Raw genomic sequence first — 71,505 nt, 5'->3', positions numbered from 1 at the left:
AATATCATACTTTCTTCTTTTCTTTCCTAACGGCAGAATCCAACAAACATCGTGAATGATGGCTCTCTGATGTCCTAACAATGTTTTCATTTCTTCCAAACTGATCATTTCAAACACTGGCAGCCAGTGAGAGCACAGAGGAATGATTCTGGCCCTGTGAACTTGGCTTGATATTATCTCTCTCTCTCTTTCACTCCTCCTCCTCCTTTTTCACTTTTATGGGGTGACTAAGTGACCAGGGCACCCTAGGGTTCAACTGTCAGTCCAGCTACTGTTCCTAAAACACCAAATAAACTCATTAAATACTCCTGTCTCCTCTGCTTGGACATATTCAACCAATAAAAACACTTGACTGCTCTTGTATGAACACATATACAAATAGCAAACAAACTCTAACACACATATCGGCACATAGACATGAAGAAGTATGTATACATGCACACACACACAGAGACACACACACACATACACACACACACACACTGCCTCAGCATGAGCTGACAAAATTCTCAGGCTCTCCATCCCCCTGTGTTTTTTTCTCATGCAGAACTTTAAGTCAAACAAACAGCAATATTTGTGTTGATTTAGTGCTAATATGCCTTTCCATGTTAATCGTACCAGCACCACCATCTCAGTCCACTTCTTAAGCCTTCTAAAAGTGGCAGATCTAAAGAGTGGGATCAAGGCTTTTCCGCTTCTCTCCTGGTTATTAACAACGGTTTGTCCCCTCCAGAGGCTGTCCTCCCCATTAACCCAACTGATGCTCTTTTCTCATGGTAATCAGGCTGCTACCCACAGAGGTGCAAGGGATTGTGGGATGTTTCCAGAGGAGAAACCCCCCTCGATGCACATGCTCTCTCTCTCTCTCTCTCTCTCTCTCTCTCTCTCTCTCTCTCACACACACACACACACACACACACACACACACAGCAACACTAGTGCACGCATGTAATGTACTGCTTTTTCAGCAAGCACATGGGCAGATGTAGTGTGAACCAGAATGGCAAACACGATCATGCATCAAACATTTCCCTTTTTACTGCCTTCCATACTTCTTTGAAAACTCTTACTCAACACAGAGAACTCACAGAATATACCCCTCAAAAAATAAGGATCTAATGAGATGACAGATGTTACTATATTTGCATGTAAAGCACTCATCATAATTTTAAGTGGGTGCAATATTTTTTTTTCACAAAAGATACAATGGTAAAAAAAAAAAAACAGTTTTGATACTAAGATTGCTCAGAAATGTGCTTGCTTTGGAACAACAACAAGAACAAAACACAAATTTTGAAATATTAATTTGACTGGATGGCATGATGATGTCAGTCAAGTTAATCATAGTAACAAAAGTTATAAACAGCATTTTCACAACCCGGGTTTGAAGGATTTGGTGAACACGTTCACTCTAGATATCTGCACAACACGTTACTGAATTCTTAGTGCACTTGTACCAAAATATGCGTTTCAACTTGCAAGACACAGCAACGTCAATAACAAAAGCACTGTCTCGTGACGATCTCACTTCCATTTCCTTATTGTGTAGCTCGAGGCGGTGGAAGTGGGGCCTTGATGGAGCACATTTGTGACAGATTTGCCTAAAGTTACGAGGCTGTTCGAGCTTGTTCAAACTTAGTCATACTAATCAATCGACTTTGTTAACTTCTGTACGCTCACTTCCAAATCAACCATCTGATTAGTCAAAATTAAGTGACTGTAAGACTTTCAGCAACTTTATCGACTAAAACAATATAATATTAGAAACTGAAAGCAAGCATCAAAAGCACCTTAAGAAAACACACATAATAACAACGCTAGAACTTATATATCGACCATTTAAATGTGCATAAAGGAAGTAGACAACTTAACCATGTGTGCCTAAGCACATGGAAACATTTCCCGCGACTCATAGTTCAGTTACAGGTGCTTTGGATGGCAATGCAATAGCAAGAACAAGATGCTTAACCCATAGATTAATGGACATATGATTCAAATATTAGCCTTAACATAGCAACCCATATTTCTGCACACACTCACAAATATTTTCACAAATATTTTAAAACCAAAAACAACCATTTTTAACACTGCACGAGCCATGTGGATTGATCAGGCAACAACACTGAGCAAGTTGTTGTACAGGTGTTTTTTGTCATTACAGTATGTGCACTGGACACCTAAGAGAATTAAACCACATACTGTTGATCTCAATTACTAGATACCCGCAGAGAAAACATTATGCAGGCCTTTACATAGCAGCCTCTTTACCTATGCAGTCTATTAATGATCTGCGTGTTTATATTGCGAAGAAGCGAATTTCAAGTAAAGGATGTATTGGTCAGTGTGTTTTTGACTTCCAGAATGACACAAAGCCACAACCGAACTAAAACCGCAAAGTATCAAAAACGTGTAAAAGCGGTGAACAATAACAACTGCATACTAAATAAGTCAATCTCCCACCATCAAGTTAAATACCTATTCTCCTTGACATACTTTGAACGTTACATAGCCGACTCATTCAGAGCCATACACACAGACATACTCAAAGCAAAAGATACAAAAGTCACAAAACTTCACAATCCGCCCAGGAAGATCCGATCACCGACAAACAAATGACGAGCACAAGATAAGCCATTACAGCATGGAAGACGTCTGGCGGCTCAAATACTGCATATATAGTAGCCAAATAATTTTATGTTTAGATCGGCTGATTTTGTCTCTGATCAAGCAATGAGTTAGGCTATAAATAGGCTGCCCCATGATGGACATACGTATCGGACTAAAACAATCGCATTTGTTTTTGGTGAAGTAATGGTTTAAACACAACAGGGACGTTCCCTCAACTTCTATCGCTCTCTCTCTCTCTTCTAGCCACTGCACAGGCATGCTCTCCACTTCGATAAATATTCAGAAATTACCTAAAATTCGACTATTCACACAAAAGTCAAATAGAACATCAATCGACGTACCTAAAGCGACGACTGACCAGATGCATTTTGTTTACAATTTGAATTATTTACGCGAACAACAAATTTATCGACAGAGCTCTGGAAGAGCAGGCGATCACGTAATTAAAAATTAAATACCCGAAGCTTTTGCATAGTTTCATGAAATAAGCAAAGATAAATGACGTCCAATCGAGAGACAATAACAACATAATCTTAACAATTACAGACTAGTTTAATCATCTATATCGATCCTTACTGTGTAAAGTTCCATTAATTATTCGGTTCTTATTAAAAAAACACGCACACATTAGAACGTGCAGCCACATTATGAGGACTTGCAAAAAACGAGCAGTTACCCACCAAAAACTTTCCAGCACCGCATTAGTCAATTTCAGAAGGAACCCCGGTAACATTCCATCACCGACTAGGCGCAAACCTACCGTGGGAGCCCCCACGCAACCTTCCTTGGTCTTTCTCCTCTTGATCTGTTGTTTTATTATTTTTTCCAATTTTTTCTATAATTTTTCTTTTTTCGGGGCCTGAGAGTGTCTCGCTCTCCTCAGGCTGCAGCAGCAGAGTTATGGGGCGCGAGCATTGTGGGAGTGTGACGTCAGGCCACTTTCACAAACTTTTTTACTGGGGCTGGTAAACTGCTTTTTTTCGTTGCGTTGGGCGTACGCTATGAATAATGACGAATGAAGTCGATTGCTACCCGTAATTACATCGAAAGCGGATCATTTTAAATAAAAGATAGCCTTTTTAAATAATTCCGGGGAACCATGTCAAATGCAAGATTCAAACGCTAACTAAAGAAGCAAACGTATTTCATACAAACCATCCGATGAAGTCGATTCACCTTTCTCTCATTTCTATTCTTTCCCACTATTTTTAATAAGAAGCAGCCTATTTATTCTGACTTAATGTACACTTTTTTTGCGAGTTGTTTTGCCAATTATAAAGTATATCGATGATCACTTACAAGGATGTGAAAAAAATCCTGAAAGTTCGGTAAAACACGATAAGTTCCTTTAGAGTACTGAACTGAAATCTATCTAGACAAATTGTTTCTTTTCTTTAGTTTTTCTCTTTTGTTAGATGATCAAGTATTGTTCACCAAAGGAAAAGACAGGCTGTATCGCAGCTGCATTACATTTATGTCAGTTAATCAAACAAGCCCATGCAAGTCTTAGCAAGTTTGATTAATTGACATAAAGTCTGTACACATGTTAGCAAGAGCAGTCTTTTAATATTGTTTAGGAGTTGATTTCATTCTCATACATCTAATAGAAAAAATATGTGAACTGGCTGCTCAGTGAGTACACTGAGTGACAGGCTCATTTGTTTTGTCATGAACAAATTTGTTTCCATGCTTTAAAAAACACAAAGTAAATGAATTGCTCTTTGACACATTTTAAATATATTTAATTTAGCAGCCATCGGACCAGAACACTACCTTAAGCAACTCTTTCACATTTTATAAGAGAACATCCATGATATCTTTTATTTATTTATTTATTCTAAACAAAATGACATCATTCAAAATTTTCAACATTGTGCAGGCTCGCCTTCCATCTCCCGTGCTATCAGACTGAATGAGCGCGGGTCCCACGTGCGATGCTCCGGTGGTCCCGTTTCACCTTGTGTTTTGGGGCGAAAGAATTACTTCCAGGGCATACCAACCCGTTTCCTCACCACACCAACCCCCTCCTCGTTCTCTTCCATACGCTCCTGACCCGCGGATGGATGTGTTTGTGAGTGAGAGAGAGAGTAGGGGGTTGGGGAGGACGGATCTTCAATAAGCCTTTTGGTGTGCACAATGCTGAGGGCTGAAACACGTTTGAAAGTTTTCATGTTAAGAGAAGTATAGCCTCGGAGTCCTTCAGTTTTGCTTTTTTACATTCTTTACAAAAGTTATTTAAGTTGGTGCTCTATGTAGAATGTATCTCTTTTGATCTGAGAATGTAAAAAAGCAGATGAAAAATACCAAGACATCTCTTCATCTTTTGGACTGATAACATCAGGTAGTTTTCAAACGGAATTGTTGCGGTATTGTTTTGCTATGAGGGGGTGTAGGATACTAGAGCCCCAGTGCTGTGCTCTCATTGAGATAATTGTATGATCATGTTTTGTAGTTACAGCATTATTCGGATGAATTACACGGGCTACCCGTTTTTTGTTAAATTTTAATTGTCATTTCTTTTTATTATTTGTTTTTTTTTCACTCACGCATTTTAGTGGCAGAAAACCAACTGGTTTTTTTTTCACAGCAAATGAGTACAATATTTGAATGAATAAACGATTCACCTAAGGCATTTTTGGCGTTGAATCAACATAATCAACATATTTCAACATCTTTACCTACCGCCTGTCCTAAAATTGGCCCCGTGGTCAATAACAAACTAACCCATACATATGAACATTTAAGTGAAGAGGACAGATACGAGTTAAACTGCGTGTTCATTTGGAAGGAGTTATACGGTTGAGCTTTTTAACTTTACATGTGGTAGGCTAAACATGATTTAATTTCGTCCTGTCTCTCAAAACGCCACTTTTACCCACACAGTTATCCAAACCGTTGAGACAATTTGGAGTATTGTTGATAGATACTCCATTTCACGACAAGAGGAGAGAGACAGAAAAAAATCCTGTTTACATCTACTGTAACTCATGTACAACCCTGTAGATTACAGCATAAGTTTTTTTTTTCATTGACTCTTTGCAATGCACTATGAAGTAAATTTTCTTGATTAAATTATTTGAAAACATCAGTAATGATGTATTTCCTTTTGTTCTTCACAGAAAAAGTTATAGGAATTTCTTATGGTTTGATTTAAATGTTTAAATTTTAGTTAAACCACTACTGTATATGTCTTGTGCAAGCTTCTACTTCTGTCATTTATGAAAGACATCATGATTTTGTGACAATGTTTAGCTGAATAGTTGGTCATAAAAATCTTTAAAATCATTATTTCCAAATTCAGAACAAATTATGACAGTCTACTAAACTATTAACATGTAAATTTTATGTCAAATGACTTCCAGTTTCCATATTTTACAGCCTTCAGATTATTTAAACAATTTAAAAGATCTGTGCATGATTTGAGAAACAAATCCTCAACTGATCAAAACAGTAGTTTGATTTATTACCTCCTCTGCATTAATTAACCTCATATCTTGTGCCATTTTTGTTTTTATGCAGCTGATTCTTACAGATACATAAACAAATTAACAGTGCCCTGAAATAGAATCAGTCAGCTGTCATTACTCTAAAGATCATACTAGGGAGGATAAAACACAAACATGCAGTAGTCTGTCACCTGGAAACTTTTTGTGACATGATCTGTCAAGAGATTTTCAAAATGATTGTGGTCCTTAATTATAGATGAATTGGGCTTAAAATGATAATTGTCTTCCCCAGATTGTCTCATACTTTCATTTAGAACTTAGATATATTGCTTACTATTGATTACTTTCATTTAAATCATTTGTTTTCATGAAACTCAAGTATTTACTATTTTTGTCTTTTCTCATTTATACTAGTTTTAATGATGCTATTCATTTTGAATTATTGTTAATACTGACTTGATCATTATGTCACAGAAGTCTGTAATTAACCCATGAACCATGTTAACTGGTTAAACGTTTGCCTCATGGCTCTGAAATGGTTCTTTAATAGTAATTAGTGATTAATGAGAGACAGACAACCAGAGGATGATATGATGACGGAGTGGGTCTATCACCTTGGTAGTAACATTTAAAAAAAAAAGTGATGTGTCTGTTTTATTCATCCAGTATCAGTAAAATCATAGTGATTTTCAATGCTTTTTCTTTTTTATGTCTTTAATCAAACTTCAGTTCATTTTCAGAACTGAGCTAAATTCCAGTTTGACTCACACCTCACTGTGATTCTAATGCTGCTCCCACCTTTTTCAGAGGGGACTCCATAAAAAGTCCTTTACCAGAGCAGACATGAGCCAGGTTTATTTACTGTACTTTATTCAAGCAAAATGGACACCAAAAAAGCTTTATGGGCATCTAACATACTTACTTTCAGGCATGATTCAAGTGTAAGTAGAACAAAGGAAAAGCATACCTTTACCAGTACACCATGCTATCCCACTTTACTACCTATGTGCTTAGCCAGTCATAAAATGAGAGTGGGTTGGATTGGATTATGATAATGTTGGCAGAATGAATGGGTGTACTGTGTTAGATGTAAGGTTATAGTTATTCCATCTAAAGGACCTTCATGAAATTGAGCTACTTTTCCTTTCAATTCTGAACCAAAGATGAGAAGAAAGAGGTTCAGTAAGACAAGGGAAAAAAAGGAATACAGTTTCCTAAGTCTTCTGTCATTATCTTATTGTTTATTTATTTTTTTAGCTTTTTTTTTTTGTTTTGTTTTGTTTTGTTTGATTTTTTTTTTTTTTTTTTTTTGTGGTGAGGCTTCAGTCAGGTTGATTACAGAGGAATAGCGGTCTGTCATTTAGGAGTTTCAGATCGAATTTAAAGTACTCACAGAAATGCCACATAGTGTTGTGGCAGTCTTGTATCCCCCTCTCTATCCCAAAAAGTGCTTGTAAAAAATACCATTATGAAGAACAAGGGCAGACCGAGTTTCAAAGCCCAGCCACCCTATCCATCCCTCATAGCCAGCTCCTAATTAGGGCTGATGAACTCTGGAAGTGGGTGAAGCATTTTTGTTTCTTTCTTCATAAATGCAATGATGATGATAAGAGAGAGAGAAGACAGAGAAAGATGGACTGGGTAAAAATCATCTAGACATGTTGGTGAGTAAGTAACATCTGCAGCTTGTTTATGAGTAAGTAGCCGGTAGTCTAATCCCAAACAGCTCGTGGTGTTAGTCCAATTTATCTCCTCCTTGGCTCCCTCCTCCGTCTCCTCCCAAGATCTTTACGGGAGCTGTTGCGTCCTCCCGTCTCAGCCCCTACCATGCCATCTTGAAGCAAAATTCACAGGAGTCAAGCTGTTGCAGCATCACTGATAGCAATAGCAATTAAGTAGCGACGATTTGTACACATCTGGACTGGATTTCCTTAGCAACCAGCACTGGCTCCTTCCATCGTCTAAGTGCCAGATTGGTGGGATATGGGGTTGAGGGTTGTTTTTTTTTTACATGTTTGGTTAAAAACAGATGGGAGGTTTATGTTACCAAAGGCTGGCGATAAACAGCTAAGATGCACAGAGAAACCACTGAAAGAGTCATCAGTGAACTCAAAGTGAGTGTGTGTGAGAGCAGCAGCAATTCGGGTTACTTATTTGCACTGCTTGGTGCCCTGTCATTTCCCTTGGGTGTTTTTATTTGGTTTTATTTTGTAAACAGTCAAACGATTAATCAGTTCTGTCTCCTATCAAGGGAGCATATTTCTTGAGAGTCAATGTTTGTTTGATTGGCTCATTGTGGTCAAATCCACCCCATTGGGAATTACAAGATGAGCAATTACAAATACGTTTCTCTGATCATTTTGCTTTCATGATATATATATATATATATATATATATATATATATATATATATATATATATATTTTTTTTTTTTTTAACTCAGACCAGACTAGCTGCCTCTTGACCTGTTCTTTTTGTTCTCCAAAACAAACACAGAAATTGAAGTTGACCGCAGCCTTCAGAAAGAGGCAAATCAATCTCTCAAAAGGCAGCATTTTCCAAGACTTTCCACACCTGATGTCTAAAGATGATGAGGGTTACTCTGTGTTGTGGAAGTTTCCTTTACACATTGAAGTCTCACTGACATTAAACATTGTGTATATATATGCATGCATTGCAATTCCTTCCAAACAAACAAAGCTAAACAGAGGCATTTGTGAACCTCCAGTCGAATGGATTTGCAGATCAGGAATAGAAGCAGAACAACAACAAAAAAGTTTTATGAGGATAGTTTATAGTAGGGGTGTAACAGGTAACATTTTAAGAATGCTCTTCTTAACTATAAAATATAAAATTCCTTAAACTGGGAACTGATCTTGTTAGAAGTTTCACAAATTAATGTACTAATTTAAGATGGGAGGAAACCGAAAGCATGAAAGGGTAGAGTGTGAGGAACAGATGAGTTCAGAGAGTTCCAGAATGAAGGTACAGAAGTCAGAGTGGTAAGTTAGTTCTGGTGTTAGGCAGTATCACTTGGTAGACAGCCAGAGGAGAGGACCTGCACTGGGCTGATAAGAACCATGGGTGGAGCCGGCATTGCCCTTCAAACTCAGAAACATCGTAACTACTCTGAGACATCATATAGCGATAAATATGAAAATCATTTGGAAAGAAATATTCCAGTACAGTGTCATAGACCAGTACATATATAGACCAGTACAGTGTCATGAGCTTCCTTTCCTAAAGATATTTGATACTTCTCTAATGTATCTCTTTCTTTGATGATGAAAAAAAAAACTAATTGGTGAATTTTAGAGAACTTTAATGTTTTTTGTTAGGTTTTACAGTGTACAGTAAGTTCTTTTTTAAAGCACATTCAGGAGAAAGGAGAAAAACATATGCCTTTGTGACATTTTAGTGATGTATAAATGCATTTCAGAGTTTGTGGAATTCACTTTAATCACTGATGCATTTCTAAAGCACTTGCTGCACTGAAAAAAAAGCTCTCACAGCTATACCTTCTTCCTTCCTTTCGTTCTCATACACATCAGTCAGTAAGCAGACAACGAGAAGCAATTGTTTCAACCTTTGAAGGTTTCTCTCGCTTCCACACCTGAAGGAAGTTTCAAAACTCAGCCGTGGGAGAGGTGACTACTGCTTTGCATTGTTATCATCAATGTCATCTTTAACAATGAGACGCACTATGCCTGTGCCTCCATCTGTGCTCAGGAGTAGGGGGATGGGAAAGAGCAAAACAGAGAAGAAATAGAAAGAAAGCTACAAACAGAAGAAAGAGTGGCATGTGATGAAAGAAAGAAAAAGTTGTGAGATGTGTTGATTGAACAGAGTCATGTGTGGGTGATCGTGGGGACTGCTTCCTCGAGAGCTAGCCAATAAAAAGCGACTACGTAGCAATTCAGCACCGCAATCTGGTAGCAATTGACCAGACCTCATTCCAGGAGAAAATGAACACACTTCATAAAGTATTCTGGCTGGTCACATATGTCACTTTGTTTCATTCCTAGAAGAAGTTACTAGTCAGAATGGTGTAGGTATATGTGTGTTCTGTCTCTTCTGGAAGCAACATTAAGCCTTTCACACACTCTCAGGGCAATCTTTATTTGGTTCACAGAACTGTTATACTTCATTAATTATAAATGTTCTGACAGGCTAGTTAACTAAAGGGCTTTTTTTTTAACTTTTTGTTTAGTTTTATTTTGTTGCAGAAGCTTTACTTTTGTAGCAAATGTTTATTCAGCTTGTTTAATCCTAAATTTATTCCAGTATCTGCGTAAACACAGAACAAGCCTTTCATATATACACACAAATACACACACACACACACACACAGACACACACAGAGTCCTAAATAAAAAGCAGGCACTAGGACCACGCCTCATTCAGTTCTGAATGAGTACTTTTGATGTATGTGTGTGACTAGGTAGGTTTAAAGCATGTTGCACACATATGCTGCGTTTTACATTGGGTTTAATAATAGAGTGACAAAGTCAAAGTAAACCTTCTCTCAGCTGTACATCTTTATCATCACAAAGCAACTCTGATGACCTCCATCTGAACGAAACCAGCTAAATGCACAGGAAATATTTTGGTTAAAGTTTTTGTTCTTTTGTTGGAGGTTTGTTTGTTTTTGCTTAATTTGTTTTACGAATAAGGCAATTTGTTAGTGATAATGAAATCCAGTCTTAATCTTATATTTGTTCTAGGGTAACATTTGATTAAAATAGACACTGAAATTAATTAAAAACACAGCCTTAGGAAGGCTGTCTGATTGTTTAATATTAAAGTATCATTGCTTGGATTGCACAAACTGGTTCACTAGCACTTTTTTTCTTTCATATTTTCTCATTTCTGTTCTCTGTTTCTGTGAAATATTGAGCAACCACAATTTTACTAATTTTACTTGTACTTGATTACAAAGATCTTTCAAGTAAAACCACTTAAACATAGTGTAAACATATGTTTAAACACAGTGCATAGTATAAGGCTTTCCATTCTGTAATTACATTTCATAATTGGTATTTAACGCATTTTTCAGTTTCTGTTTTCCATACGTAACAGCAATTCAAAGCAATTAATGGCTCGTAAGAGAGACACTTCTGAACGAAGGGCAAGCAGGAGACAAAAATGGATCCAGTCCATTTATCCATTTTCTTTTTCTGCATACTGGAGTTAAAAGTTAAAAAGAAAAGATAATGAAATCGCTAATGACTTGGATGGCATGGATAAGACGTCGATATCGAATGGATGAATGAATGAATGATAACCCTTACCCAAGTTTTCATTAAACACATAGGTTTGTCACATCTGTTTTCCCCCTGAGCTGTGGTCAATATGCCAGTAGAAAACTCCCCCTTTTATCGGCAGTTGTAAGTGGTAAGAAACAATTGAATACATATTAAAACACCGGAGTTCGGCTTGATCTCATGTTTGTTTGGTATGATCGTATGTGAACACTGACAAAACATTAGACAATCCTTTATATCGCATGTTTCCAGAATTTCACATATGACATAAGACAAGTCGAACTCATCCGCTTTGGTTCGTGTTTCCTCATTTCGTAGAGCAATTAGAAATACAACAGCTTTAAAGCAAGCGTATCGGTCAAATAGTTATGAAATCTTAAATTTCACAGAATCGCCTCTGACCGAAGATCAGCATGTTGCAAATCGCATTTAAAACCATTGTGACAGAAGAGTTTCTATTCTCAGTCTCGTCCCGTTATCTGAATCTGCAGCACTGTAAGTAGCTACCAGCGCGTAAAGAGTTAAAGAGTGCTACATTGTATCGCAGTGTATTGTGGGACAGTGGATGAGTTGCAATGGCGGCGAAACCAAAGCACTTGAAACTTTTCATTTTATTTTTGCTACATGTCACAATATCACCAAAAAGCAGATTCACAGATGCCACAAAGTTAACATGGGATGAAAATGGATACATCATCTATTGTCCTTGCATGGGTAATCAAGCTTAATGGCATGTTCGGGGCTTCATAAGTACAGTTTTAGGAACCAAGAATTCTCCACATTGTTGCACACTGAATGTAGCTAGGTAATGAACCTAATAGCTTTACAGACATCGGATGCTACGAGCTAAAGATAACACACGTGTTGCATCTCGTTACGAGCCACTGTTAAAGTGCTCTTAATTTGAATTTAAGTAATTAAATTTAGGTAATGGCTTGTATGCTAATTCAATGGATTTAGGAATGATCGGACAAAATTGAAACGTCTTCTTATTTGGTCGCAGGTCGGTTTGGGAACCAGGCTGACCACTTTCTGGGGTCGTTGGCTTTTGCCAAAATGCTGAATCGAACGCTTGCTGTTCCTCCCTGGATTGTTTACAGACATCACGCGCCCCCATACACAAACGTAAGCACAACACACATCTCTGCGTCAGACAGTCACATGATTCAGTGATCCAACTTGACGAGATAGTCATGATATGTCTGTAGCATGTACTGCTGAACGTAACATGCAATAGTTGTGTAGGTTCTGTGGTCTTTGAGTTGAAAATATGTTTGTTTTCTTTTTTTACAGTCAGTCGTTGTTGTGTTTTAGCAGACAGCACTAAGCATAAAGTAGTCATCTTGGTGCTTCTAGCATATCAGATTAATTATGACTAGGGGTCTAAAAATAAGATCCACAAGCGAGGTGTCTGCCACGATAGGCATATGTTAAATATTCTCAGCCTTCTCTGAGGGAGTATTGGTTCTCTGTTGCCCAGTAGTATCAGAATATTTTGATACCCATTTAACGTCATAGTTTTCTGGAGGATCGTAATATTCAGACAAACTGACGTTCAGCCTGTTTAGAACATTGGTTTAGATGATCTTTTACTGTGCTGCTTTCGGCACAACTATGTACTGGTAAGCAACTTGCCTGTGACTCTTGTATTATATTACAGTTAAATATGTCATCTCAAGTGGTGAAAACATCTTTTGCAATATTGTAAGTGATAGCAGACCCTACATTATCGTAGTCACTTTGTAAAGTATTGAATGTGGCTACTCGCAATTCACTTAGTGTAACCTGAATCTTACGATATTTTGCTCCTTTTAACAGGTTCATGTCCCTTACAGTGAGTTTTTCCAGCTGGAGCCTCTGCAGCAGTACCATCGAGTGGTTAGCCTTGAAGACTTCATGGAGCAGTTGGCCCCCACACACTGGACAAAGGGACAGAGGGCAGCCTACTGCTTTGAATCTGCTGCCCAGAGGAGTCCTGACAAAAAATCCTGTCCCATGAAGGTAGGAGGGACAGTAGGGTGTGTAGGGTTATTTGACGTCGTTTACATCAAGGTTAAGCAGGACAGGGGAAAAAGCATTTGCCATTTAAACATTGCTTAGTGGTCAAACCAAAACATGGCCTGTTTTTACAAGATTTTGCCACAGACAATACACACGTTGTCCGAGCAGCCAAGGCTGGGTATAGGCAGCGCCCGCTCTGTCATATCTCGCTCCTCCTAGATGCTGAAAGATACACAGTCACTCAGATGTACAGGAGGGCTCTAAGTCCTCATCTTTGAATGGAATAGCTTGCTGATTCAATACTGTCTTGAAAGTAACATTTACAAAAGGCCGACTCCTTAGGTAGGGATGCTTGTGCCTCTTAATATGTTAAACAGTTTTTATTCGTGAAGATACAAAGAACTTACTTATCCATCCATGTGTTGAAAAGTGTCTGCTGCTCCATTGTTTGGTATCTGTGACTATTGCGGTTGCTTGTGAGGTGTATGGGAAAGATAAAGGTCAGTACTGTTTTCTAGATGGATATTGTGACTTTTGAAAGCATGTAAACTCCCATGTACCCTGGAATTGGTAATAAAGCACAAATGTTTTGATATCACTGTTGTTTTCAACAATGTAGAGAACCAGGAAAAATCATCCTTGTAAACTCCTTTTGAGATGATGTACTTTGTTCTTGTTTTGAGGCTCTCATGGGAAAGGCTAACAGTGTCTGCTGAAAAGATCTCAGCTTTAGCCAAAGGCGTTTTTGACTTTAGAGGAACACTGCCCCCTGTAGGACTCTTGTTAAATCTCTTTTTAAGTGAACTGTGAAAGTCCCATAATAATGGAGAAACTAATTCTCATATGATTTCTTAATTCCTCTGTAGGATGGGAATCCTTTTGGACCATTTTGGGATCACATCGGAGTGGATTTTGACCGTTCTTACCTGTTTGGTGGACTGTCATTTAGCTCATATTACCAGTCTCACTGGATGAAAAAGTAAGAATGACTCATTGTAAAACGGCTAATTAAATGTTTCAGTGATGATACTGTGAATCATTGGTCACTGATGTAAGAAACCAAAGTCTCCCTGATGTGTAAATGTCACACCTTCCAAAATACATGTGGATCCAACTTGTACTGACTGTAATATTCTTCTCTCTCCCTCTCAGGTTCCCCCCAGCAGAGCACCCTGTTCTAGCTCTGCCAGGAGCTCCTGCTCAGTTCCCTGTCATGGAGGAGCATGTTGGCCTGCAACAGTATGTAGTGTGGTCTGAGAGCATGGTGCAGAAGGGACAGGACCACATCAATACCTTACTCACCAGGCCCTATGTGGGCATCCACCTCAGGATCGGCTCAGACTGGGTGCGCTTGTGTGTGTGTGTGTGTGTGTGTGTGTGTGTGTGTGTGTGTGTGTGTAAAAGTTCATGTGTGAGCTGTCAGATTCTTAGGCCTAGTGTCGATTTGGGCTAACTTGCTGTGTTAACCCAATGAGATACGGAAAATCTTTCATGGTGGGACACTCATTTGAACTTAAACATATACACTGTAAATATATGTATAGATTGTTTCTAGTTCTTCCGAATATTTCCCATTTATAATATAGCTTAATGCAAATACCAGTTAAACATGTTAGCTTCATCAAACAGTTTTTTTCCGTAACACGCTGACTTATAATTGCCCTCTTTCTCTTGCGCTTTTTATGTCCCTCCCAGCAAAATGCCTGTAAGATGGTGGAGAGTGGCGAAGCAGGAACTCATTTCATGGCGTCTCCCCAGTGTGTGGGATATGACCGTCAGAATGCGCTTCCCTTAACCATGACCATGTGCCTGCCTGAGCTGGCAGAGATACGGCGTGCACTGAAATTGTGGGTGAAGAAGACTGACGCTAAATCCATCTACATCGCAACAGATTCTGAATCCCACATCAGCGAGATCCAGAAACTTTTCAAGGGCAAAGTAAGATGAATCTGTACCTGCTTATTACATATGTTCTTTGTTAATTTGGTTCATTTGTTGATTGTCTGTCTTGCGTGATCTTTGGGAATATATCAGTCACTTATAGAAACACAAACAATTCTGCCTATTTTAATCTATGTGATTTCGTATGGGTATTTTGCCAAGTGCCATAGTTTCCAGCATGTTTAATTCCGCAACCTGATGCATCTTTGCCATTTAAGGATCTGTGTCTCTCTTTTTGAATATTTTCTCATCTCTTCCATGTTCTTGCTATACAGGTCAAAGTGGTTAGTCTTCAACCAGACATCGCACAAATTGACCTGTACATCCTAGGCCAAGCAGACCACTTCATAGGGAACTGCGTGTCGTCCTTCTCCGCCTTTGTCAAGCGGGAACGCGATGTTCATGGTCGTCTGTCTTCCTTCTTCGGCATGGATTATCCAGGGAAAAAGAGAAGGAAGGAGGAACTATAAACTTGAAATTGATCAAAAGGGAGCTCCATTACTGACTTTGGAGATGAATTTGCCGTGGTCCAGACTATGGCCAAGTTTGGATCACAGCAGCTGTAGGATTAGGTTTTGACTGATAGTAAAAAAGGAATTTCTTTTCAGTACTTTTGTATTTGAGGTTTGAATGAAGATTGTGAGTTCACTGCACTTGAATGCTATCACTTTAAAGAGTTACCCATTCATTACAATGATTCCTTTGATATGATTCTGCAGGAGTCCTTCCAGACCTGTTGCTAGTTTCTTTCATACATGTCCCTCTTGACTGACCATGTAAGTAAACCATTAGGTTCCTCACAGATTGAGGGTGTTCAGTTTCCACAATACAGTGCATGGCTTGAGCTATATTTTGCTGTCAGCATGCCAGCCAAGTTAGCAGCAGCTCAGGTGACCTCCTTGAAACTTGGGTTTGGTACCAAATGCAGAGTGCTGTCTCAAAGCGTGTGCTGAGGCTACTGCCTAACCAAATTCTTTCCCTCATGTGATAAAATTCACAGGGGGCATTTTGACTGTTGAGCGATAGACTGGAAAGATTTTTGGGGGGGGGCTTTTTCTCAGAGCTGGAAACTGATCCACTCAGGAGTGTGGTAACTGATATTCCAGATGCTAATTATAATGAGGAGTTGGAGGTGGTATTTAGACAGAATTACCTATGGGCATTCAGTCTACAGCAAACACTTTGAGACTGGGGACGATATTTACCTCAGGAGGACTAAATCTGTTATCTATCCATTCAGACAGATCTCATGTATAATATGCACTGGTTACATGTCCTTTTGAAATAGTACATTCCACTCATCAGTCTTCATGTTTGATTTGGAAAATAATAGTATTAAAAAATCACAGTAACATTCCCTCATTGTTCTTAGGACTACTGTGTTGTTAAGCCACAAAAGATCTATGGTGTTTCAAATGTCAGCAGTCTGACTATGTTGACTGTAGTTTGGTTAAGCTTAATCCATTTTTCATGAAAATTTCAAGTAGATCTCCAGGCATGCAATGTCAAGATGTTCATTTTTATTTAGAAATGTCAATTTTCTATCACATACTGATCACATTTAAGTTTCTCCCATGTTCTGAAATGTGCCATAATGATAACACCTTAGATATGCTTCTTCTACCTTTTACCATGCAAAGATTTGAGAAAAGCCAACTGTGATTGTGCTTTTCAAGCAGGCAAACAAACTACAGCACAAATTATGGTCAGTATTGATATCAGTTTCAGTGACAGCCCAATAGTACTGTAACCATTTGTTTCTGTAAAGCCCAGAATCAATTTAATGGGTCAATAAACGTTGTAAAACTGAATGATATAGGCCTGCTCTGTCATATTTGATATGTTTGGTATGTATCCAAGAAGTGGCGGTCCAAGAACAGGAAGTGTAATCTTAACCGCCCCGTGATGTTGATGTCAGCTGTTTGCTCATGGGTAAATCAGAATCCTAATCAGGGCTCCTTACTGTATCCACTGTACTCCATCCGGAATCGTCAACCAGCAACTCGCTCAGTGGCTGCTAGGGAGGGATTCGCGAGAAAGAAGGCAGTAATGGCTGACCGGGATGATTCGCTCGACTAGCAAAGAGTAACGTCAGCTTTCTGTGTATCAACCTTTGAACTAGATACTTAAACATGTTTTGTTTTGGGATAACTAAAACGAAGTCACATTAATGGATTAAAGCCCTCGCAAGCTTTCATGGTTCAGAGTTATGCCTAGCTTGCTAACTGACCAGCTTCATGACATGAATTTGTTTTGCCGTTGCTAGGCCGCTTGCTTTTGGTTGCTGCGGATTTCAGTCCGGACGGATGTACTTGTATTTCAGATTTTCCCCCCGCTGGTTTTGTTGTGTGTTTAGCTGTTTGACAATTTAAATTTCAGGTAATTTAAATTCAATGATTTACTTTGCCAGCGCTGTTTCGTCCACATAACGTTAATCCATATTTTACTAGCTACCGATGGTGCGTTATCCTAGCTACAGTCGCTATCCATAGAGCATCATGTAGTTTAGGATAAACCTAAGTAGCCCATAACTGATAGCCAGCTAGCGTTTTAGCCGTAATACTAATGAGGGTTTCTATTTGTTGTTTGGTAAACATGAGATGGGTGATCATTGAAGTATAGTGCATTAATAATATTCTACTAATTTTGTTTCACATACACGGTAACCAAAACATCTCGGTAAACCGTTATTGGCCGTGGGGTTGACTATCGTTAGCAAATCCTTGAGAATTTGCCGATTAGCCGGTTCATTTACAGGCTAATTTAGTATTTTCAGTGCCTAGGTAGCTAGCTAGCTAATTGTGCACGGTAGCGATGCTTTCAATTTGTTGTATTTGTTCGACAAAAAATGTACAGTTGTACTCTCCTTACCATACATGCTGGTGATTTTAATTAGTGAAAACGCGTACCACAGTCAGGGAACTAATAACCGGTGTATAAGATTTATTCCACTGATTTACTAGATTACTGAGGATCAGGGAGTTTAATAAGGATGTAGAATATTCCACTGGTATGCAGTCTGTTCAGCGAGGATCCCAAAACATGCTCCTTCTTTATAATCTCCCAGTTTGATTCAGATTATTTAATACATCATGAAAACCATGACAGGTTAAATCGGAGGTGCTAGTATAAAGGAGAGAGCAAACATGCAAAATGTTCTGATTCAGCGATACTTCAAGGAAAGGTTGTAGTCACACTGGCAGTGCTCCAGATCGTTGAAATAGCATCTCCTCCCTGTTTCATGTACGTAATGAGCTCTGCACTAACTATGGCATAAAGCGAAATGGCAGCAGCTCTAATGGGATGGTTTCCACCTGCCTGGTCTGCTGCATGCCCAATGGGAGAATGAAGCCAGCTAAAGGAAAAACATCCTTAGAGTAATGCAGTTGGGAAAATTAAGGACACAGAGATGCTTAGATTAAACTGAAATATGCTTTTAAAAGTTCATTTGCATTGAAGTGTTAAAACACACAACTCTTTTTCAGGGTCTGATGCTGGCAGTGTTATCACTGGGAATCATTACTTGAAGCAGACAGAGGCCGACAGACACAGTAAAGTGTCAGGGGTTCAGTCACCATGTCCAAAAGTAAAAGCTCAGAGTCTGTGAAGGTTGTTGTGCGATGTCGCCCCATGAATGAAAAGGAGCGTGCAGCCAACTACGAGAGGGTGGTTTCCATGGATGTGAAGCTCGGACAGGTGTCCGTGCGTAACACCCGGGGAACATCTGGCCACGATCAGCCCAAGGTGTTTACCTTTGATTCGGTCTACGACTGGAGCTCCAAACAGGTGGAGCTCTATGACGAGACCTTCAGGCCGTTGGTGGACTCTGTTTTACTAGGCTTCAATGGCACCATCTTTGCTTATGGTCAGACAGGCACAGGGAAGACCTACACAATGGAGGGGATACGTAATGATCCTGAGAGGAGAGGTGTCATCCCCAACTCATTTGAACATATCTTCACCCACATCTCTCGCTCCCAGAATCAGCAGTACCTGGTTAGGGCATCCTATCTGGAGATTTATCAAGAGGAGATTAGAGACCTGCTGTCCAAGGACCAGTCCCGTCGTTTGGAGCTAAAAGAGAGGCCAGATACGGGTGTTTTCGTCAAAGACCTGTCGTCCTTCGTCACTAAGAACGTGCGGGAGATAGAACACGTCATGAACGTGGGTAACCAAAACCGCTCGGTTGGTGCCACCAACATGAATGAACACAGCTCCCGCTCCCATGCCATTTTTGTCATTACCATTGAATGCAGTGAGCTTGGACCTGATGGTGAAAACCATATCCGTGTAGGCAAGCTCAACTTGGTGGACCTTGCTGGAAGTGAAAGGCAAACCAAGACTGGTGCTCAAGGAGAACGGCTTAAGGAAGCCACCAAGATTAACCTGTCTCTTTCAGCTTTAGGCAATGTTATTTCCGCCCTGGTGGATGGAAAGAGTACTCACATCCCGTACAGGGACTCTAAGCTAACGAGATTGCTTCAAGATTCTTTGGGAGGCAATGCCCGTACTGTAATGGTTGCTAATATCGGGCCAGCCTCCTACAATGTGGAGGAGACACTAACAACTTTACGTTACTCCAACCGGGCTAAAAACATCAAGAACAAACCTCGCATCAATGAGGATCCAAAGGATGCTCTACTCAGGGAGTTCCAGGAAGAGATTGCCCGGTTGAAGGAACAGCTAGAGAAACGATCAGGCAAGAGGAGAAGGAAGAGGAGGCGGAGAAGGCCTGGAGAGGGAGGGGAGGAACTGGAAGAGGGTGAAGAAGAGGAAGAGGAGGAGGAAGAAGAGGAGGAAGGAGGTGCTGATGCAGATTATTGGCGGGATCAGCAGGACAAACTGGAGAAAGAGAGGAGGGCTATAATGGAAGACCACAGTCTTGTGGCAGAGGAGAAACAGAAGTTGCTGAGAGAGAAGGAGAAAAAGATGGATGACCTCCGAAGAGAGAGGGAGGCAAGCGAGCAGCTTGCAGCTAAAGTCAAGGTAAGAAAAATTTCTCAAACTTGGGTCTGAGTTGTCCCATACAAATTTAGTTTGTGACTCTCCCTCCCTCTCATTGTGTGACTATCCATGTCTCACTTTTGTGTCCTATCTTTCAGGCAATGGAAAGTAAGCTTCTTGTTGGAGGGAAGAACATTGTGGACCACACTAATGAACAGCAGAGGATACTGGAGCAGAAGCGGCAAGAAATTGCTGAACAGGTGCTTATAATGGATCAAACTTTGCATCTGATAAGCTGTTTAAGTTGCCATAGTGGGCTGTTCTTGAAAGTTGGCTTTGAAATGAAGAACAGTTGTGTACTTTTCAGTCCAGTCTTTATATTACACCTGCTCCTTAACCTCTCCCCTGGTCCTTATACACATAATACAGTGTCAGGGCGCTTCAGTGAAACACTCTTTCAAAACATTGTATATCTTAGAAAAGGTTATGTAAGATATTTTAATGATTTTTAAAGAACGGTACGAGGAGTTTTCTCATTTGTTTAATTTCTGATTTTGTGTACGTGAGCAGAAAAGGCGGGAACGGGAGATGCAGCAGCAAGTAGAGTTTCGAGATGAAGAAACCCTTGAACTTAAAGAGACCTACAGTTCCCTGCAGCAAGAAGTCGACATCAAGACCAAGAAACTGAAGAAAGTAAGTGTGCAAGACAGCTTAAATGATTTTGCTGACACAACTGTGTAACATACTCAACATGGAGAAATATGCAAATGTTTTTCTGATGCTGTCTTGGAATGCTATGACGGGAGATATTTTCGAAATAAATATGCGATGGTCCTTTGAAGTCCAAAATCAGACAAATATCATTGAGCAGAAGAAGTTTCTTTTTTAGGTTGGCACTGAATGCTATGGAGCTCTTAGTTTAGACAAGCTCGTCGAATTTCTCCCTCCCTGCTGGGGTCTGAATGGACATGACTAGACTTCAGTCTCTTCTTTCTGCTTGACTGTGTGTACAGTTTCTTTGTTTCATTCTCCTTGTGATTATCACAGCTGATTTTGTCTCTCCCCCTTTCTCTTTCTACTCCCCCCCCCTCCCTCCACACTTTCTCCTCCTCTCCCTCTTCTTTTTCTCTGTCTCTCCCGTCTTTCAATTCCTTCCACTTGCTTTCAATTTCTCTCTGCCTTCTTCTCCCACCTCCCATAATCCATCATTCTCACCTTCTTGGCTTTCCCCTCTTCTGTTCCTCTCCTCCTTTTTCCCCCTGTCTTTTGTTCATCTTTGCAGCTCTTTGCCAAGCTGCAGGCTGTGAAGACGGAGATCCACGATGTTCAGGAGGAGCACATTAAAGAGAGGCAGGAGCTGGAACAGACACAGAATGAGCTGACTAGAGAACTGAAACTTAAGTACGCGCACTCATTTTTTCCATCCTTGTTCTTTCTCTCACACCTTGCCAGGCTTTCTTTCCATTCTCTTCTCAACTTCTTTCTCATTATGACTTGGGATCTTCAGCTCCTCTTTATTTATAAATCCACTCTGCCTGACATTCCCGTTATCCGTTATTGATTAGCTCTTCCTGCCATTGCGAATGAATGTTGTATCCTCATTTCCTTAAAAGGTTCTGAGAAAAAAAAAATCAGTGCGTTCAGTATTGGATGAGTGCAGGCTAATTGTCTAATTACACCATTATGAACCTCTGGAACGGCGCGATGTTTTGGTTTCAGATTGAGATGGATGAGTAGAATTTTTAAAGGGAAAGATGAATCTCAGCTAGAAACACTGAGAGCTTTCTGACCTGATTACGTCTTAGTGATGAGCCAGACTGTTTTCTCTACTCAGCTCTTTTCCCTAGTCAGGCCAGAATGTCTGGAATCAGCATTACTGTACATGTATTCAGGCCATTATGTGCAGCAGAGACCCCAAGAGATTCCTATATAACAAACACTGGCTTAACAAGAATATCCCATTATTGGTGATTTGACTGTCAGAGTTCTCCAGTGATGAGTGTGGGCAGACGTTGACCTCTGCTGTTTTCTCCACAGGCACTTAATTATAGAGAACTTTATCCCTCTGGAGGAGAAGAATAAGATCATGGGAAGAGCCTTCTTCGATGAGGATGCAGACAAATGGCAAATACAACCCATCACCCGCATCCAAGAGTGCGTACAGAAGAAACTACACTCCCAAACACACACACACACACGGAATTAAAGCAGATTAATGTATATACTACACAAGGCACACTGTTCCTCATTCCCAGTTGTTCGTCCTGTTTGTTTTCCTGTTTGTAGAGATCAGCAGATGATGAGGAGGCCAGTGTCTGCGGTGGGGTATCGGAGACCCTTGTGTCAGCACGCCCGCAGGGCTATGATGATGCAGCCGGATGTGAGATACAGGGTACGTCTCAAACAGCCGTATAAAACGCGTGACCCACCGTCCCGCACAAACGGTTTGATTGATGGTGGTGCAGTGATTTTTTATCTCTTGCTTCTATTTACCATTCACTGCCCCACTTTCCCTTTTGGCTTTTCCCCGCATGTTTCAAAGAACTGTCCTGTCTTTGTTCCTCGGCTGCAGTGACACTTCCTTCACTGTCACTGTCCTACACCTATGTCTGTAAATATACCATCTCCCTACCATTCTTCTTTGCCTCTTTTTTTATTTCTTTCCCTCTGTGTTGACCTTGTATGTCTCTATTCTCATGCTCCCTCCACTCTGCTACCCTCTGTGTCCTTATTCACTCCATCCCTCTCCATTTGTTGTGTGGAGTGGCCTAACCAGTCCTCTCTGTGATCTCTTTCCTGTGGCCCAGGCTGAGAATGTCATGATGCTGGAACTGGACATGCCCACACGCACCACCAAGGACTATGAGGAGCCTGTTATTGCGCCCAGAGTAGCTGCTGCTCTGGAGGATGCACTGCGTGATGAGGATGAGATCCAGGTGGATGCTTCAAGCTTTCACAACAGTCTGGGACCAAGCCCTCCAGGGACCATGGCTCTGTCGGGGTCTGGAAAGAAGCCCAAGTCTGGGTAAGAGTAAGAACCTGCCTCAGCTCCACCGGTCCTTTGCACCATATCTGTCTCTATGAGCATTTAATCTAGAAGCAGTTGGGATGACTGTTTTGTGTGGTTACATTGATTATCCAACTTTGACATTGATTATTCAATTTTTACAGTGCAGTTCATTTTTGCGGTGTAGACATTTCTTGCCAACACTAACACACCTTAATGAACCAGTGATCTAATAATAATCATTATTCATGTGATTATGTAAATTGGCTCGTGTTAATGGGTATGTGGTCCCCACAAATGGAGAGGTCATATCGAAATGAAGGAGTTACCCCACAATTAATCTCATGTAGCTATCTTGGTTTTCCCTCTCTCTCTCTCTCTCTCTCTCTCTCTCTCCTTCCAACAGTCGGCCAAAAACTGGCAAGAAGTCCACCACTCCCACCTCTGCACACAGCCCTTCAAGCTCAGGACACCCTTTATATCCACAGTCTCGCGGGTTGGTACCGAAGTGACCTTGTCTACCTGTCTCTGCCCTCATATCTCTGGAGATTTATTGACAAACAGGTTTTTTTTTTTTTGGATTCTGGTTATGGACAGTCAGAGACTTTTGACAGTGGCCTCCTGATTTCAATTCAACAACCGTTTGTACGATTCCCTTTACATCTTTACCCAAGGCACAGGAGGGGATGGAAAGACACTCTTTCTTTCTGCCTTTGGACCTAGGACCAACTGCTGTCGTTCAGTCATTCAGCTACACCAAGACTCGTTCGACTACCCCTACTGCTCTACCTAAGGGCTGTCTGCTAAAAAGAATTAAAGACAAAAAAAAGCAGACAGAAATGGCCTTCTCTCAGTGTAAACAAAGTGAGGAGAAGGCATATGATGTCATTTTGTGACAATGCTGACACCCCCCCCCCCCCCCTTTTTTTTTTTTTTTTCAATATTTCCAGCTTTCTTCAATTAAATTGCTTGAGTCTTAGAGATGCCTACATCCCTTTTCATGATGTACAACAAAGATTGGGACATGCTATGATGGTTTTGCCATACTTGAAGGTCTCCACAGTAGATTCCTTGTTTTATGTGTTTGTATGTGCCTGCTGGGATAGGCGTTACATGAAGAACAAGAGGAAGATCTTTGTTTGGTCAGCAGGTCACCCTTTGGCCAACATGGTTACACATTTCCAAGAATTTGTCCTCTGTGTATCCCTGCCTCTGGGGATTTAGAGTTAGCTTGTTTTTTTAGTTTGTTTTTTTTTTAAAGTTAGTTTTTCAAATTTAGTACTCTAGTTAAAAGTGGAAATGGTCTGTCGTAACAAGATACAAGCTTTAATTGTTTTTCTCTCTTCAGTTACATGTCAGTGTAGTCTGAAGAATGAAGCACACTACAGCCTATGTTTAGAGCTGGTCCCACTACAACGGTGCTCTCACCGGAGCATTTAAGATTTGGGAATGGGGAGATGTTTAAGTTCAACACAAACCAAAAATATCAGGGTTCCAAGGTGCCTTCAGTTCCCCCACGCTTGTTTTAAATAGACTGAGGGTGGGTGCACATCTCTCTCCTCTGGGTGTGAGTGTCCCTTGGAATGAGCTGATCTCTTTGGATTGAAATCCATGTTTTAAGAAACCCTCCCACAGAAACATAGTATCACTGCTGTCATATGGCTGAAGATAAAAAGAAAAAAAAAAAAAAAGAAAAGATTATGCTGGCTGATGTTGACTCATATCTCACCTCTCTCCTGCATTCATCCCATTGTTGTCCCACTAGCCCTCCCTGCCCATACCATGTACAACAGTCACCTCCCCATTAATCTACACGCCATTGCCTGCTGCTATTGTAGGGTTCACTTACCCCATGTGATGTAGTATGTATGTATATTGAGAAATGTCTGAAAATAATTCAATAATACTTTTGCAATTGTTCAAGCAAGAAGAATGCAGTTATAGAGCGTTTTTTTATGAGTGAAAAGGATAACTTATTGTCGTATAGTTGTCATTCATTTTGTATTGGAACTATTGTAGAGACTATTTTAATGCTCTTTTTTTCTCCTTTGGAATAGATTGTAATGTTTATTTTTGCATTTGTATAATTTTGAGTGATGTACAAATTTATTTTTGGATTTTGTTTTTTCTCACGAAATTTAACTTTTTGTTTCTTTAGTATATCGAATGACTTTACACTGATTATAGGCCACTTTTGACTTCAAAATTTGCAATATACTTGTAGGTAAATGCTGTGAAAATGAGTCATGGAATGTCTGTTGTGTGTGAGAGTGAATGGAAATCATTTTGGTTACAACCTGCAAATGTAATTAAAAAAAAGAAAAGACAGGAAAGTATGGTCTCATATATTTAAATCTAGTAATGTAACCTGTTTGCAAAAGCCCAGTGCAGTTGTTAATCTTTCAAGTTCTTGGAACCCTCAAAGTCTTATATATAACATTGATTAGCATGAATTTAGAAAGTATAAATTTGATCAATTCGTAGAGATTGGTCATTAAAATGTGAATATACCCTTTTCCATTTCCTGTCACACGCTCCAAGTCATATTCACTGAATCCAGTCCTGTTTTTTTTTTTTTTTTTTTTTTAACAAACAGTAAAAGCAGGAGTAAGAAATATTTATAAATTTAATGCACTAATGCTACTATTATTTTGTACCCAAATGTATGATTTTGTTTGTGTTTGATGTTTGGCTGACTGAGAATGCACAAATTGCTCAATGTCTTTTACCTGTTAGATTCTTTTATTAAAGAGGGAATATTATCTATTAGTGGGATATATTTTTTCGACACGTGGCCATTATGACCGAGTATGGGCTTGATCATAAACAAAATCTTATTCTGAGTATTTCTTAATGGACAGTCTTGTATGTCCAGATGGTATAACTTAAAGTACAGAAACCTTTTTGTAAATTTACTCTGGGCTTAGGTATAGCAGCCAAACTTCAGTATATACTATTATTATTGTTAAATTTGATTTAAATTTTACATATAAGAGTACAATTTCTACACACGTGAAATTATGTACTCAAACCTTTTAAAGCAGCAGTTTAACATTTATATTTTATAGCTTTATTCACAGCAGCAAAAGTACAATTAAACCTTGCCACACTCTTGGAGGATGTGCTTAAATACAACAACTATTAAACACAAAACCAAAAAATTGATGATGATTAGGGTCTGCATGGTGAATAGATTTGTTTGCCAGATTATTAAAAAGTCTAGGTATTGTTGTATTGCCAAACAACCGAGTTTTAAGATGAATATATTACTATATTTTGTTTGGTTCCTGTTCATTTGAATTGACTTAGTCTTTTTGCTGCTTGGACATGTCTGACAAAAGAGAATAACAGGCATCTTTCACAGTGAAGAAGAAAAATATTCACGAAAAAAGTTCTCTTAGAGGGAGTTGACTTCTCCTTGAATGAGAGTCGCATGAAAGAGCATTAAGAGCTGACTCATGTTTTTGGTGAAAGGGGTCAGATGGCTTAACTCTCTAAAAAGTGTTTTTAGATAACGTGCTTCTTTTCAAAAATCATTTCTGAAATGATTATTCTTAAAGAATATATCATAGCTAATATATGAGAATATACGAGTTTCATTTTAGAAAAAAAAGATAGGTACATTCCTGTAGTTTGGGGGGAAATTTGATTAAAAACAGTCTTTTATGCATAATTTGTCCCCAACCTGGTCACTGGTAGCGACTTGCCATTCTTTTCACGTTCTAAACTGTATAGTGATTTTCATCCCACTTTTTTTTTGCACCAATGGGAAGACACCTTGTTAAATGCAATTTAAGGCTGGGGGGGGGGGGGGGGGGGACCAACAACCATGTCCTGTTTTGGAGAAGAATTCAATTGCAGCTGGGAGAATGTAAATAAAGTCTCTCTCATCTACCTTTTCTGTGCGGAGGGAGGGAGTGGAAAGAGAAAACTCCAGAACTGAGCTTTGGCCGATGGTTTCAGTCATAATGATGGCCCTATTATCATAACGCTATAGAAGATGGCCATCTCTTAAATGTTAAATGAAGTACTTGTAGGCTTCAGTGGCGTGTATTATAACACAAATGGAGTGGTGCCCCGCAGGGCAATTTCAACATACTTATTTGTATCATACTGCACACCACTGTGTGGTGGAACAAGTGCATCACCCAACATCAGTAGAAACAGAGAAAGCACAACCTCAAAATGACCTTGAGCAAAAATAAATATTTCCAGCCGATGAATTCTGACGTTATTGGACAATCAAGGAAGCCATCACAACAAACTTAAGTATTCATGAAATTCAGGTGCAAAGAGGGGGGAGGTAAAGGTCAGGACCATGGAGAGTCAGTTTCGAAAGTATCCATACAGCTGTAAAACATACATCGTCTTACTCATCACATTAATCTTTTCTAACAATTCAGAAACAGTAATGATATTCTTCCTAAACTCTTTGCAGGTTCAGTTCTTCAAGCCACATTTTGGTAGCTTCCATCAGTGCAGAATAAAAGTAGGGCACAGAAATGAATATGACCTTCTTAGAGAATGGGTCATTCCATCTGAAATCACACTCATCATCTCAGACTGTTCTCAAAGGATTCATATAGTTAGATACAGATGAGACCCTCCTGTAACACATTCACAGTTTTCTACAAATATAAAGTAAATTTTGAGCAATAAAGCTGATTGATAAGACCCAAAATGGGTACTTTGATTAAGAAAGGTTTGCCGAATATAGAATATTGAAAAAGAAAGGCAAAAAAGGTCTGTGACGTTCAATATCCACTGAAATCCTTCCTGACAATGATTAGGACATAAGGAACTCAAATGAATGACTGAATGACTCATTCCCATGGACCCCTTGCAAACCTGTTCAAGACCACCCTGAAAAACAGTACATAATATCAGTGCCCTGTTGTTTACCAGATCATGTGCAGCTATGATATGGGGCACCATTTTTTTCTTTCCAACCATATGTTTTCTGTGAGAAGATCATATAGTCTTTCTCCAGCATCTTTGACATTGGAGTCATTTAAATTTGTTTCATGCTGTATCAAACTATTAATCACTTTCCCCACTGTCAGGTGCCACTGCCATTGTGACCAGAGGGCGTTGCCAGGGCGTTGTGACCAGACCACGACGAATTTGTGGTTACAATGAGCTGAGGAAGGGGTAACATCCCAGTAAGAGGTCAATTAGATTAAACCCAGACAGAGAACTGGCTTAGGGTTTTTTCATTTAAGCATTTCTATCAGGAGTACAATAACTCTAACTGGTTTTCAATTTCGCTGGTATTGTTTTGATAACAATGTCTTCAGAAAACTGCATTATTAATCTAGCCCTCTTCAGAGACCATCCACTTATTGCCTAATACAGAAAATAGTATGAGGTTACTTGAAGACAAACAAAAACTAATTGTTCTCTTGGAGACCTGGATTGACATTTGAGGATGACAGCCAAACACAAACCTGCTGGGTTTCTTTCCCCAATCAAAAAAGAAATGCTCTGCTTGATTTAAAAGACTTAAGAAAACATTCAAGTGATCAGTCAAAGATCAGTTTGGATACGGCCCATGGTTTGAAAGAAAATGACAAACATCACTCTTCTCCCTGGAAACAAGTCAGGGCATGCATGTCTATCAGTCTTGTTTAAAAAGAAAAAGTCAAAAAGCAAGTCTGGAAATCCATGTAAATTATGCCCAAATGTTGACGCTGACGTTAAATAAGTCCAGCAGCTCAAATCCAGAGTTTTTCAATTTACCTGAAACTGCTGTAAATTCACTCTGGATTCATGTAATGTCATCTAATTCAAAACTGTTTCATGTTAAAACAGAGATTAAGGTAGAGGAATTTTCCAGCACCCATCAGTTGACAACCAAACCTGTTCACACATCACCTCAGGAACTGCATTCTAAAAGCACATCTGAAAATGTCAAAGAAATTGATAAAAAAGAAGAGTATCTGGATAGGCTGGTTGAGCCACTGAAAGCAAGCCACAGCACATCAACCAGAGCAAAAGAAAACAGTAGCTCCACCCTGGTGTCTCAGAATTAAGGGTTGCTGTAGAAAGCAGTCAAGGTAGTATTAAAACACCTCCATGAAAGAGCAGAACTGATAACACCGGTATCACCAATGTGCATTACTCTATTAATATGTATCTGTGTATGAGAGGTTGGATATCTTTACCATTCCCATATATCAGAAGCTTGATATCTCAAACAATACAAGGAATCGCAACTTTGTAAATCAAGATTTCAGAATCCTATCTTTACTGTATCTGATGGGCATGTATTCTTCACCCCACTGTGATGCTAGATAGAAAGTCAGATAACTAAGGATTTACTGTTTTGTGGTGTTTTCCCGACAATATCACGGTTACAGTATGGATTACAGCCATATGATTAGGCTACTTACCAAGGTTCACAATATTAGTGATGGCTGTGCTAGACAGTTAAAAAGCCATTTAATAATCATCAATTTGCACCACAATAAAATGATTTGGAATGAAGTGCCTTAAACGTTTGCAAATTCTCACATCATGGGGCTGGAGGAACAATGAAAGTCTGCATTGCAAAAGCAAGACTCCATCACTGGGAAGTCAAATTCCAACTCCAAGATAATTGTGAAACACTGAGGAATTGAGGTGTTTTTCAGAGATCACACTGTATCATACTGACTATCTGAATGCCTCATCTGTGTAGCTGGATCCTGTGATGTAACCTTCATCATCATCATCATCATCATCATCATCATTAACCTGGTCATAGAAACCCAGAGGAGATTCACCAATTCTGCCATGTCAAAATATCTAATTTTGATGTTTGTTCTTATGATAATGTGTATATGATGGGAGCTGTTGAAACTGTCAGAGAGGAACACATGGTAAAATTGCCTCCATATGGCCACATTACATATGGAGATCTTTCTCTTGGCTTAAGACAGAAGACTTATGCCTGCAATCCAATACCAGTTTCTTTTGTGTAATAAAAGCTCCAACAACTGGTTTCCAGTGTTACCTGTGGGGAAAAAAATAGGAGATTCCCTAAAGGGGAAAAAATAAAGAAAGAGTAGTCACAAGTCCACACTTCTGGTCACACTGAGTTTTCATTAAAACTGTATACTACTAGCTAAAAAATCACTCTATGTCTGTATCACTATCACTTGAAGGTGCAGCTTTAAATACACTGAAGAAATGTTATCTTTCATATTTTCTCACTGAGAAACAGCAGCACCTGGTGGTTGGAAAGCAATATGTTGAATGAGTGATTCATCACCTTCTCTGATAGAACATTAAAAGTTTGCAGGAACAATTCTCCACAGCATCATGTCACCTAGTTACCACCTAATCTTGCATATTACTTATTAGGGCGGTCTTGGCGTGTAGTGTAGGGGTTCAGTGGATGGAGTTTGACCTTTTATGACGCAATCAATGCTAGGGAGGAGTCTAGTTTAAACTGGAGATTGGGAACCATTTTTTACTGAATATTAGGTGAGTCTTATCTAATCAAATGCCCATCTGGGTGAAATTACTTAGCTTTATTTTTCACAAATCATATTTGTACAAAATTCTGCTACAGGAATGCATGTCTTATCTGTCTCTACCTAAACAAATCAGTTCAGAACAACAAGAGGTTGGTGGGTGTCATGTTGTGTCATTTAAGATAGGACATTTGAAATGATAAAGAGCTAAACTGCAACCTGAAAGAATCATGAACGTCGAAACCCACTTTAACCCCAAACTTCAGTACAAATCAAAGTTCTGCCACTCAAAAGGAAAAAAAAAGATAGAGGGGAGAAGAAAGGTATTCAACAGATTGGGAGCAGTCCCTAAATCAGAGACCCAATTTTGCCGCACGTACAGTCACGTCAGATGTGCAGGAGAAACAAAAGGCTTCTCTGGGTTTCTAGTAGCTTAAGCACTAGACTGATGCTCTGCTACATGTCTCATTTCTCTCGATAATACAGCAGGTACAGCTTCAGAGGCTCTGGTAGAGGGAGTCCCAGGATCCTCTCCCTCAAAATGTTAACAGTTGGCTCCGCCCACGTAGTATCGCCCTTCCCTCTCTCGTCTTCCTCTCCTTGGACACCCTCGTCCTCCTCCTCATCCAGCTGTTCCTCCCTTCTTCTTCTGCACCTCCTTTCCTCTTCCTCCTCCTCCTCTTCCTCGGTCATTCCTTGGTTGTTGTTGTCATCCATGGGCACTGGGATCATAGAGTCGTGGAGGACCACAGAGTCGACGCGCTGGCGGTACAGGCGTCGGCAGAGACGCCGTCGCTCGAAGCGGGGGCCGTACCGATGCATGGCTCGGGCTCCTGGGAAAGACAGCCGTCTCTTACCCCGCCCCTCATTCAGGACTGTGGGCTGCCTCAGTGTGTGACGGATGCAAATTCGGGCCAGATCCTGAAGCGTCCGCACCTCAAACTTTGCTACTCGAAAGATTTAACGACAAAGGAAAGGGATTAGAGGGTGATGGAGGGAGAAAGGAAGGAGGAAAACATTTCCCTGTTCAGTGTTACTGTACGTGCCTTTAAAAATGTATGACAATAATTCAGCTGTACTCTCACATTGGCTTTTCTGTAGAATAATATAATCAGAATGCTATGTAAAAGTTATAAGAAAATCCTTAAATGTAAAACAACAGATGTTTTATTTTCTTTGTCCCATTCTGGAACGTCCTACATCAAGATCTCTTATCTCTCTGTAACTTGTGAGTGTAGTACACACCTTCTGTGGGTTTTTTTTTTTTTTGCCGTGTAGAGTTGCCAAATCATGTGACAGCTTAAGGGACAGAGGGATCCTCCCAACACACCTGCTCAGTGTAATCTGGCCAATTGCATTTCTAAGTGGGTCATATTCAACACAGCTGGGTTTCAAACCATGAATTCCAGATGTTTGGCCAAATATATTTAGCACCATTTGGGATCCCTAATCATCACATCGAAGTTAACAGCTGTTTGTTTGTTTTTTTTTTTCTAAGATGTCTATTCAAAAATAAGGTGTAAGGTGTTTGGTGTACTCACGTAGTGGCACAGGTCGGAGTCTGCCGTTAATGTTATGTTTGGGTTGAACGAGAGGAGCAAAAGTGACAGCAATGATTTTTTTGGTTTCCCAGGTGCTTTGTCCTGTGCGGGTGATCTTGGTCAGCTGCCAGACACACAGGAAGAGGGTTTTTATGCTTAATTAAAAATCAGTGGCGATCTACAATAGCACTTGAATATTAGTTCTGGAGACATAAACATATCTAATGTGTGAGTGTATGTGAGTATGATCACTTTAACTGCTTACTACAAAGCCAGTCAGTGAAAAAAATGAAAGATTCAGGTTACTTAATGTGGCAAAAAAGTGGAACAGTAGAAACATAGTTAGTTAATGTTTTGAGACTTACTACAGAAACTGATGTACTGTCTATTCTTTCTGTGACTAGGATTCAGAATGTCACATTTCAGCATTTTAAACATGAAAAAAACAAAACAAACAAATATAAAAACATAATAAAGGACACTGTTTGACTTATACTCTTACCTTCTCCTCCAGTGGTAGCACCAGGATACCTCCAACTTTAAGCAGGTTCTTCATGTAGTTTTCATACTCTTTCTGTACCCCTGCTCCACAGTACACTCTGTCATATTGTCTGCTGTCTGGTGGAATCTCCAGGCAGTTCCCCTCAACAAAAGAGGGCTCACAGAACTCAAACCTGCAACCAAGCACACACTTTCATTGATACATGAATATACAATAATGAAGTATCAAACAGTGACAGAAACTTCAAATAACAAATATATGGGTAAACAAATGTCCACACACACACATGGACACACTGACACGCACACGCACACACATATACATACACACACACACACACACACACACACACACACATACACACACACACACACAAAATGAGTTGTAGTAAGCATAGATGAAAACTACAAAGGTCATAAAAGTCACAGTGACTCACTTGTCAAAGCTTTCGCTGGTTTTGATGAAATGGTGAAGTTTCTGTTTGGCATATTCAATCACATCTGCATGCAACTCCACCCCGTGATTGACACCAAAAGGACCTGTGGATATATACACAGATCAAAGAGATCAAAACCTATTCAGATGTTACCCAACCAATGACCTCTTTGATCTATGCATATCAGAAAAGACGGTCTCACTCAAAGGGATTCATACGAGATCATATGAGATGGAAGCCTACCCAGTATCAGGCCAACCATGGTGCTGAGATAGCCTGTACCACTGCCCAGGTTCAGGAAGGACAGGCCGGGTCGCAGATCCAGGGCCTCCATCACCTCCGAATAGATGCAGGGAGCAGACAGGTGGAGATTCCCATGTCTCCACGCCAGGTCCTTGTAGGCGTTGTCACGGTATTCCTCAAGGTAGTAGTCGGCACGGTCGATGGCTCTGAAAGCCCGCTCCACTAAGTCAGAGCGGATATAATGGGCCTCCTTCAGGTTGTCGATCAGCTCATCGTTGTCCTCTCCGGCGCTCACTGCTCCTCCCATCGTGACAGGAGAGAGTTTCAGACAGAGGGTGGACCTGACGGGTCTGGGTCTGGATCTGGATCAGGAAGGGGTTCTGGTCAAAACAGATTTTTAAAAATGAACACAATGCCAATAATGTTAGAAGCACAACATTTCATCGATAGTTTTTCGTTTCAGCTTCAAAATCTGTATACACTCAAAACCTCATGATTAACCGGGGCAATAAGTATGATTTGCGGACATTCCAATTTCCATTTCATTTTTGCATCTATGGCCGTGACATGAAATATCTGAGATTTACTTTAAAGGGTATTCCTTCTGAAAAGTCAGACATAATTATTTTAGTTATGACTTGCCAAAAAAATGATTTACATTAGGGTTATCTTTCCAGTCTCTAGCCTTCTGCTATATAATTTATTTTTCTTTGTTTATCTCTGGAGAAACATCCTTTTCTGAGGACAAATTATTAGCAAGCAGGCCCAGAAAACTGATTAGAGTGAACTGATGAATATTTTTTATGCCTCAGCTACATACCAAGTGTAACCATTAAAATGTCACCATAGGTAAGCTATAAAAAACACAAATTAAACTTGGCTTAATATCAAGTGACCTTTCAATCTTGGAGGCTGTTTCATTAGTTCTATTTCTAGATGTTAGACAATGCCAAGTGAAAAGTGATAAACAGTTGTCTTCCAATTGGAACCCACTGTGTGAAGGTAGAGGAGGCCACACTCTGACCACAGACAGGTCATTTGTTTCCCCATTGGCTGCCAGGCAGGCAATACATAGTCTCATATGTTTCACAGTGGGTTACCATGCTAGGTGACACAAAGAACACCTAAGGACAACTGTAGGCTGCAGGCTGGCAAACATAGCAGACAACAAACAATAGTCACAATACACGGACGAAAGAGGCCCCTAAAGGTATTAAACATTCTTCAAACCAACCATTTGGTAGGTTTTTTTGGCTCAGTTTTCTGGCCTCCGAGATAGTGGTGTGTGAAGTTTGACGGCCTAAGCACCGTACTGAACTGCAACTCTCAACGAAAAGCACTGAATTAATCAAAAGACGTCGATTTAAGTAAAATCGGGGAACACTTCAGTTTTATTTCGCGAACTACATGCGTTAAACGGTGAGACGGTGCAGGACTTTGCCAAAATACTCCTCTCCGTAGCGCATGTTTCCTGTTAAGCAAACAGCAAAGCATCGATCAAACACATGAAAACAGCGGCGACACGCAAAATTAGCCTACAAATGTTTTAAGAAAATGAGTTTCAACTGTACTCCTAAAAAAGATCAACATGCAGTCTGTAGGAGAGGTAAATGTCTAATCATAGAAACACGTCCAGAAATGTTGCCAGATTTCAGGAGACGACAAGACCAATTTAGAGACGAACAACAACACGAACGTTGAACAGAATGCAATAATATGAAAATAATCTAAAAATTTCCACACGTTCACTTGCCACATTAGATAACCTGTATAAAAAGTGGCGGCGAATTAACAGGGAGGAAAACAACACCGATACATTCCATGCCCGACAAAAACAATAGTCTTTCTCACTGTGTCAAAACACTGACACACTCTGCCATTGTACCATCTCCATTTACCGTTTCAATATGGTCTTTGCCAGTTGTTTCATACAAAACAGCAGTTTATCCGTCCGCCGATGATATTATGCCGTATTCGTCTAGATTTAGGTTGGACACATTTGGGCTGAGCGGCTCATGAAGTTCGCTGCGACAAAAATGATGGGGATGTAAACACTAACCAGCTGACGCGTTTACGTCATGCGCACTGTTACGTCCAAAGTATAAGCGTTGTCTTCTGTTAAACTCTGCAAATAATTGCTACTTTTGCTTAATCTACAGTGCAAAAGAGTTTAATTTCTGCTTATTAGAGCAAAACCCTTCAACGATTAGTAAGTTTAAAGAGGACTGTTTTTTCTTTTCATTTCATAAAATTTCCTTATATTTAAAGCATATTAAATCACGCCGAAGTCCGTCATTGTGGCTAGTCTACATCATTAAATTTGACGACGTGTAACGGCCATTTAACTCTTTTTCATTGTGAAGACACATGTCTTCAGTCTTACAACAACATTTCCGTGTTCTTCTGAAATTTACCAGAATGAGCATGTCTTTTTAAAACCAGTAGGTGGCAGCAGTTGTACAAACAATGCGGTCAAACCCCACTGGACATTAATGTAAGTTATGGAAAACATTTTATAAATGATTTTTAAACAGAATCGTTTTTTTTTCTTTACTCTTTATTAATGCTTTCCATTGATAACATTAAAATGAATCGTACCTCCACAATAACAGACAATACTTTTCTCATTGAACACCGACACAGGAGCACAAATACAAGGGTACACAAACACAATCACAAACCAGTCCTGACTACAGAGTTCACTTCCAAAAAAAAAAAAAAACCCAAAAAAGCAAAAAAAAAAAAAAAAAAAAAAAAAAAAAAGAAAACAAAACAAAAACAAAAACAAAAACAAAAGAAAAGAAAAGAAAAAAGAGAGACCTCAGAACATCACAGCCAGGGTCTGTCCCACTCTACAAAATGTTAGCAAAGGAATGCCAACTGCTACAAAAGTGACAAAAAATTCTATCATAGTCATAAATTCTATCACTGTGGAAGTGCTTAAACTTTTTTTTTTGGAAGTACCCATTCTTGTCATTTTCTAAAGAAGAATTATATCAGTGGCTACAAAATCACCAGTAAAAATAGCTCATCTCTGTAAAAATGAATTAGTGGACAAACCCTGACTGTGAGTTAAGTCTTTTTTTTTTAAATTTTTAAATAGTGTTTAATACAACAACAACACTGTCCTTTAATACAAATTTGTACAGAATGTCATTTTTCTCTGAATAATGCCCTGCACACAAATGTTTCACCTTTATTAAGTTTGGATGATTCTTTTGAGACTGTTCCCTCACTGACGCTTGACTGATCATGCAGTTTTGTACCTGAATCATCATAATCACAGTTTCTTAAGCATCTTTTTTTTGAGATCCCAAGACTAATTTGTTGAGATATATATGCTTATTGTTTCCTTTAAATTAAAATGAATATGCCTCAATGACAATATTTTGTTAATATCTGCCAGACATATTTCATCTCCTATTGGTATTGCCAAACCCAATGCCCCCCCTCCCCCTCCCCCTCCCCCCTTATCCCCCGTCACCATGTCCTGAGTGAGAATTGAACCCAGTTCCCAAATGTAAACATATCCTTTCCTGCAGTGAATGGAGAGTGAAAGGCACACATGATGAAACTACACAGCTTTATGCTACAGTACCTATGGGGGGAGGGGGGGTGGTGGTTGGGCTGGGGCTGGGGCTGGGGGCAATTTTGGTTATATCAGCTATGGAAACACACCACTGTACCAAACATGCCTTTCTCTCTCCCCTCCCCATATGCATTCTGTTAAATGAAAAAAAAAATCTGGACATCTTTATCAGGCCCTTTTTCTTGTGTCACTCTCTCAGGAAACAAGACCTCTATATAGGGGGAGACTATGTCTACTTTGTCAAAATCTTAACTTCAGATCCAGAGGGGTTTATATAAACAGCATAAACACAGCTGCTGCTGTCGTCAACTACAGACTCACCTGAACTTCGGCTACTGACGCTCAGGGAGTTTGTGAAGAGAGATTTAAAAACAAAACAAAACAACAACAACAACAAAAATGACAGCAACAATAACAAAAAAAACAATGTTGTTCTTTAGATGCCACAGAGTATTTTTTCACATTCCAAAGTATTCATTTTCACAAAACTCACTCTCTTCGAAAGCAAAAAATAAAATAAAGTAAATAAAATTGTAGCTACTTATCACAACTGACATCACCCCCTCCGAATCATGCAACAAAGCATAACTATTTATTCATGCTGTACTGTATCTTATGTCAGTAGTAATAAGCAGTTCATAGTGCTCATAATTAATAATAACAGCCATTAAAATCCTGTCAGCAGGTTATATTAGTTATATTAACCCTTTCTGGGAACATCACTCATGTATCATCTGTGGTACAATGCAGGTAGTGAGTCAAAGTGGTCATAAACACATTATACAAGAATTGCTGGCTTTTATTACATTTCTTTGTCCTCACTCCTTCATTTTGTTTTTAGCTTTTCTCTATGGCTGCATTTCCTCCTCAAGCTACACGTTACCCATAGGGAGAAGCAATGATACAAAGATAAACTTTAGACAATCCTTTTCCCTACCCCAGCCCCAAGACTTAAGCAAATAAAGTTTTTTTTTTTTAGCTCCAGTTTGGCGCCACAGCAATTTAATATTGTTGTAAGGGTATTTTTCCCCTTTATATTTTATGCTTTGATTTAATGAAAGATCTCTGTTACTACAGTCATGTGCTCATGGATCATAAAATGCCACAAAATTCATAGACCAAAGTTTGATAGGTCAGTGTCTGATATGTTACAGTCCACAAGACAAAAAAATAGACTGATATCAACCTCACTCAGGGCACTAGTGTATTTCCTGTGCTGTTTAAGAAAAATGAGTAGAATTGAAAAAAAAAAAAAATAAAATAAAATAAAATCCTGGGGAAAGGTTATGGGGCAAGTTAGGACAGAAATCCTTACAGGTTTTGACAATCACAGAAAAAAAAAAGAAAAAACATTTATGCAACAAATTTCTGTCCCATTCCCTGTACATGGGCATGACACTACATAACACATCAATAGCAATGTGAGGGGAAATTCATCTTCCATGGGATCCTTAGCTCTGTTTCAGACCAGGCCTTGATTCAATCTGAGCCATAGACTGGCATAACCGGTACAACATCTCTTGAAACGTATCCCTAATAAAAGAGTTAAACCGATCATTTTTTTCCCTTCCGAATCTCAGTGATCAGGTCCAAATATTGCAACAAACAATATCGTTTTTCATGTGCTGATGATCCGAACGTGAACATGACAAAATCCATTGAATCAAATGCCCAGATGCTGAAGCAAAGAGCGCTCAACATCTACAAGAGCACACAGACTTACACTGAATTACAGCAGGTAATCAACATGTGTCTTTCCTCTTTCTTTTTTTTTCTTTCTCTCACACTCAAACTGGTGCAATGAAAAAAGGTCCATTGGCCAATGTCAGTCTTGTTTTCAAAGCTCAGGCCAGAGAGGCCTAAAGTTGCCATTCACGATGCTTTGTCATAAGTGCACAAAAGAATTTGGCCCAAAAATAATAACACTCTCATCACACCCAAAATGAACATAATGGCCACTGCATATCATTTTCACAACATTACACACTAGTTGGAGACAAAATGGTGGTCTTGTAATATAAAGAGGTGCTATATTAACTTCACCACTTGCTAATATAATCATGGGTTCCATCATTAGGAAGTTTTTTTTTTTTGTTGTTTTTGTTTTTTGTTTTTTTTTTTTTCCATTGGAACTTCACAACATACAATATTAAGGACAAAACCACCATAAAGTTTTTTTTTTCTTCAATTTCCGTGCACTTAAATGCACTGACATGGTTACAGACTCGAGCGCACTCACCTAACACTAAGACTGATAAAGAGCACATGCTCTTATCACAATTGACCCAGTTCACGAGTGTCTTGTACATAAGAATATGCAACGAGAGTGGATCAAAGACTAAAAACTCCAGAGAATAGGAAACTTTACAAACAACCCCAGTTCTGAGCTTTACAAATGTAACTCTACACTTTATAAAACACGAGCGTTCTGTAACCACAGTAGACTGGGTCCTTTTTTTTTTGGGAGGGTGGGGTAGGGGGCGTGGGGGTGGTGGTTGATTTGACTCCTACTCACATTAGCTCTCACAGCTTGTGGAAAGATATTATTCCTTTGATAAGCTACAACAAGAGAAAAAAGAGTTAACAATCACACTGGAAAAATATATGTATATTTATATTCTCTATATATAGCTTTTTCTGTCGTCTTTTTTTTTTTTTTTTTTTACAGAATGTATATATAGTGTAGGTATGGCCATCTTGGCAAAGGAATAAAGGCAACTGTAACAATCACGACTCTATTTTATGCCACGGTCACATGTGCCGAGGGTAGTGTCGCTGCTGAATGAGGGGATTCAGTAAAGAAAGCCAGGGTTAGTGGCACTTTGTGCATTAACAACATGAAAATAAGAATAAGGCTACAAGGGTGTATGCTTATCTGATATTAGTTGCGTAAGGACTTTGTGGTTAGGAGTTTCCTTCAAGGTGTTCAGTATATTTCTCTCTTTTTTTCTTTCTCTCTCTCTCTCTCTCTCTTTTTTTTTCTTCCTAAATCCCCTTCCCACATCCAGTGTGTCTTAAAAGATAACAGACTTTGTTAGAGAGAAAGATAATCCAGTAGAAGGCAAAGAGATATGCGGTACTTTTAGACATGATCCAGGTGAGGTGATATTTGTCGCTACAGAGAAATAGGAGAGGTCAAAGACCGTCAGGTCCTTTGCTTTGTCCCACAATTCTTCTTCCTCTTCCAGAATTTTCTCCTCCCACCAAAGGAGGTGGGGCTGAAGTTGAAGCTTCCACAGTACAGAAATTGCTTTGTTTTTTTTTTCCTTTTTGTTTTTGTTTTTTTTTTACATTCTTTTAGGAAGAACTGCTGGTATGTCAAGAAAATTGTCTGTTATCATAAACTTATAATGTTGTACATTTCTATTTCTTGTCCAGGCATGATTTCTTTGTCTTTATTGAAATAGGAACAGATTTTTTTTAAAGACTACTGAGATCCGGTCTTCACAAACACACACAGACATTACAAAATAAATAAACAGTATCATATCACAGTTCATTCATTCATAAATATTAAATAAATAATAAATACATTTAACTTTTTTTTTTCTGTTTTCTGTGGGAGTCAAAAGATACTTTCTTCAAAACTCAAATAACACAAAGAAAAAAAGAAAAAAATTATAAAATTATCAAAAATTTGTCAGTCAAAAATATTTGCACTTAAAAATGTTTAAAAATTCTATCATCAAAAGAAAAGAAGTTATACAAAATAAGTAGTGGTTGCTTATTTCAATAACTCTTCAAAATATTGATACTGAAAACCACATCATTTTTTTTTTTTTAAATAAACGGATGGGCTGTGTTGCATTTTTAAAAAATATTTTATAACTTGACTTTAAATAGGAGAACATAAATAAATAATCAAATTTGGAATAAAATAGTAATAAAATATAAATAAATAACAGTTTGACCCTTGACAGATCTAAAATAATTTATATTGCAATAATTATCAAACTGCGAAACTATCACTTGAATGAAGTGCAAGTTCATTGTTCTTTAATATTATTGATGAGAGGGGAGTCAAGAGTATGTACACTAGAGACTTGTGACTGAATCTGCTGCCATGTTCTAAACTAATCTCTACTATGCAGTCACAAAATAAAGTAATACATATGGGGAGTATTTCCATGTGTGTCCACTGATCTGAGAACAGTGTGAGTACATGAGAACATAAGGAGTTATAGTAAGGACACACACTCTACTGTAGAATCCCTAAACGTGTTTACGGTTGGGATGTTCTTTCTCTTAACCCCTCCCAATTGAAGGTTTCAAGACAACCTTTAACCTAAAGGTGGTAGAAGAGAGAGGAGGGAGCCTGTGTGTATCACTGGATATCACTGCCACTGGGTATGACAAAGTATTGTATTTAGTGCTTTGAAATGGTAGTATCTTTCCTTGTGCCAACTCAGGCAACACTAATACTCTGTGTGGCTCTGAAAGCTACTTTTCCCTGTTCTTATAATGCTTCCTCAAATGTTCACGTGTATCAGTCTGGACTAGCTCCCTCTATCCGCTACTCTGCCCCGTAACAACTCAGAGACGACGGGAACCGACGTACAAAATGTACCTTCCTGACAAATCAAAGAAAGAAACAAAGAAATCAAAGAAATCATAAACAATTATAACAACAACAGAAACCTCACAAGCCCCTTCCACAAAAGCAGATATTCATCTTCTCATAAATAAACTGAAGGATTTGGTTCCATTCTGCTTATCTTCGCCATTCTGCACAGCAGCTTGTGTGGGTTTTGGTCCTCATGTTAATCTACATATTTATATATCTTTTTATTTTTTTTTCTTGTCACAGAATGCTCCCTGGGACGGTTTTAGGTTGTTGTTAAAAAAAAAACAAAAACAAAACAAAGAGAAAGAAACAACAAAAACATAAAACCAAAAACAAAACCTGAATGCCCTTGTGTGTATCATTTTGTTTAAGCTTTCTCTCCTTATCTGTGTAGCCACAGTGCTTCAGGAGACTCTCCTTGGTGCCAGATCAGACCTTGATGCCCTTGACGGCCTGGTTGATGGTTTCCAGTAGGGCCTTGTTCTGGGGGTTCTGGTAGCAGTCTTTGTTGGTGTACATATCAGTCAGCGTGCTCACGTAGCTGTCGAAATTCTGCTCTGTGATTGGCTCCTGCTACCGTAAAAAAGGAAAAGAGGGAAATTTGCATCATTAATTTTGTATGTCAGTCTGAATCATATGATTCATAATATATTTGCATCTATATATAACTTTTGGTATGAGATTGTCTTTAATCATATGAATGTTATACGAATGCAAAAGCATGTGTGTGTGTGTGTGTGTGTGTGTGTGTGTGTGTGTGCATGCGTGTGTGCGTTTGTGTGTGTATGTGTGTGTGTATGTGTACGCGCTCGTGTGATATAAGCTCTCACCAAGTGCGGCAGGCGGATGTTGGCCAGGCTGCGGATAAGGGCCTGGCTCAGTCCAGACAGTTCCATAAACAAAGCCTCATTCTGCTCCTCAATGAGCTTATTCTCTTGCTCTATATTCTTCAGGTTCTTCTCCATGGATGAGATCTGCATCACAATACACACACATGCTAATATGTGTTGTGTAAAAACGCTCTCGCACACACACACACACACACACACACACACACACACACACACATCATACTAACAGTGCTTGCTTTATAGGATTGCACCTGCATCAACTTAAGTGACACTCACATGCATCCACACATTAACTCTCTCTCTCTCTCTGTCTCTCTCTCTCTCTCTCTCATACACACACACACACACAAAATGTATACATATTTATAGAGCATGAGCTCTGTAAAAATGTCGTACACACACACACACACACACACACACACACACACACACACAGTGTTCACATCATACACACATGCACTGTGAATGTACCTGTGTTTGGAGGTTGACCATGTCTGCCTCCATCACGTTGTTGGACTCATTGAGCTCACTGATTTCTTTGTTCAGTTGCTTGATGTCCTCATCATTGTCTAGCACTGTGACAGGTAAATGAAATGGTAGTGAAGAGACAGTATGTCATATAGAGACCAGATGTTCATACACAGAAAATGATATGTAGTGGTCGTACCATCACTGGCCCTGAACTTGGTACCGAGGTACTCCTCTCCTGGGAACTTGGCTTTCTTCTTGGCAAACGAGGCTCGGGGACAGCCAGAGAGACTACAACAACCAGAATACCGTCTGTCATTTTTTTTTTTTTTGAAAAAGTAACAATTCCTTAATTATACCAGCTGAATGTTTGCCTAGACATTCAGCCTGTGGACCAACCAACAAACTAACTAGTACCTGCATAGATACAACCAAATTTTAGACAGTGGACAGAATGCTCAGTTATTCAGTGCTGCTGGGTAATGTAGTCAGTCAGGCTAAAGTGACCGCACAGAGTGTAACTGCTGAGGCTGTTACCTGCGGTGGGTGAGGAAGCTGCCATTGGCGTGGCCAGAGCCATCACAGCCTGGTGTGGGGCATGTGGGGCCCTCGGTCTTAAAGGCCTTCCAGGAGAATGGAGAACCGTTCAGCATGCCCTCTTTCTGCCTGCGAGCTGCCAGTGGACACCCATAGGCACTGCGGTGGGTGGCATACTTCCCACTGATATGACCTAGACTGTCACAGCCTGGTACCGGACATCTGACAGAGAGGAGTGTAATAGGGCAGAGATGGATTCGGGAGCAAGAGAGGAGGTGTTAGAAAAAGGAGCACAAAAGCAAGAGAGAGAGAGAGAGAGAGAGAAAGGGAAAGAGAGTGAGAGAGAGGGAGGGAAAAAAGTAAATGAACTGCTGTTAGGACAAATGAAAGTGACTGCGTGGGGGACATAGACAAGCGAACGTTAACAACATTGATCTCGTCAAAAAACATCACCTTGCCAATTTCCTTCACGGTTAATCTCACTCTCTTTCTCTCTCTCTCTCTCTCTGCTTGCAGCCACTGCATTACATTCCTCAAAAAGAATCCTGGCCTTATTCCCAGGATATTTTCAAAAATCTGTCCTTAAAAGTGACAGGGCCTCAATGCTACACCACTGGAAACCATTTCCCTGCCCCAACTTTCAAGCAAGGTGCTATTTTATCCAAAGAGAACAAAAAAACCAAGCACATTCATGGTCTTTTATCATTTTTGAGAGAGTGTGACAGACAGTCTGCTTTCAGAGGTATTCTACACTGCATCAGTCTAAAATAAACTACTGTAAAGTGATTGTGGATTGATTATGTAGCCCTGCTGTGTATGTGTAAGGTGGTTTCTCTGCACAGTACTTGTAACCAGTATTGGCACAGGAGTAGACAGCGCAACTAAAGCTTTTTTTTTTTTTTTTACCGTATAATACCATAAAAGGAGATTAAAAACCACGGATTTTCTCTGCGGTACGAACTTTAGGAGCTCGGAGTCCTCCTTGTCGTCCTTGGTAGGAGTTGTTTTTATTCCACCTTTCTTGGCACGGGGACACCCAGACAAACTGAAAATAGAGAGTGTGAAGCCCATAAAAAAGTGGAGCCAAAAACCTTCAAAAGGGATGGAATCAAAAGATCAAACGATCCAAATAAAGTATTTACTACAAAGCAAACACTGACCAAAATCAAGCCCATTTTAGAATAGGGAACACTGCACAGAGAGTAAGTTGATAGCCAGTGAATTAGTGATAAGATCCATTTTTTTCCTGCTATTTTTCTGGAGTTTCTTCACAGCAAGACCACAGCAATGTTCCCTATTCTAGAGACTTCTAATTTTCAATAAAATTATACTCAAATTGCAATTTCAAACTGTGTATATGAATCCTATCTAAAACTACCGCTGTCTCACTCTAAACCTCACTGCCCTGGTTTGTATGTACCAATGTGTGTGCATGTGTGTGCGGCTTTTTTTTTTTTTTTATGGTGAGCGCTTGTAATCTTGTTCATACCTTCTGTGGGAAGCGTAGTTACCAGTGATATGACCTGATCCATCACACCCTGGAGTTGGGCACCTGGGTCAAAGAGTTTGAGAGTCACTGAAGAGAACATTGAGCGACAAAGATATTGATGCGATTCAAGTTCATTAGTCCCCAAAGGATACTGAGATCCATGTCTATACAGTGTTCTTCTTTAAAAAATGACAGAAGGAGCTAAAGTATCAAAGAGCAAGAGGAAGAGTCGTCAGCATGTAGCCTTTAGTGTTTCAGTATTCAGGGGTAAAGGAGAAAAGCATTCAGGGGTAAAGGAGAAAAAAGCAGAGTGGCAAAAAGACGTACTTGAGTTCAGGGGTGTGTGCTGCCATTAGGGACCGCAGACTCTTATCAGCAAGAGGACACCCAGACAGGCTGGAAAAAGCAGAGAAAAAGAAAAAAATAGAGAGAGAGAAAGAGAGAGAGAGAGCGAGAGAGAGAGAGAGAGAGAGAGAGAGAGAGAGAGAGAGAAAGAGAGAGAGAAAGAGACTGTATTGAATGAAAGAAGGACGAGAAGCAATAGAAAAGTAGAAAAGGAGCCCCAAAAGTCCCAGTGCATTGCCAAAGGCAGGAAAAAGAAAGTGTCAAAGTGACTGGCACAAGGTTAGTTTTCAGTCCTTTAAATCTGCATGTCTCGCAGACACATTGTGTGACTATGTGACTTGTCCTTTTTTTTTCCACTGGAACTGCTTAAGGCGTGCTGTAAAAGTTCAGTATCTGTTGACAGTGTCTGAGATTTGAGTTTCAGAACATTTCATCAGCTGGATGTTAGAGAGGATATTCAACCAGAGACTGTCTACACGCTCAACTGAGCTCCTGTCTATCATGTAGCTGCAGAGAGCTAGGGGAAAACTGAAGGAGGGATGGGAGGTGTTCTTTGTAGCTGACACTACCTGCGATGAGATGCATAGTTTCCGGTAATATGCCCACTACCATCACAGCCTGGAGTGGGACACCTGCAAAACAAGGCAACACAGTGTCTTCAGTCTGGACAGGGAAATACCACTGATTTCAAACAAGCATCTCAAAAGTAAAATAGCAAGGTGACACAATTCAAGTAAACAGTAAATGTGTCTTGAAGAAAAATAACAACATTCTATTTGTGGTATCACAGTGACAAGTCAAGTATGATGAATGGATATGCTTACAGATCCTTTAGAACAAACAGTGGGAATGTCTAAGGTTCTGAGTCACTTACAACAGAAGCTCCTTCTTGCCGTCCTTGGACTGGAACTTGACCTTGAAGCTTGGGGTGGTGACCTCTCCAGGGTATTTCCTGTCCTCTAGAGAGTCCTGCATCATCTCACAGTCTTCTGGGTCAGACGAGGCAAACGACTGTGCTGTGTGGTCCATCTGCAGGGTTAAAAAGAGAGGAAGACATAACATACTGTGTTTATGTCAGCGCACAAGCAACAACACACCTGAGGAAAGATTTTCAGATAAAAATATAAGCTATCAGACAGACAAAAAGATGAAAGACAAGTAGCTTGTATGTGAGGAATAGTATGAATTTGCATTTGCCTGACATGCAGTGCCAAGATCTTTGAAAAGAGCATTACTGTTAAAGTAACTTATAAAAAAACATTATTTTAACCATGAAAGTATGTGGTAATTGATGTAAAAGTACAACAAGGCTTTACAATAACATTGCTATAGATGACAAATCATATTACACTACTAGTATTTATGTAGTATTTTTTGTGAAGGAGTGCAAAGAGAGTGGGCTAACCTCCTCCACATCTTCCTCTCTCTGGCGGTTGGGTTTGGTGAAGTCAAGTGGCCCCTCCCACTCCTCCTGTTTGTAGGTGTGTATGGAGTGGGGTGAGGTCATGCCGCTGTTGCCATGGTGATGGGAGGATGATGAAGAAGAAGAGGGGTCTGGGGAGCGTACTCCTGGGCTGGTGCAAGACAGACTTCCTTCCTTTTTAATGGGCTTCTTCATACTCAGGTCCAGAGTACCATTCTCATCCACCTCAATGTCCATGTTCTAAACATAAGTACAAATATGTAATTACATTACAATACATTACATTTCATATTGTATCGTATCGCATGGTATTGCATCATATCGTATCATATCGTGCTGTGTCATATCGTATCGTGTCATATCATGTTAATTTCTAGTCTAACACAGCATGAGAAAGTGTAGTATCTGTTAAAAACGATGTTCTTCAATGCAGTAGAACTGGAGATGAGGAGAAGTGGATCTAATTGTGTTGTAATATCAAAATGGCTATTTGAGAAAGCAGAGGGGATGCAACAGGCTCTGATCCTAGAACAGTCTCATTCAGATTAGCCCAGGGCCAGTGGGCCTCTATAGCCATTCATCTCTTCCTTTTATCCCCCCATGGAGAAAAAAAAAACATGTCAGGAAATCGAAAAATGATGAAGTAGTCACTCCCTCTGCTGAGGGAAAAGCTTTTAAAAAATCACAATATCGTGGAGAGAGCGTGTACAATTACTGAGTAACTGTGCTCTCTCCTCCCCATCGACCACAGAGAGAAGAGGGGGAGAGTGAGAGAGGGGAGATGTGGAAGGCAAAAGAGAGAGAGTGAGGGAGATAGGGAGGGGGGAGATAAATTAGGAGCCTGAGAGAAAGAAGAATGGAGAGAGAGAGACAGAGAAAGAGAGGGAGAGAGAGAGAGTGAGTGAGAGAGAGAGAGAGAGAGAGAGGAAGAGAGAGAGAGAGAGAGAGAGAGAGAGAGAGAAAGAGAGTAAGTGGGGGGACTTTGACCTATATTCATCATCCCATTACATTGAAACTAGCAGAAAAAATGAACAAAAGAGAGTGGCACACCTGGCCTACTGCAATCCTGGTAACTCAATGTCAGCTTAATGCAATAACATGAACAGGATGGAGGGATGAAAGGGAAAAGTGAGGAAAAGTGACGAAATCAAACCTCAACACCACCCATTCACTCTAGCAGACTCTACCAAATGATACATTCATGAAGCTGCCAGACTGGTGGGGGCACCACCCCTCCCCCGTTATTCAACACTGCTCTCTCTCTCATCTACTAACAGTAGAGAACAGGTCCTAGAGCTGCTACACAAAGATCAGTGGAGCAAAGAAAAACAAAAGGCTGACTTTGGCAAAACCAAAGGCATCATGCACTGTAAGTAGCTAACAGATAATATTTTCTGCTAAGCTAAATGCTATTCTGATTGAAGAGTCACAGAAATTGTCTCATGTTAAATGAGATAGCCAAGAAGGTGCTTCTGTTTGGATTGAAAGACATGGATGTGGAGCGTTTGACATCTCTACCTTGTCCTGTTGCTTGATGCTGAGGTTCTCAGGTCTCTCCCAGCAGCGAGTGGACAGGTTGAGGATGGCTGTGGCAGCCATGTGGGCTGCCTCGGCATCATGGGAGTAGTCATAGGCCCCAGAGGGGCCAGTCTTGCTGTAGCAGTGCAGGCTGTGATTGGGCGAAGAGGCCCTGGGGAAGGGCTGTTTAGCTGAAAGACGCAAAGAAAGATCAACTTAGCTTTATTTGCTCTTTTCTCAAAATGTTCTCATTTATCAGTATGACTTCTTTGGTCCGTGATAGATACTTTTGAAGGCTTTGGGTGAGGTTTCGCTGGTCTGCATCTTTGGGGCTAGCATGCGCTTGCCAAACACCTGCACGTCGAAGCTTGCATAATCAAAGGACACCTTGGAGTACTTCTCCAGCTCTTTAGCCAGGTTAGCGCGAGGCGTTGTAGGCACCACATTGGGCCTGTAGCTGCCATAGTGAGGAATCTCCAACTGCTTCACGAAACACATGGGCCTAGAGAGAGAGAGAGAGAGAGAGAGAGAAGGACAGCAGAGAAAGGGAGCAGGGGGGCAGGGAGATAGAGAAAGAGAAAGAGAAAGAGAAAGAGAGAGAGACAGAGAGAGATTAGTCATTTCAACATTACAGGGTCAATATCTTCAGAAAGTGTGGTTTTGGAGTGAGCCAGTGAGAGAGAGAGAGAGAGAGAGAGAGAAGGAGAGAGAGAGAGAGACAAGGGAGGGGGGAAAAAAGCTCTGAAAAGCTTGGAAACAGACTCTTGAGGCAAGGGGCAGGATTAAATACTGTCTTATCGGCACGGGGCACATTTGCATATTGTAGAGCATGGAATTCATGAGCTTTAAAACCCCTCTCGTTTTCCTTGAGTGTCAGAGCTCCCGCCATTAAATGTGGTAACAAAACAAGTGAAACTATTTGTCTGCATCCTCTGAGTGACTTAAAAGATTGAAACAAAACACTAGAAAGGCTATCAAAGAGCATGTTTTAGCCTTTCTGCTATCTGCACAACAATATGCAGAATCCTGTTAAAACACTATCAAACAACTCTCGCAATCAAACACTGGAAGGGGTTAAAATTTAGCTTTTAAATCTTTTACACACACACACACACACACACACACACACACACACACACAATGAGAGCAAGAGGGAGAAAGAGAGAACAATAAGGCCTAGGATTACTGCCACTGATTGCTTGTATATTCCATGATGATTCCACACTCTCCACCAAATATGTGAATTCCATTAAAGCAGAGAGGCATCTGAAATGGCTCAAGGTCTCTCTGGTGAGTTTCCTGTGTTCTCTTAATAGGGTTTGCACTATGCTGATACTCATTTGAATAATAATAATGATAATAATAATAAGAAGACAAGACTAGGTTTATTATATTTAAATTCTCTCTGCTTTGTCTGACCACAGACGGGAGTCCTTAAGGAAAGTAATTATTTTTTTCTGTTCTCAATGCCCTGCGAGTTCAATAATTAGCTTATCTGGAGCATAATTAGAATAGCAGGGATTGAGCACAAACACCTAGCATTTTCCTCAAGTCTGCTCTCTCATTAGAATTCTTCAGAAAAGAGTGAGAGAGAGAAAGAGGTTCAACAAGCAGAAAAACAAGGTCTCAGAAATGCCTGGCTAATCACGCCAGGCCGAATGGATCTTGTCCTTTAGTGACTGTGAGCTGTGCTAACCAGCTCTAGCCTTTCTCTGTGATTGACAGATGTGCTGATAGGTAAAAGATGCACTGAAGGAGTGTTTTAATCAAAGACAGGGATAGACAGGTGACGCCAGAGGTCGGGAGTAAGGCATGACTAGTCAAACCAAAGCGCCTAAGCACTCACGTATGCACATGTACACACATGTATGCACATGTACACACACAAATGCACACACAAACAAACGTGCACACAAACGCGCACACACACACACACACACACACAGACACACACAAACACACACACACACACAGGCAGGCACATGTGCACACGCAAACGCACACGCACACGCACACGCACACACATGCTGTTCAGAGGCTACTGAGGCTTACCTGAGTACACGGTCAGAGTTGGGGCTTCCTTTGGGGTGCTCACTCATTGGCTGAGACAGGTGTTGTTTGTCATGGCTCTTAGACAGCTTCTCAGCTGCTGCGATAGGGCATCCGGACAAACTGACAAACCACAGGACAGATGGATTATGACTGGAGTGATCATAAAAATGCACCTAATAGTCTTAAAACAATCCATGAAGTTAGCCTCTCTGGTGTGTGAAACCACAACTACAGAGACAGTTAAGCAATAACACTTGTAGATACTTCTCTGTGTTTATATACATTACTGTAAATGAACATGATTTTGCCAAAATCCCAAACTTTAACTGCCACTTCCTTCACACTCTGTGTCTCACTGCACTATGATAGATGGCTCATACAAAATGCATTCAAACAGGACTGTGTCTCAGTGCGTATGTGGTGCCATGACAGACAGGGTGATGGAAAAGTACCTGCGATGTGTGTTACGGTTACTGTTTACATGTCCCTGTCCTGTACAACCGGGAGTAGGACACTTCAGCACATTCTCATGCATGGCCAAGACTGAAAAGACACACACACACACACACACAGAAAGAGAGGGAGGGGTTAAGCCGCTGCTTTCACTCTTACAAAATGCAAAGCAGTACTGCGCTCTCTAAAAAAAAAAGCTCTTCAAAAAGCTCTCTAAAAAAAATCCCTCCGCACTGAAATTAAAGATTAGATATTTGATTATGCACCAGAAATACACTCAGAAAAGGCCATATGAATAAAGCCTGGGTCATCACCACAAAACAAACTTCAAGTATAATTAGAATAGCTTGCTTTACTACGGCATTAGATTTTTTAGACAAACAATATTTGCAGTATATTCTGGGGTTCCTCAGACTTAATGACTTTGTGTGCTTGTGTGCTATTCCATTTGTGTTAGTAGAAAACAATGATACTCTGTTGTCTAAGTACAGGACATCAGAACTGAGTATCATTCACAGAGTGATATCAGTGATCTTATAAACTCTACAGCATAGTTTTATTTGGCCATTACTCACTCTCAGGTGGGATTCTGTCCTTATGTGGGCAGCCAGACAGACTGCGGTGATGCGGGTAGAGTCCGGTCACATGACCTGTGCCATCACAGCCAGGGGTGGGGCACTTGACCTCTTTCTTCTCTGGCCGGGAGCTCTCTGTGAGGGGGCGGGTCAAAGAACCTGTCCATCAGATCATGCCAGTCTTGTCAGAAACGTGTCACATCCAAAAAATGGTTGTAGAAAGAAATGTACATACATATAACTGCACAGTATTATCAATGTCCTTATTTAAAACTGTTCCTGCAAGCCTAAAGGCCGTTGAGAGAACAGATTTATGGTGATAATAGTGGTCATTATATGCGAGAATGTTTGGTGAATTTAATATGGGATTATTATCATTGGCTGCTCTGGGGGTTTATTGGACCTTATATTGAAAAATGGTTCCCATAAAATGAGTTTTATCATGGCAAGGTTTATTTCCACACATTACACAGGAGAGTGAGAAAGAGGGAGAGAGAAAGAAAAGAAGGAAGGGGTGGGCAGGGGGGGGTAGAGGGTTGAGAAGGAGGTATGCAGTGCTCTACTGGCCTCTTAATTGATTGTTCAAATGTTAACGAGACATGCACCTTCTAATTAAAGCTGGACAGACCATGAGGAAAGCAGCCAAAGGGAGGGGGTAAGCCCCACTGAGCGTGCTCAGTGACATGAACGGCAGAGTGACTGGGCATGGTGCCAACCCAGAACAGAACAACACGAAAACAAAAACCAATAAACGAATAAACAAACACCAAACCAATCTAATTACAGCCTCTCTTCCCCCTTTCCCTCTCTCACTTTCTCACTAAGTACTTCCTCCAGTAATTACAGAGTGGGGCACCAGTTTATCCATGGAAACCAATTCATTCCATCCATTTAAATTCACCAGATTACTACACCATTAAAGGAACAGCCGTTCTCTGATGTTTATCTGACTGTGTGCATGGCCTCTATGTCTGCTCTTATCTTGTGTACGATTACCGCTGTGTTGTTGTTTATTTATGCGTGCTAATTAAACATGCACAATATGTAGAGTTTGTGGGGAAAATAAACTGCTTTGTATGTGAAAACGCGCATGAGTGAGGAAATTAATGTGAAGCTATGAGCACAGTGTTGTACCTTTACTGAAGTAGGTTTTGCGTATGTTTTCCAAATGTTTGCTGGAGCGGTCGTCCAGAGGAAAATAGCGATGGTGTTCGGGGATTCGTCCGATCTCTCGAGGACTCTTGACCTGTTCTGCCTTCAGGGCGATGGCCTGTTCCAGAAGTCCCAGGTTTCCGCGCGTCATATCAAACATCTCCGACTCGTCTGTCACCGTAGACCTCTGAGACAGACTGTCATCGTCTTCCTCATCGTCATCATCGCCGTCTACGTAATCTTTCTCCGATTGCTCTGATCGGACCTCGATCACCTCGGGGGCCGCTGCGGCCTTGTAGGAGTTGTAGTTCTCTGGTGATGTGGGTTTGTGGGTAACGTAGGCCTCTCGGGTGGTAACCCGGTGGCTGTCGTTCATCTCAGTTTCCTGAAAAGTGACGTTGGGGATGGGGTCAGAGGGTTTGTGAGTTGCCTGTTCTCTCTCTGATTCCTTGATATCATCATCTTCATCGTCCATCATCTCTTCCCTCTGGCTCTTGATTTCTGTTTCTTCCTGTCCATCCTCCTCTTCCTCAACCTGTGGCGTTTGAAGTTCTTCATTGAAGTACTGGTGATCACTTTCTTTCTGCTGCTCTTTCTCTCCATTTTCATTCTCCTCACCATCCATCTTCTCTTCCTCTTTATTGTCATTAAAGCGTGGAGCTTCCTTTTGGCCTATCTCCTCTTCGTCTCTCTCAGCTAACTGCTCTTCGCCTTCCTCTTCCTCAGTATCCCTAACACAGCGTTCTGTCGTCTCCTGGTTTTGCTGATCCGTTTCCATGGCGAGGGGCCTGTGAGGAGATGGAGCTTGGTTGATGGAGGCCTGGCCAAGGTGGAGCAGGGAGCTGGCCACCATCTGCTGGTAGTTGGAATACTCCTCCCCACTGGAGGATTTTGGCTTCTCTGTGCTGGACTCCTCAATGATCATACACTCCTCTGTGCCCCGGAAAACAAACAGAAGATGGGACAAGACTTATAAATCCTGTATTGATTATTACTGCTTTCATAAAGAACCAAATGAATATCTTTATTATAATACAAATAATAACAGTCATGGCAGTTAAATTACTGGTGGAATAACACCTGATAAGTAAAGAAAATCTACAAAATTTACAACTATGCAAACACGACAGTGTTTATCATTTCAATGCCAAATGAATTCTCACCCTCATCTGCCTCTTCTGCATTTGTATTCTCATTTTTCTGCTCTCTCTGCTCTCTCTGCTCCTCTTCATCACCTTCTTCCTCCAGTTCCTGCTTCTGAGGCTTTGCACCCTTTGCATCCTCTTCCTCCTCCTCCTCCTCCTCCTCCTCCTCCTTCACCTCTGTCTCCTCACTGCTCCCATCACTGTCCACACTGAAACCCTCATCCATAGCTAGCTTCAGTGGGTGGGACTTCCTCTTGGATACAGGCTGCTCTTGGTCTGGTTCTGCCTCTTGGATCCGCCTCTTCCTGGCTAATGGGCAGCTTAGTGCACTAGGGGTTAAGAGATTGAGAGAGAACAATAGTAGAAAGAGGGAGAGAAGAGAGGGTACAAAAGTGCATGAGGAAGCTTGTTTTGTCTCTGCTTGCACAGCTCAGTGTTTAAAAGCAGCAAAAACAAAAGCAGCAACAAGCAAGGCAGCAAGCACATGCCAATCCGTGACTCTACATGCTGTGAATAGTGCTGCGATGAGCAATGGAGTGATGCTTAGACTCCACCAGCAGGGGGTGCTGTTCCAACTCAATACTCATAAGTCACAGTCAATTGACTGGAACGTTTAATTAGCTGACGAGCACAGAGAGAGAGAAAGAGAGAGAAAGAGAGAGAGAGAGAGAGAGAGAGAGAGAGAGAGGGAGAGAGGGAGCGAGAGACAGAGAAAGGGATAGAGCACAAGAGAGTGAGAGAGAAGCAGTGGAGGATAGAATTCAATAAATCCCTCACCTAGGAACCAGGCCTAAGTGAGTGAGGCCCTGATAGATCTATAAACACAAAGCATCTAAAATGAGCTCCTGAATGAATACACATGTAAATAAGCAGGATTGTAATATCTTTCTAATAAGCAGGAGACACGACTCAGTGCCCTGCCTACAGGCCTTCGCCTGCCCAGCTGGGTTGAGGAAGAAACAGTGTAAAGATGTGTGTTCCACTGAGAGCTACAGGAGGTTTAGGGGCTTGTAGGTGGCAGACAGGGATCCTGAGAGAGACGGGAGCGGACTGGTGGGACTTGGGGGACTGGGGGGTGGGGGTCCAGTGGGTATGTGAGAGGTTAAGGGGCTTGGACGCTAAGGGGGTTTGACTGCCATACCTTCTGTGTCGGGCATATTTTCCACTGATATGGCCAGAACCATTGCATCCTGGCGTAGGGCAGCTGAATGGAGTCAGAGATAGACGGGTTCAAATTAGTATGTTTTTTTTAAGACGATTTGTTTTGTGTGTAAATGTGTGTACGGCTGTGTGTGTTTGAGTGTGTGTGTGTGTGTGTGTGTGTGTGTGTGAATTTTCAGATGCTTCATAATCAGTGCATTCATTGACAAGATAGGATTAATGTAATCTACACAAAGATAATCACAAACTGTTACACAAACACTCACTCACTCACACACACACACACACACACACACACACACACACACACACACACACACACACTAGATATTTGTAGTTGTGATTAAGCTCCAGACAAGTATATGGCACAGGGACTTTTAACATGACTTCTGTCCTGTTGAAATCACAGCACTGTACTCACTCAATCCCATTTCCTTACTGAATTCGGTCCTCCATACAGTTTAAATTGAACTTTTCCATTATATGAGACACATTTGTGCCAAAGCTGTTAATTTCAATTATCGTTAACCTTTCTCAGCAATCCCCTGCCAATTACTCTTATTAATCCATTCATTTATTAAAACACTGCATTTCATTTCCAACACGGAGAGAGAAGGGGGGGGGGCTTCACCTAAACACATTTAAACACTCTTCACTGATCAAGGCTTGGAGGTGAAGTGTGTGAAAATGAGAAGGATGAGTGGAAAAAACAGAGAGAGAGAAAAAAAAGACAGCGAGTGGGTCATGGCAGATGGTGTATGTTGGCCATGCAAGTGCACAGACAAGCAGGTTAATTAGCAAGCAGGGATCTGTGATTATAAAGTTAAAACAGCTTCTCTCATAAAGATATTTTGAATTCATCAGAGGACAGGGCTGTAAGATTAGATGCTGATCTGGATATCCAGTGACTCTGTTTGATATCAGGGTAAACTGAGACATGCTCCACAGCAAACTTAATCAGGGTACGGTATCTATCCTCATATCATACACAATCTACACACAACTATACTGAATGTTTGGTTGGGTTTGTTTGTTTGGCTCGATATGTATTGTTGGTTCTGTGTTATTGTGTGTTTGTATGTATGTGTGCTTGTGAGAGAGAGAGAGAGAGAGAGAGAGAGAGAGAGAGAGAGTATGTGTGTGTGTGTGTGCATGTGTCCATGCATGCTACATATTTTTCAGCTGAGGGAATTGGCTGTAGGTTGTTAACAGTCAGATGGCGACCAAACACAGGCTCTAAACAAAAAACAAGCTCCTTCATCCAGTGTCACTTACACTTCCAGTCTTAACATGCCTGTCTTGACCACAGACACAGGTCTGTTTTTCAGGCTGTGTGTTCACAATGTAAATGTAACATGTCCATATCTGGATTATCACATGCAGCTATAAAAAAGAGCCACAAAAGCAAAATCTTTACAAAGATATCTGTCTTACCTCAGGTCTTGTGCCACAAGCTCTGTAGAAACTGCAACAGAGAGAACAAAGATTGGGAAAATGTAGAAAGAAATGCAACACAAATAACCACAGAGAGCCATAATCAATAAATCACAAATGCACAGAAATCCCTGGATATGTCACAGAGAAACATACATGACTGCAATATCCTGAAAAAAAAGCACCGACCCACCCACACACACACACACACACTTGCATGCACACACACACACACACACACACACACACACACACACACACACACACACAGGCATGCCAATGCGCTTGCTGCAAAGAACACCTGAATCAGCCGAAACATGTAGCCCTAATGAGGGAGAAACGGCACAACTCTATGCAGACTTCAGCATAAGACCATGATTAATTGCTGTAGTAGTTTAGTTAGAAGTGAAATTAAAGCGAAAATTGCAAACATCAGTCGAAAAACTAATGCTTTTAATCAATTCTCTCTTAAAAGAAGAAAAAAAAAAGAAAGAAAGGGTATACTGTTATTCTATGTAAAAGAATATGCTCATGTTATGTAAAGTGAGGACCACGCACTGACACAAACCAGCAGCGTCATCATCATGTATAAATAAAGCTTTTGAAAATAGAGGTGACATTGAAAACTAATAATCAAAAGAGGTCAGGGACACACTGACAAATACAGAACATCATTAAACATTCACTAGCCAGTATATTTTCTTTAGAAAATCATTTTTAGGTTTCAGGTATTTAAGGAAGCTTTGTGGATCCTTAGTCCCTCTCTTAGGCTCTTAGTGTTCTGTCACCCAGACCTTTCTCAGTCCCAAAGGACACAGAGCACTAGCATGAAAAGGGTATTTTCATGAAAGAGCTCAAGTATGTCATGTGACAGAAACTTCGTTGACAGATACAAAATTATGACTTTTGATGATGTAATCAAAAAAATACTGCAGTCAAGTACTTTTTATAGAGAAAAATGCATGAGAGAGAGAGAGAGAGAGAGAGAGAAAGAGAGAGAGAGAGAGAGAGGTTAGTGTTACCTCGAACTGCCTTGGATCGTGTGCGTGTGCGCTTCTCATCAATGTCCAGACTCATCTGCCACAGAATGAAAGACACAGAGAAAGTCAAGTCATCACTTAGGGAGGAGGAGTCACACAGGAAAGCTCACACACACACACACACACACACACACACACACACACAAACATTGGATATTCTATATGGTCCCACGAGGTCATACATAATATATTGAAACACTGAAACACTGAAACACATCACGGACAGGCTGTAGGTATTCTTGGACCCCCCCCCCCCCTTCTCTCTCTCACTCTCTCTCTCACTCTATCCTCAGTCAAGCAGAGCAGGGTTGAGAGGTGAAAGTGGAGATGAACCAATGCAATGTGATACAGGCTAGATGTATAGACAGGAGAAAGAGCAGAGGAGAGAGAGAGAGAGGGAGAGAGAGAGAGAGAGAAAGAGAGAGCGAGAGAGAGAGAGAGAGAGAGAGAGAGAGAGAGAGAGAGAGAGAGAGAGAGAGAGGGAGGGTAGGTGGGTGTGGAAGGGGGTGGAGGGGGTGAATCACAGCAGTGAAAATAAAAGACCAAAAAAGAAATAAAAAAAAAATTCCATAAATCAAAGTGCTGAAACAACCCAATGGTTCTGCTACCCTCTACCAGCCCTCCCCTCCCTTTCTCCATCCCTCTATACTCATCTCTGTAATTTATTGCACCTGAACAATCTATATGATTGGCCGGTGCTAGAGCAGAGCGTGTGGCACGACCGCTAGAAAGAGTCTCCATTTGTTTCAGCAGCCACATGGGAGCTAGAAGTGATAATTATAACTGTAATAATATGGATGGTGATGATAACAATAATAAAAACACAGTCACTCCAAAATCACTATAATTCCTATTTCTCATTGCCTCGCCATCGCTTGTGTACTAGAGTTTATCCATTTTCTGTCACAAAGGAGCAGGTGTCAAACTCTCCTTTATGTTCCCTCTCTCTCTACTTCACGCATGCACACACACACACACACACACACACACACACACACCTATAGACTCTATCAGAGAGAGAGGGGCCAGAGCCTTTTTTTTTTTTTTTTTTATTCAGCACTCTCCAAAAAAGCTATTTGGACGTGTGTGTTTTTAAAGGCACAATGAAGCCATTAGCGTTGATTACTAGACTTCATTCTAACCACCTCTTTCCCGCAGTTGCACGAGCTCACCACCTCTCGACCTTCTCCCAAATCTCCCCCACCCACCCCCATCCACCCCCCTACCCCTCCCACACTAAACTACACTCCGCTTCTTTGTCCAAGTCTCAGTTCGGGGCTGGCACACACACAGAAGAGTTAAACATGGGAGTTACTCTTTCAGTCTCCTTTTTTCTGTATTTCTTCTCCCTTCTAACTCTCTCTCTGTTTCTGTCCTTTCTTTTGCCTTCAATCTCTCTGGCAATAAGACTTCCTGCTAATAGATGACTTTTGAGGGTAAGGGAGAATGAGTGTGTTGTGTGTGAGTTTGGGGTTCAGTGAGGAGGGAGGGCATTGGGGGATAAAAAGTGTGTTGTGCTGTGTGTGTGTGTGTGTGTTTTCTGGGGAGGTGCGATTGGGAGGGGAGGGGGAGAAGGTTGGGGAGGGGGCAGAGTGAAAGATCCGGATGGACATACAGGTGCAGGGAAGGACCTCTCTTTTTCCCTTTACAATCTCCCTTGCTTTCTGATCACTGAATGTGTACTTGAGCAACAAGCTTGCTTTGTGTTCTTAGAAGCAAGGTGGGGTTGACATGTGTGTGTGTGTGTGTGTGTGTGTGTGTGTGTGTGAGAAAGAGAGAGAGAGAGAGAGAGTGAGGGGAAGGGAAAAAAGGGGCTCACACACTCTGCTAAAACTGTTTGGTGCCCATAGTCAGAAGTGTTGAAAGTTTCCTCACAGAGGATCAAATAGACAAGGCCAGCGGACAAACACCGTGTGAATTTACTTATCTGTGCTAAGCCAAAGAGAGAGAGAGTAAGAGAAAGGGAGAGAGAGAGAGAGAGAGAGAGAGAGAGAGAGAGGGAGAAAGAGAAAGAAAGAGAGAGAAGAGAGAGAAAGAGAGTTTAGACTCTCTGAACATGATGTGACCCCCCCCCCCCCCCCCACACACACACATACACATACACACACACACAAAAAGAAAAAAACCCACAAATGAGCCTCTTCCATTATTCTTCTCAAACCGATGATACTGTGCTCTTCTTTCACTCTTCTCTTTCATTTCATTCCCTTTTTTGTTGGTAGTCAACACGCAAATCAAACAGGATGTAATAGGGCTCACATAGCTTTCATGTTTGCGTAACCATAGCTACACACAGACTCTTTTAAAAAGGTAAGCACATCAGAGTTCAGATTTTTTTTTCCCTACCTTTTTTTTTTTTTTTAAATTCCACCTCATTAAATGTGCATGAGCACAAAGTCACTTGGAATGAAGCAACGAGGAATGAAGCTGACCATTCACCTTATTTCCATAATCTCTTTCAAAGGACTTCTAATGTACATTCAGACCTGGCCTTCGTCTCCTGTTTATTTTAATTACACCCTTTGACTCAGGATTGTGTATTAAGGAGAGAAAAAAGTAGACTGAGAGAGAGAGAGAGAGAGAGAGAGAGGGATAGAGCCCAAGAATGAAAACAAAATAGAAGAGCATGTGTAGGTTTTATTGGGGTGTGGGGAGGTCCATGCATCCCTGTAGGCTGTGTTGTACATTATTAATTATGTCCCTCTCTGCACTCCGTACATTAGGGGAAGGCACCGGCCCACTCGGCATTCTGACAGCTATATGTAAATTGCTGGCTGGGGGCAATGACTTCACAAAGACACCCGTCTTCCTCCGGTGTGCATAAATGAGCCTTTTATTCATTTCCACATTTACAAGAGCAGAGAGAGCTCCAGGAGAGCCAGGCAGAGCTGCAGTATTCAGCACGCAACCAACCTCCCAGTGACAGCAAGACTGACGCTTTCAAAAAAATTACCGGTGGACAGCTACAGCCAATTAAGGGAGTCCGATAGTGTCGCCAAGGTGATTGGCAACTTATCCATCAAGAGAGCAGTATGAAAAAAATCACTTCAGGCAGATAGAGAAAAGGTGCAGTGAATCATCTGTACATGTGGTATATATCTATATATATATATATATGTGTGTGTGTGTGTGTGTGTGTGTGTGTGTGTGTGTGTTAAGAAACAGCCTCTTAAGATTTCACTTCATCTCTCTTTCTCCTCTGCTTCACATGGTGTATATACATTTTAGGCAATATTACCTTATGTGTGTATGTGTATGTATTATCTTGTAAGAGATGTAACCCACTAACACCTCTCTTTATCTCTCTCTCTCTCTCTCTCTCTCTGACTGTTAACTCAGATGAATGCACAGACTACTCAGTAGACGGGCACAGTGCAGGATGCTGATCACTCTGAGTTCTAATTGGATGCACTTAAAAGCAATGCCTGAAACTGCAAACCTTGTGAGATATCAAATGAGATCAATAAATCAATGTCTTTAGATGAATCCTCTACATCAGAGAGAGCAAAAATACTTTTACTAGACCCAGGAGACCTAGCTTTTGCCTTCTGCAACTGCCTTTCTCTCCCTCTCTCTTTCTCTTTCTCTTTCCTTACAAAATTTCTTTCTCAACTACCTTAATACCTAAAATACACCAGAAAGCCCTACGAATCTCAATATACATTTCTTTTATTGAAAAAAGTAAATGAATTGTTGTAAACATATTTTTTTTTTCCAAACCCCCGCCCCCCTCCACTACTCCCAACAAAAAGAAAATCCAAAAAGAGGAAAAAACACACACCTTTAGTGGTAGTGGTGGAGAGAGAGGGAGAAAAGGAGGAGAGAGAGAGAGTGAGTGAGAAGCTTTTTTTATACTAATGAAAGAGTGCAAAGAGAAGTAGCTCAAGGACATATCCTCTGAAACCTCTCAATATTTTCCCCCCCTAAATGATTGTAGGAAAGCGCCAGAAGGTAAGTTGAGGAAGGGAAAAAAATCATTTGATTGGTGGATAGATGGGATGGAGAAAACTGTCGTTTAATTTTATTTACAACAAGTTGAGTCTAGTGCTGCAGTATTTGTCTATTCCTAAACTGCCTTTGTCTGCCTTGTAAACTGCACAGAAAGACAAAAACAAACAGAGGATGGAAATATTATGCTCATCTTGGAGCAGAATAACTTAAGAGGGGAACATTCTCAAAAATTTTCAGAGAGGTAGTCAATGCTCTGTGTGTTTAAGTCTCAACTGATTTAAACTGAACATTCTTCACGCTTCTGTGGAATGTCCTACCACCTCCTCTATGACACCACTACACTTTTTTATTCTGTTACACACTCACATAACCTCTTTTCTTATAATCTAGACCGCCAGGCCTAAAGCAGATGAAATGTGCAGTTTCATCTTGCACCTCGTTGGCTCCTCCCTGAGTGGACGAGCATGACAGGTGGGTGGGTGGGCTGACACGTGTCACTCACTTTGATTGGTTGGCTCTGCAGTCTCAGTGTCGGTCTACAGCGGCTGATCCGGTCGCCTCTGGTCCACCGCTGGTTCAGGAGCTCACCCCGAAACTCATTCTCTGGAAAAAAACAACATACAACAGCAAGCTGTCAACATCAGCGCTAACACACACACAGAGTGAGAGAGAGAGAGAGAGAGAGAGAGAGAGAGAGAGGCATCATAGACTGAATCTGTTTTAAAGCTCAGCAAAGTGTAAGCAAAAAGAAATTCAAGTGTGTAAAAGACTGATTCAGCAGAGGAAGAGCCAGACAAACCCTTCAACTGTCCAGCTAAACTAAAACACTATGTCAAAACACAAGCATCAGCAAAAGGACAAGCTGAAAAAAAAAACAAAAAACAAACAAACAAACAAAAAAAGCTCCTCAAAAAACCCACGGTCCTGAAAAAACTACAAAATACGGGACTGAACAAGAACACCACAAGCAGAAAGGAGTTTAAGCAATTCAAAGCTTTCCAAACCTGATCCAAAAAAAAAAAAAAGAGAGAGAGAGAGAGAGAGAGAGAGAGACGGTAAAAGGATTTACAGAAATCCCCAATCGACCAAGTTCCATAAAGGGGAGACCAATCGTTCATTATTCTGAGTGCAAAGTCTTTTATAAACAGGAGATGTGGCCAGAGGAGTGGTATTATAGATTGCAGTGGGGCCAGTACTCTTGATGAAGGGGGTTGGGTACTCACACATACAACCTCTGCACTTCTATTAACTGGAGGAAAAGTGCAAACACATATCATATATTAACTACACACACACACACACACACACACACACACACACACATGAATATTAAAGTACCCCAGCTGGAATCTCTGTCAGACTGCTATTAGAATCAATCAAATTTGCGCATTTTTATTGAGCTTTTAGTAGTTGGGTGAGTATGAGAGGGGAGGGGGCAGAAGGTTGAGATAGGTAGACTGGGGGAGGGGAGTATGGTCAGTAAATAATAAAACACCCATAAATCAGTTGTCTTTTATTCTTTTTTTTCATCATGATAATAGCCCATCCCCCATCTCTCTCTCTCTCTCTCTCTCTCTCTCTCTCTCTTCTCCCTCCCTCCCTCTATGCAAGACAGACAAACAAGTTAAAGTGATAAAAGAGTAATGTGATAAAGGCTGATGGAAAAAAAATCCTTCAAAATCCCTTCTGTTTCAATCCTAACACTCTCTTAGGCAATATTAAAGTGATTATTCCATTTTTTTCACAATCCCTGCTAGATATCCTATCAGCGGAATTATCCAGTACTCATCCCAGTTTATCACTTGAATTCCAGTTCATATTCTTTTAACACAATTCACATTCCATTTGACACAGCTGGCATTTTAACTAATCTCTAATCCACAACCTAAAATTTTAACTCTTGATGAAACTTCAGGGGAATGAAATCAAAGAACATCAAGGAGAGACTCTAAACAGAAGTATTTTTGACTTTTGAATGAGGAGAGATAAAGTATGATAAACTGCATTGAAATATTCACCTTGTTGTAAGCAGTGACTTAAGAAATGTTTAAGAAACGACCTAAGAAATGTTTGATTCAACACCTAAGTACAGCGTTGAGAAACAGAAGCTAATTTTTTCTCTTCTGTTTAGACTTACCTCCTCCTACCCCTGCACCTTTTCCCCTCTCTCAATCTGTTGTGTTTCCTGACAGTGTGATCCTATGTTGAGTTTCCATCTGCCCAAGAGTGGGCACACACACAGGTCTGTGGGGCTGAAGCAAGCAGGCCAAACATAGGCCAGATACAAAGCTCAATGAGATATGGATGAGACTATAATTTCCCAGTCTGGTTCTCTCTCTCTCCCTCTCTCTCTCTCTATCCATCTATCTATCTGTTTATCAACTTGAAATCCCCCAAAACCATTCTCTGCGCTTTCCACACACAGACACAAACACACACAGACGCCGCTGAACAAAATGCTTATCTGTCAACTTTTCATGCTCTTCACTTAAAAAAAAGAAAAGAAAAGGAAAAAAACGGACAACAACAGCACCACTATTACTCAGTCTCTCCCATTGCTCTCTCAAACTTTAAGAGAGAAAAAAACAGCACAGTGTGCCGCTGTGGGGTCTTTGAAATCGGCCTGACACGCCCTGAAGCCCCATCACAGAACAGAGAGAGAAAGGGTTGGGGCCAGACTTTGGGGCTGTTTTCGGACGGCCTTGGGCAGATCAGCTATCTCAGCGGCCCTTGACATGCACGCTGGGCTCAGGTGCTCTTCTTATCACGCTGAAGTGGAGATTTATTTGAGTTGAACACTTCATCATTGTGAGATGTGTTAGAGAAAATTTTATGATTAGCTGATTGCCTGAGATGTTCAATTCAGAGTGCTTCTGCTGCAAATAAGTGAGAACTGGACGTGTTTCTAGAGTGGCAGATTCAGTTTTTTTTTGTTTTTTTTTTAAAGTCAGGCGGGGGCAGATAACATGGCTTGGCTCCATTTTGGAATTCTCTATCAGAGCATTGTAGTTTCTCTTTTTGGACTGAAGACAGGCATAAATCCATAGTTCAGATTAAACATTGGAGGATGCCATAACAGTAATCCTCTACGCTACCCAGCTGCACAGCCCATCTCCAGTTAAGCAGGATTTAGAAGTAACTTTGTGTGATTAAAAGCTGACATGGAGAAAGCTCCTCACAAGGGTAACCACAGAAGAATTATGTTAACCAGTGCAATCCTCTAAAACAAACAATAACAACAATAATAATGACTGTAATAATAATAATAATAATAATAATAATAATAATAATAATAACTGACATTATCATCATAATCATCATCTCTCTTTTTGACAATACAGGTAGCCCCAGCTCATTGCAAACATGTCCATTTTTATAGTGTCACACAAATAGTGGTGAATACACAATGCTTGAAGGTCAAAGGAAGGTAATGAAATTATTCTCTCCTTCACGTCAAAATGAAACAAAGTGCCTTTGAGAGGAATGGATGCTCTTCCATTACACACTCACAGGACTTGAGAGGAAAGCACCAAGACCAGGAGTAGGACAGCCTGTAATGCCTAGCCCTCTACACCATGCCCACATGCCTCCCTTAAGTTGTAGCTCTATTTTTTTTTCAGAGAAAGAGAAAGAGAGAGCCTCTTAATGGCATGCTGAGAGTACACTCGTGTAAACTTGTTTTACTTAAAGCGTCTTAAATCAGTATATCTTTCGTTGCAGCAGTAGAGATGCATCACGTGAGAGTGCAGTTTAGTATACTCAAGAACACCTGCTCAAATTAACGTAACTGACGCTCAAAAAACAATGATAAACAGGTCAGATGCATTCTAAATGGTTGGTCGACATCAATTTTGGTGTATGCAATTCGTCGTTTCAAGGCCTCTGGCTTCTATTTCAAATGCACTTTTCTTTATAAATGTTAGGGGCGACCCTGACCCTAGCCTGCGTGGCTTGGCTTTCTGCTGTGATGTGAATGACAAGGGCGCAATTTGGCCCAGCTGTTCCATTCGACATGTTTATTGCTCTTCCCACTCCGGCAATCCCGAGGCACCTGCTGCAGTCAACGCAAAGGCGTTGAGTGAATTTAAATTGTACACCATCGGAAAACACGGAAGTCAGAACAATTGGGCGAAAACATCTACTCTTGCATGTACGTTTTAAAACATTTCGCATAACATGGGCACAATAACCCGATGACAAAGTATTCAAACGTAGTTTGTGAAAATAGCCACGAAATTATCTGATTAAAACGGCTGTGGAAATTATTCTTGATATGACATTTTGATTAAAATAAAAGCACATATAGGTTTGATTAGTGAATAGAAATGGAAAGAGTGTACAGTTTTCGCTCCAGGCTGAAAGAAACATCTGTTACTTCCAAATTAACAGCAGGAATTATTGAATTCTGAGCACATAACATTGACAAACAGTACAAAAACAAACTAAATGCTTGTGGCAAAACATATAACTTCCCCGCCAATATTAAATTCTAAATTGCCCAAACCACAACACCGTCAAATTTCTGCTCAATTTCCGCACACAGATAAAATCTTCTAAAAGTTATTATGAAACCCCAGTTCCACTGCTTTCCAAGGCGAAAGAAGATAAAACAAACGATTTCATGAATCAGGGTATTGAATTGTTGGCGTTTATTATAGCCTGCAACAGGGTGAAAAGGGGACTCAAAGAGATTTTGGAGCGGCAACGATAAAACGCAGTAGAGGTTTTACTAATAAATGCTCTACATCATCATAATAACCACAGTCATCATCTCCACAATCATCAACAACAGCAGCATTACTGATGCAAGTCTTAGTAACGGTGGTAGCACTAGAAGTAGGATAGTAATCTACTCTTCGACGGTAGTCTAAAGGTGATGATGGTGTTACTGCTAGTAACAATAGTAGAAACAGTAGGCTAGTAGTTGTAACAACAACAACAACAATAACACTAACACTACTAGTAGTACTATTACAGTTACTACTGCTAATAATAATATTAATTATAAAATGAATGTGGTGTTGACGGACATTCCCTACCATACATCTACGCTATCTTGAACAGTTGTCCTAAAACCTATATTTCAAACTTTTGAACAGAGTAAAAAGCAAAGTCGAATTATTCTTGTGCATTCTATTGATCCACCATTTTGTTGTAGGTGCTTTGACACATTACTTAACACGATGCTGGATATGTCGCAAAGAAAACATATTTTCTAAGAATGAAATGGCAGCAGGCAAACAGCCACTTGCTCTCAAGACAAGACACTCATGAGAAACAAGCAGGTGCGAGAGAGAGAGAGAGAGAGAGAGAGCTGCGCTGCCGTGGTTGCGGTGGACGAGTGTGATTGCTTGAACTCTCAATCGCGCTCCGCTTTTCATGACTTTTCCCTGCGCATCTCACTAGGGGCGGTTGACATTTAAAGAGAGCATCTCCACTTTCTGCTGCAGAAAATCAAATGGCCACCCCCTCCTTCCACGCCATCCGTGCACTCGGCCGGGAGTCCTGAGCTACGCCCATTGTTCGACCTTAATTACATAGAGCCATATGGAACTAACTCTGAACAGTACGTGTGGGTTATAATAATTCGATTAATTTGACTGGATTATCATAGCTCGCCTTATTTGCTTTATATGACTTTTAATGCAAATATGATCTTAAAAGCAGTTGAGGTGATTGGTAAGCAGATGCTACCATATTTACAAATGAAAAGGGAATCCTTGTAAAATCATCGAAAAGGATGATCGAAAATATATAGCGAATAGACACACGACAGCTCAAGACCGATTGAACAGAGAAATAAACGAATCTATGACATGCTGAACTGACGTGCCGGGACCATAACACGAAGGAAAGACTACGCAACTACGCACACATTATCAGGTCTAAAGTGCGCAAACAGCCATCACCACGGTTCCACGAGAGCGCCATAGCTGACAGCATTTACATCACTTTTCCAGCGTTAGAGCTTAACTTCGGGAAAAAAATTACCAAGAAACGCTTGGAATCACACTATCGCTCTACTCAGACTTCCTCATCAAAGCGCTTGTATATTACAATATTATCATTCAGCTCCAGAGTTCAAGAATCAAACGCAAATGACTGACCACAACAAATCGATTTCCACAAAAGCATACGTTTACATACACAAATAACCGAGGCGATCTCGATTTAACATCAAAATTTCACACCAAGGTACGAAACTGTAGTTCACAACGCTGACCATAATTATTCAACCTTGATCACTAAGGTCGGGCGTTCCGAAATGAATAGATCTAGATATAAATGTCTTTCAGGTCTCAAAGTAAACGATATGGCTATCAACATTAAAAACGCTTTAGTAACTCTATTTGACACTCCAGGACATAACTACGAAACATCCATACAGAAAACCAACACAGTGAGTAGAAAATATACAATGCTACACGTTGCCGTTTCTTACAATTTCACAATATATGATAGGTCAAAGTGTTTACTAAGTAATAGTAGTAGTTGCAATAGCAATGATAATGGAAAACATCTTTATAGAATCAATATACCTGTCTGATGGAATAATTCCGGGAGCTTCGTCCTAAGCAAAATATATCTTCTTCTTTGTATTGAGTTCAATTCGTTGTCAAGTTTTTTGAGCAAAATATCCCATTTACAGGTTGTTTTATCACTATATTATATCTGTTCTTGTAATATCCAGATGGAATCAATGCAAACGAAAGGAAAAGTCGGCCTGATCTTAAGCTGATACGAGCGTGGAAAGCTCCGGAACTGGGCGGTAAATGTTACTTGTTTGTAAGCAAAAACATGGCTTCATTTGCCTTTGTCAGCGAGAAAACGTAATATTGACTTACCTTTCCCTCATGAGCCATTGTCCCCCACCTCCTCCCTCCGCCCTTTGCCATGACATCACGAAAGCTGTAGTAAAACCTACAACATCAGATGGGCTGGGCTGTCGGTGCCCCCCACTATAATTCAATACGCATATGTAGAGATACACACACACTCTCTCACTCACAATCTCTCTCTCTCTCGCTCTCACTCTCTCTCTCTGACACACACACACACACACACACACACACACGCACACACTCACGCGTGCGCGCACGCAATTTTCAGGAAATCGCGAAAGCAAAGGTGTCAAAGTATAGGCTACAAACGGAACCCGATAGGAAATAAACTGTCCAATCAAATTTCTGTTGGCCAGAGCACTGAGCACTGAATAACGATGATAAGAGGAAAAGACTAAAGGGGCCACTCCAAGTCTAAATGGCTCAAATCACAGTGCAATAAGTTTCCTCCGAAAAACTCACAATGATGTCATCTTTAATATCTAAAAGAAACCCTCACAATATACGTCAAATTGTCTTATCTGAACCGTCCCCCTATGATTCTTCACAAGTGGTACTATCCAGTGATTCACGCTATGGACTTTTCTTGGCCATGCCGTGCGTTCTAAGCTCGCATTTATAGGAAGGTGGGAGTATCACGTAAGCGTCAATTCCTTTAAGTCACATTTGAGGTGTCACTCGTCATTCGTGTAAACATGAACTGCATAAAAATATTTTTCAGGAGACATACAACCAACTCATGATAAGTAATTATGCTATTCAAAATCTTCACCGAAAATCATTTTGAACTGCCACTTTCACTAACAAAAACAAACCTTATAACAGAACTTCACACCCCCCAGCCCCCTATAAATTTATTTAGACAGCAAATGAGGTGATATTAAGAGAGACTGTGCTCTTCTTCCACCAAGACGCAAGCGTACAGACGTACGGCAAATGTAACTTGGAACTACTCCCAAATGTTGCTCACACTGTTGTTTTGCTTTGTTGTTTTGTAACCATTAGTGAAAATGACAACCATTCATTACAAGCCATTTGAGAATATTCTCCACAAATGCCACCTTTTATCTGCTGTCTCCACGCCGCGCACGAGGGAATATTCAAAAAGCCAACCTTCGCCTTTCAGAAATTCTATTAAATTCTTATCTCTTTGCGCCAGGCTCTTTTTTGCAATCCCATTGTTATGCATTGGAGCTGAAATCAATCACGGGCGTCCACGCCGCATCAGTATGATTTCAGTTGTGCGACGAAGCTTCACACAACCCAAACCACAATCGAATAAACAAAAGGCCAAGAAGGAAAAAAAGAAGACAACTTTCAATATACTATCCCAAAACACATTCGTGAGAAAATAACTAGACCCTAGACCGAAATAAGAATGTAGTGGAAGTTCGTGATGCGCTTTCTTGGGGAAGAAACGTGGGCATGAAACGCATTTCTATTGACGCTGTCGCACGCACACACACACACACACACACACACACACACACACACACACACACACACACACACACACACAACGTAGAATTCGTGCACAGAGTGACTTCAGGACCCCAGACAGCGTTTTGCCCTTTATGGTGTTACGCAGTACCTTGGACAGCGGCCCTCAACTATCGCTTAGAGGGGGTGTGGAATAAATAAAAGAACAAGTTCCACCGCTGCGTTTCCCCTCACAGAGAGCGAAATATTCATAGCAACTTCTTTGAAGTAATGACTAAAACATTGAAAATAGTGATAAATAAGGATATTTATGTAGGTTTGTTCTCAAGTCTTCTGGGAAAGACGTGAGCATCTGGTTGTCTTTCAAACAATGACACTTAGGCTTTGTGTTGGTCTCTACCAACGAACTGCAAGTTATTTTCAGATTAGGCAAAATACCTGGATTAAACAATTTAAAAACACAACTGCTCTGCCAAATGAGCACTGTGAGTTCTGATAGCCATTTAGAGGCAGCCGGGATAGTAGGTTAGTCATAAAAACAAAGTGTTTTTTTTTCTTTTTTTAAAACTTTGCGCCAGTTCAGTACCAATTTGGATAACTTACTCTCCTTCGTTAGAACCAGCTGTTAATGTGAGGATGCAGATGGGTAGCTACAAGTCTAGACCACAATCAGACCGGTAGCTGTATTGTGACGGGTTGCGGTCAGTATAAATATTGCATAAGGCGGCAGCTGAGAGAGCGAGGTAAAGAGGCCCAGTTCTACGAAGTCCCTCGACAGATGGATGAAGCTGACAGACAACAACAAAAAAAGTTTGAATGAGCCTGCGGGCTGGCATTGTCCCCACGGTACTCTGTCGCTAGTCCCCGGGGAAACAAAATGTGCTTTGTTTAAACAATGCAGCTATTCTGAAGTTTAGGATATTCTCTGTTCGGGAAATTTTTGTGAGTGAAATGTGATTCGACTTTTCAGGTTTGAAGTTGCATGTAAAATAAAACTAGATTTTTAGAGAAGATATGATATCAAGTTAAACAAAACACTGTGGGCACACAGCCTGCTACTTTTTGCTGTAGAACAAACAGAAAAAACGTACTCACTCCCACTAAAACGAACAAACAAAAACTTAAATGATACTGGGTCAATAACCTAAATTATTTATTAGCGAAAGATGAGCAACGTGTTGAAATTCAACAAGTGGTAGCATTCAGATCAAATCTAGAAACACAGGCAAACCTCGCGCAACAAATTACGTGTATGATGCTGAAGTGGATATTTAGATATTTCATATAAAACACATTTTTTAAATGAGAGAACTACAGAGTTTACAAACCCCGAATTATATTATCGGTGAAGTATAACAATTGTAATATAATGTTAAATAAATAATTCGCACCTTGTAACATCATATGCCATTGCTAATGCAGTTGAGGTGCGGTTAGAGGTATGCAACTGCAAATCCGGAGACAAATTTCTATTTCTTTCAGCGCTTTAAAAGTCGACACTTCACGATTTACAAATTATGACTTCAGTGTAATGTTGTAAAGTTACTAAAGATAAGTGTGTAACGTAAGAAAGTTTAAAATAACTGACCCAGAAAAGTCCCACACAGCTTCATGTTTACGGTCCCTTGTTTCCCATGCGCGACCGCCAAGTGCTCAGAAGTTAACTTGTGCGAAAAGTTCCGAGCAACTGAGAACAACTTATCTGTAAAGGGGGGCCGGGGGTGCAAACCCCTTGTTCAACCAATCAGAATGAGTCCGGCAGGTAATAGTATCCAAGTCCAGCAAGACTCACAGCCAATCACAGGCCTTGCCTTGTTCTCAACAAACAAAAGCTTGAAAATACCAGCACAAAAAGACATGTGGCATCACTGTTTTCTAAACAGAGAGACTTACAAACCCGTCTCTTTTTTTTCTTTTCTCTTTCGGCAGATCCTGTTTAGGTGTAACAATTACGCTTGCACAAAGAACAAGGGGTACGTATATTTTCACAAAAGCTTAGTATTATCTTAATTACATAATACTGCCCTATACTAAAATTTGCCTTTGTGAATTATATCTATTTGGTG

At 40.5% G+C, this 71,505-nt stretch overlaps 4 protein-coding genes across 5 annotated transcripts; 2 read left to right on the top strand and 2 right to left on the bottom strand.

Moving 5' to 3' along the window:
* The first annotated feature begins 11,913 nt into the window (after window positions 1-11,913).
* On the top strand, window positions 11,914-17,035 carry pofut1 (protein O-fucosyltransferase 1). Its single transcript, XM_030768915.1, has 7 exons — window positions 11,914-12,052; window positions 12,342-12,463; window positions 13,157-13,339; window positions 14,206-14,318; window positions 14,492-14,684; window positions 15,035-15,277; window positions 15,556-17,035. Exons 1-7 carry the CDS (start codon window positions 11,914-11,916, stop codon window positions 15,748-15,750), a joined length of 1,188 nt encoding a protein of 395 aa, XP_030624775.1. The 3' UTR covers window positions 15,751-17,035.
* A 1,804-nt stretch (window positions 17,036-18,839) lies between these two features.
* On the top strand, window positions 18,840-23,743 carry kif3b (kinesin family member 3B). 2 transcript variants are annotated; one of them, XM_030768914.1, is made up of 8 exons: window positions 18,840-20,266; window positions 20,383-20,484; window positions 20,795-20,917; window positions 21,507-21,625; window positions 22,262-22,378; window positions 22,511-22,616; window positions 23,032-23,180; window positions 23,611-23,743. In XM_030768914.1, the coding sequence occupies exons 1-8, from the start codon at window positions 18,857-18,859 to the stop codon at window positions 23,741-23,743; spliced, it is 2,259 nt and encodes a 752-aa protein (XP_030624774.1). In that variant the 5' UTR covers window positions 18,840-18,856. The 2 variants fall into 2 exon arrangements, with proteins under 2 accessions (XP_030624774.1, XP_030624773.1); XM_030768913.1 differs by having other exon boundaries at window positions 23,032-23,249; window positions 23,638-23,743.
* A 7,263-nt stretch (window positions 23,744-31,006) lies between these two features.
* pcmtd2b (protein-L-isoaspartate (D-aspartate) O-methyltransferase domain containing 2b) lies at window positions 31,007-35,337 on the bottom strand. The gene is made up of 6 exons (XM_030769030.1): window positions 35,309-35,337; window positions 33,411-33,790; window positions 33,168-33,270; window positions 32,732-32,903; window positions 32,230-32,353; window positions 31,007-31,635 (listed from the first exon to the last, which is right to left on the bottom strand). The coding sequence occupies exons 2-6, from the start codon at window positions 33,715-33,717 to the stop codon at window positions 31,154-31,156; spliced, it is 1,188 nt and encodes a 395-aa protein (XP_030624890.1). The 5' UTR covers window positions 33,718-33,790; window positions 35,309-35,337; the 3' UTR covers window positions 31,007-31,153.
* A 6,655-nt stretch (window positions 35,338-41,992) lies between these two features.
* On the bottom strand, window positions 41,993-71,052 carry myt1b (myelin transcription factor 1b). Its single transcript, XM_030767426.1, has 24 exons — window positions 71,028-71,052; window positions 61,660-61,760; window positions 57,189-57,243; window positions 56,167-56,197; window positions 54,713-54,775; window positions 53,698-53,900; window positions 53,590-53,664; window positions 52,409-53,359; window positions 51,275-51,409; window positions 50,699-50,789; window positions 50,247-50,366; window positions 48,482-48,696; window positions 48,195-48,385; window positions 46,659-46,916; window positions 46,128-46,282; window positions 45,823-45,885; window positions 45,236-45,304; window positions 44,909-44,971; window positions 44,381-44,464; window positions 43,420-43,641; window positions 43,082-43,173; window positions 42,886-42,989; window positions 42,394-42,537; window positions 41,993-42,136 (listed from the first exon to the last, which is right to left on the bottom strand). The coding sequence occupies exons 1-24, from the start codon at window positions 71,050-71,052 to the stop codon at window positions 41,993-41,995; spliced, it is 3,654 nt and encodes a 1,217-aa protein (XP_030623286.1).
* Between the last annotated feature and the right edge of the window lie 453 nt (window positions 71,053-71,505).

Source organism: Chanos chanos, chromosome 3, assembly GCF_902362185.1.
Source record: "Chanos chanos chromosome 3, fChaCha1.1, whole genome shotgun sequence".
NCBI lineage: Eukaryota > Metazoa > Chordata > Actinopteri > Gonorynchiformes > Chanidae > Chanos > Chanos chanos.
Note: the sequence above shows the minus strand (reverse complement) of the source record. Positions and strands in the feature narration are given on the sequence as shown.

Coding starts and splice junctions, on each gene's coding strand:
- kif3b (XM_030768913.1), top strand. CDS start 18,857: ATGTCCAAAAGTAAAAGCTCAGAGTCTGTGAAGGTTGTTGTGCGATGT. Junction 20,485..20,794: donor GGCAAGAAATTGCTGAACAG/GTGCTTATAATG, acceptor GTACGTGAGCAG/AAAAGGCGGGAACGGGAGAT. Junction 23,250..23,637: donor GGAAAGAAGCCCAAGTCTGG/GTAAGAGTAAGA, acceptor TCCTTCCAACAG/TCGGCCAAAAACTGGCAAGA.
- pcmtd2b (XM_030769030.1), bottom strand. CDS start 33,717: ATGGGAGGAGCAGTGAGCGCCGGAGAGGACAACGATGAGCTGATCGAC. Junction 32,354..32,731: donor TGCTACCACTGGAGGAGAAG/GTAAGAGTATAA, acceptor TGTGTCTGGCAG/CTGACCAAGATCACCCGCAC. Junction 31,636..32,229: donor ACTCCGACCTGTGCCACTAC/GTGAGTACACCA, acceptor TCTTTCGAGTAG/CAAAGTTTGAGGTGCGGACG.
- pofut1 (XM_030768915.1), top strand. CDS start 11,914: ATGGCGGCGAAACCAAAGCACTTGAAACTTTTCATTTTATTTTTGCTA. Junction 12,053..12,341: donor CATCTATTGTCCTTGCATGG/GTAATCAAGCTT, acceptor ATTTGGTCGCAG/GTCGGTTTGGGAACCAGGCT. Junction 15,278..15,555: donor AGAAACTTTTCAAGGGCAAA/GTAAGATGAATC, acceptor CTTGCTATACAG/GTCAAAGTGGTTAGTCTTCA.
- myt1b (XM_030767426.1), bottom strand. CDS start 71,052: ATGAAGCTGTGTGGGACTTTTCTGG. Junction 53,665..53,697: donor GGAGGAAGAGGATGCAAAGG/GTGCAAAGCCTC, acceptor AACTGGAGGAAG/AAGGTGATGAAGAGGAGCAG. Junction 51,410..52,408: donor CAAAACCTACTTCAGTAAAG/GTACAACACTGT, acceptor GCCCCCTCACAG/AGAGCTCCCGGCCAGAGAAG.